The sequence below is a fragment of the Triturus cristatus genome, chromosome 1_2 (assembly GCF_964204655.1).
Source record: "Triturus cristatus chromosome 1_2, aTriCri1.1, whole genome shotgun sequence".
Lineage (NCBI taxonomy): Eukaryota > Metazoa > Chordata > Amphibia > Caudata > Salamandridae > Triturus > Triturus cristatus.
The window spans coordinates 34,819,396-34,891,484 of record NC_140580.1 but is presented as its reverse complement, the minus strand read 5'-3'; the positions used below and the strand labels follow the sequence as shown (position 1 = coordinate 34,891,484).

Below are 72,089 nucleotides of genomic sequence, written 5' to 3'. Positions count from 1 at the left end.
CTGCAAACCAAGGAACTCTTACTTGGCCTAAAATCCAGCACTCCCTCGAACTCTTGTATGCCCTCCATACTCAGACTTGCTCCGGACCTAAAAGCCAACTTCCTGTGCAAGGTCTTCAATGACACTCCTGTCCGGCAACTACCCAGCCACCTGGAAGGAAGCAATTGTTTCACCTCTACTTAAAAAAACCTAACGACAACCCCACTGATTTGAAAAACTTTTGACCAATCTCCCTTCTCCCAGCTACTGCTAAGATCTTGAAGAAATTCATCAATAGTGAACTGATGAAACACATTGAATCCCAGGAAATCCTTGACAGCTCTCAGAACTGGTTCGCGCAGGTCACAGCACTGAAGCCACCCTAGTAGCGGCCACTGACTGTATTCGCACGCAGGTTGACCAAGGCGGATCTGAGGTGACGATTTTCCTCGACCTTTCTGCGGCATTCGACACCGTCTACCCAGTGCGCATGATCCAGCGACTGCGGGAAGTGAGAGTTACTGAAAGGGCTTTGCAGCCTCTCCACTCTTTTATGACCGGCAGGATGCACATCATCAGTTGTGGAGGCTTCAGAGCAAAGGCCCTTGGCCTTACCTGTGGGGTCCCCCTGGGTTCTTCACTGAGCCCCACCTCTATGTGACCCCTCTGGCTGAGTTGGGGGGGAACGTTTGGATTCCAAGTGCTCTCCTGCATGGACGACACACAGATCATTGTTTCCATCGCAAATGATTTGCAATCGGTTGCACAAAAGTTAAATCAATGTATGACCAGCATTATATGCTGGATGAAGGGCAACTAATTAAAGATCAATGCAAATCAAAACCGAGGTGCTCGTATTTGGTCCACAGAATTCATTCTGGTCAAATGCCTGGTGGCCTGCAGAATGCAGTCCCCTTCCTGTCCCGGTCAGGACAGCAAAAAATCTGGGGTCACCTTTGACGAGGGTCTGACCTTCAAAGTCCAGGTCAGCCGTACAGTCAGCACCTGTTTCTACATCTTAAGAACCCTGAAAAAGGTGCTGCCGTAGATTCCATCTGAACTGCATCGGTCCACTATCATCGCACTACTCACCCCCGGCTGGACTAATGCAACACTCTGTACCTCAACATCAACACAGTTTCCCTGAACAAGCTTCAGGTGGTAAAGAACGCAGCGGCAAGGCTGATTCTTAACATTCCGAAATATCAGTCAGACAGGGAAGGGATTCGAGCCTTGCATTGGCTCACAATCAGGAAGTTCATTTCCTTCAAGGTCCTGAAAATGGTATATAAGGCTACACACAGCAAAGGCTCATCACATTTGAAAATCATATTTTCAGTGGTACACTCTGGGGAGGACCTTGAGATCCTCCTCACAGAAAAAATGGTTTCTCATAGATTTCACAGGTCCAGATAGGGCGGTCGCGCCTTCTCTGCAGCAGCCACCAAACTTTGGAACTCCTTGGTCCCTTTCATCTCGAAGGCGGACTGTCTTCCGGTCTTCAGAAAACTTATGAAAACTTGGCTATTTGCTTCATGGGTGTCACTTCTCCCTCCTACCCCGTCCACTCAGCGCCTTGACACCCTTGGGTATAAGTGCACTTTATAAATATTATCCTATCCTATATGTGAACCCAAAAGACCTGTCAAACAAGATTTTACACTAATGTCAAAAAGCATGCCTACTGCCCCCACCCTGCATATTCTATTGAGTTCAAAGGAGGAATCTCTGCTCAGCCTATTTTTGGCTATTGTGAGGCATTTCATAGCTATTCACACCTATTTAGGCCTAATCACTTGCTAGGAGAAGCTGGACAGCTAATGCCAATTAGGAGTATGCCAATTTAACCAGGTTTAAAGGAGGAATAAAAGGCACTTTACTAGTGGTTAGAAGGCTTAAAGTGCACAGAGTTGTAATCAAGCAAAAATACAGTCTAGCTGAAGGTGACATGCAAAAAGGTGGATTTCCCATTAGCAAAAAAGAAAAATAAATAAATCAGTGCATTGAGAACTAAAAGTCAGAGATCATATTCACGCAAGGCAACAGAAGAAAAGGCACAGACATGCACCCAGTTGAACTGAAGCTGGGAGGCAGACGTCCTTCACTAGTTATTTGGCCAGTAACACGGTTGACTATTATCATTATTATAAGCCCCTAGAATATGGTACTGAGGTGCCCAGGGCAGCCTGTGTAAGCTGGTGCAAGCACCACTTACGACAGATATAAGTTTTCTTATATCTGAGGTCACTACACTTAAAACCTATAAGTCACCCCTGAGGCAGGCCTTTCAATCCTGAAAGTAAGGTGCTGGGCTATAAGTGTGCAAGTGCCCCTGCATGATTAGGAAACCCCTACAAACCCCGGTGTTGATCCTCCAGGCTTTGTGAGTGCAGTCAGCCATTTTGATACATATAGTGGTCATCTGACATTACGTGATGGCTAACTATATATTGGCTGTGTCGAATCTAGGCATGTTTGGTATCAAACATGTTGGAATCATACACCAACACCGTTACCAGTGTTGGAGGTATGATTCCATGCACTGGGGGCACCTCCAGGAAGCTCCCCAGAACTCCCGGTAATAGCCTTTCATGGTCTGCTAACAAGCTAGTGCTGCTGCCGACCACAGACACTATTCTGCCCTCCTGCTGCCGACCTCAAGCAGGGGAAGAAAGAACAATAGGATTCCTGTAACAGGAAGGTGTGCCAACCTTCCAGACAGGACTTAGTGTACTGGGCTGGAGCACTTTCCAGCACCACCAGACTGCTTTGAAACGCACACTTGGTGCCCACCTTGCATACTCTGGTTCGAGCCAGTTCAGGGAGCCCTTGGATCCAGCTCTGGGGCGAAACTGGACAAAGTACAGGAGTGTCCTCCCCTCTGTCCAGCCCCTCCTCTGGGAGGGACCCCGAGGCATCCTAACCCCTTTCTTACGGTAAAAGAGGGCTTACCTGTGGGTGGGTCCTCAGATTTCTCATGGGACAACACTCAAGCCTAAAACCACATCACTTTTCGACTGTCTGGACACTTGGACTTCACCTGGAACTGAGACTGCATCCAGGAAGACTCCTGCTGCTCCTGGTCTCGCTGTTCTCCAAGTCTTCTTCGCTGTCTGTGTGTACTTCTTCCAGGATCTTCAACAGACCTGTGGGCATCAAGGACACACTAAGTAATATCCCTTGGACTGAATGGGTCACTTCCCTGCATCTGCAGGCACCGCAACTAAGCTATCCGGTCTGCTGCTGCTGCTGATGTCCCACAGACTTTGAAAAGCTCAGCAAAACAGGTGGTGATTATTCAACTCCCTCGAGGCCTGACCTGTCCTCTCTGCAATTTTGAGGCCAGTATCCCTCGTCAGAACCGCTGGGACTGAACCCCTGTGCACCGTGTCAACTTGCTGTTGCCAAGGCTTGTTGGCTCTGCACTCCAGAGATCTTCAAGCTACAAGAAGCACAGTCCTTCAGCATCTCTTCCTGCCAAGATCATCGTCCTCACCACATCCTCTGCACCGTAGGCCTTAATCTTTGGTGAGCTGCTCAAGAGTCTCTCTTGCGACTCCTGTGCTTTTGGCCTGTGGGTCCTCTCCAGGGTCTTTTCCTGCTTCAGTGGGCTCCCTGCCTTGCTCGGGGCATGCTCTAACTCTCCTTAACTTGGAGAGTCCATTGGACGTCCCAATGTTGCTCCATCATAGTTCTCCACGCCTGTTGTAGCTGCTAAGGCTTGTTGGTGCACCTGCCCGACACCGAACTCCTGGTTTTCGACAGCTCGGGAACCGCTCCTGATCTTCCTCAGCATTGCCTGGTCCTCACAACCGCAGCGGCAAGGTCACCGTAATCACTCCTGCATCTCAAGACATTGGTGGGGATTGCTTTTCTGTACCTCCTGGGTACCTCCAAAGGGCATAGACTCTGCCTCCCCTGCTTACCGGTTCCTCTTCTTCTCGAATCCACCCTTTGATTCCGCCAGACTCCTGCACCTTCTTCGCCAGCAGCATATTTACTGAAGCCCTCCATTGTGGGCTATGGCGGTTACCGGCATCACTTCGCACCTTTGCACCCGGCTTCCCTGGTGTAGGTATCCTGGTTTCTGGGGTATTCATGGGTGGGGTAACTCTTCAACCTTCTGTCTTCCAACGGGTTTCTTCAGGGTCCACTGGGAAAGTTCATTCTTCAAAATTGTAACCGCAACTTTTCAGTTGACTCCTATTAAGTACTCAGCTATCTCCACTCTGCACACAGACTCTGTGGTGTTCTTGGGTGGTTCCTCGAGTCCCCACCTCTTCTGAGTCTCCTGCTCCTAGTCTCGACTTCGTCGCAGTTCGCATTCCATTTTCTTAGTATATAGTTTGGTCTCCCCCTGGGGACCACTGTGTATTGTGCTTACTTACCTATTGCAACTGAAGTATTGCTGTGCATTTGTGTTTTTATCTTTGGGTTAGAGATATACCACCGTGTTAATGAGTGTTGTGTAATAAATAGACATTTTTAGGTCTCGCCTAGCTATTGCGTTTACGCAATTGCTAGGCGAGACTCTATTAACAGGCGCATTTCAAAGTGCTCCCAAAAGCGGATTGCATGGCGAGCATGCGCACAATTACGTGCATCGTGCCGCAATGCAATCCGTTTGGGGAAGCGCTTCAGCCCACTGGCGCGTGCACGTGTCACAGCCTCGGCATCATACTTCAAAGGGTCCGCTCCCCCACCTGGAATGCGCTCCCCTGCCCCCGCCAAGCGCGCGCGCCAAATTTGCTTACACTTTCACGCCGCGGACAGACGCGTCCGGACCACTTTACCAGCCGGGCTTGTATCTCGCACGCACAGACATTATTTTAGCGCACACAGTGCTTTTTTTAATTTTACCCAATACACGCTTGCATGTATTAACAGGCGAGCGCACAAATTAACAATTACATGTTGGCCATTAACCCGCCCGTCCACCTCATTTTACCGCTGAATGTTTTGTGGTAATATCGCGACACGAGTGGCACAAGGATGTATAACTATTGCTTCCGATCAATCAGAGCCGTGATTCGTGAAACATGCAAGAGCACCAGGAGAGTGGTGCGTGCCGGGTGCCTGCCTTCTCCAGCACTTTGCTAGGCAAAAGCCGGGGTTTCATGCACGATCGTGCAGAATGCAATCCATAGTCTGTTGCGTGACCCTATCAGCTCGGGGATAGCTCTGTGGTCGGACGCCGGAGCCTATAGGATTGAGTGCAGTGTTGACTCTTGGAAATAGCGTCTTCAGTTGTGCTCCAAAAACTGGACACATTTCAGCCACAACTGCAGAAGGATGGTTTTATCTCAATTTCAGCAGGCTCTACACGTTGACTGCGTTAATCACCAGCCAGCACTGTGCTAGCTCATTCTAAACAGGGGTTGATGCCTTTATGAGACTAATTGTAAATGAAAAGCAAAATGTTACAATGCATGTCATTTTTAAAACGCCACTCGCGCTCCTTCAGCTAGCAGCTGTACAACGATGCACGCTTGATTTCACTGCAATGTGGGGAATGGGGCTGTTGGACTTTGGCGGAAAATGCCCTGCGCCATCTTTCCATTTTGTTTGAAGTTACTCCAGAGTCCAGACCATCGCACACTGGTGTAACCTGCAGGGTCTGAGTGACAGATCCACTCAGCATGAGCTGCAGTGGGTGAAACGCCTATCTGTGGGCTGTGCGGGGTGAAAGGTTGAGCTGTCTGCATGCACTGGCGTAAGAGATGAGCGGAGTCCCTGTAGATGCTTGAGCCGGGGGGAGGGGCTGCGAGTGAAAAACAAATCACTGTGCAAAAAATACACCTCTCAAACGGTGATACATGTTTGAATATTTAATGACATTAAAAAAATATTTTTAAAAATACGCTCGTGCATTAGGTCGACATCTCGGCCCTGACCCGCAGTGGCTAGAAGCGCATGAACCAGTCCTCGCGGCGCAGCGGACACACTGCACTGCCACTTCCTCCCTCTCCCTTCACCGTGTCGCCCCCGTCACACCCCTACTTCCTTCCTTCTCCAAAGTGCAGGTCTCTGGCTACCTACGGACACTCATGACCTGGCCGAGTGCCAGCTACAAGAATGAGAAAAAAATCCGCCCAAAAAACCTAAAAAAAAGCATCTTATTGACAACCCAGCATAGCACCATGCACGCCCATTCAGTCTGTTGCCTTTTCCTAGAGGGAGACAATATATGAAGTGTAGAAGGATTTAGGTTGTTGGTGTATATTAAATATCGTCCCCTCTCTCGCTAATGGCCACATTTCGGGCAGTGTGCATTTGTGTGGCATTTCTCCTGTCAGGCTCGGTTCTGCCCGTACACTCTCCTTCGCCTCGTGGGGGATTCTAGTCACTGGCCCCAGCCCGCTGCGCCTCTCTGATGCAACACTTGCCCGAGTCACAATAGGTCTCACATTTACGCAAGCTTGAGCTATTGGCATTGTAAATGACAATGCCTTCTATTTATGTTTTAAATAACAAAACATAAATAAAAGGTATTGTCATTTACAATGCCTCTAGCTCAAACTTGTGTAAATGCGAGACCTATTGCATTGCAAATTCCTTTTTTAACTCCCCATAGTGTCAATCATAAATATGCATGGCAGTCATAACTGCTCACATGGAGAGTCACTTAAAATAACAGCCACTCTCTCTAGTTTTTTTATTTTAAAAATAAATTCAGAGTTACCCCCAAATGCTTTTCCATGTGTGATGTACAATATTCAATAAAAACAGAACACAAGCAGCCTTATTATAATTTATGGAATCCTGAATTAATAATATTTTTTTTAGCTAATTTTGTTTTGCCTAATGCACTTATTACATTCGAGTTATGCCTCACTGTTCACCTGTAATAGAAACAGGAGATCTTCACTCTATTGTAATAATGTACTACAGTTGAGTTGTGATGTCACATTGCCGCTGTCAGCACTAAGAGACAAAGTAGAGGGGTATATTCCGCAACCAAGCACTAACTATCACTGACCCATAAAGGACAGCATTTCACACCCCCTCATGATGTTCCTAAAAACGGGAGTTATTCTCTATTCTTATTACTTCCATGGCAGTTCATTGATTGCACAGATGGAATTTGGAGGAGGATGGGAGGATTTACGTGCATATAAACTCAGAACAGGTTTTGATAGTGATTTATATAAGTATGCTGTCAATACATTCGCAACAAAGAAGCTGTGTGTTGAAGTACAGAGTCCACAATTATATGTATATCAAACTAGAGGAACACTTTCAATAGGATTTAATAGAAGGATGTGAGTTATGGAGCAAAATACCCCATGCAGTTAAGGGATAATAGGGGCTGGCCTAACGGCTAGGGCGGTCGACCACCAATCTGGGGAACCCGAGTCTCGGCAACGACGCTGAACATCCTGTGATTCTGCGCAAATCACTTAATCACCCTGTGCCTAACAAAACAAGCATTGGCATAGCCAATAGGTCTCGCCTTTGGGACCTTATAAGTGTTTAGCCATGCAACAGTTGCATAACTAAACACTTATAAGGTCCCAAAAGCGAGACCTATTGGCTATGCCAATGCTTGTTATAACTATACTGTGTGGTTCTTTTGAATTTAACCTACAATATATGATTAGATCTGGTAAAACAAGCTGCTTATCACTCTTTCTGTATAAGCCTGAAGGCTGCTCTCCACAGCAACGACTTAGAGAACTTTCTAAGGCGGTCTCAGACCGCTAAAACCTCCATAAAGGGTAGTCCGATTTAGTCCAAGGTGCTTCACTTAAATAAGGGTGCACCATCTACTAAGCCAGCCTCCTACATGAACCATCTTCTGAAACACAGAATAGGCTTTTTTTTTTTTTTTTAAACTAATGGCACAGCTAGTATAGCGCTTAGAGTTAGCAAATGAGGCTGTTAATGCTATAGAATACTGAGGTTTAATGTTGGAATATTTTTATTGTTCACATTACTCAAACTTACAGACTCCGGAGATAGTGTAATTCTGAGAACCTCTGAATGTAATAAGGAGAACCTCTGGAGCAGCCTTTCACTCTGATATTACCTCTGAAGCTACCTGATATCTCTTCTGAGGTTACCTGTTATTACTGGATATTACCTCTGATGTCTCCTGTTATTACCTTACTTGCTGCTCCTCATTCATTTCACTTTTTTTTCTTCTAAACTTTATCAGTTTCATAATGTCAGCGTAACCCGCTCCAGTTCCAGGACAATGGATATTCAGAAATGCCCTGTACATAAGGTGTCTAACATCTATTATGCAGAATTTCAACAATGTTGACAGTTTGATCACATCAAAAGTAATCGTACATCTTGTGCTGTCTCACTCACACAGTCCCAACATCTGAATCTGCGCATCAAACGGTGCTTAATATTGGCAATAGTTCCAATCGTAACGTCATGGAGTGTGTGTACAAGTCTAGTGTGTGGATAGAACACATTTAACCAATACCTGCGGGTTCCAGGCCAGCGTCCAGCCGTTCGTCTGATGCACACGGTGTTATTGCTGTAAATTGTTTGAAAGGGCCCCAAATGGCACGTGGGTGGGATGTACTTGGTAATGTGGAGGCGTATAAGTCATAGTTCAGATTGCAATATGCCATACTATTCAGCCAGTCTTTACTCGTCGGCGCCACCCTTTCCCCCCATTTCAGAGCAATTTACCTTTTCGCCAAGAGCAGCCCAACAGCTGTGAATTTCCGAACCGCCTTCGCACATTCATTTAATTTCATTTCATACCTCATCACACCCCATATCATATCAGAACATTTATCATTATGCTTATCACACAAATTACTCAACACAGCACATATCCTACCGTATCTATCACTCAGGGAGATGTAAGTGCACTATTCTCCCGCGAGGGTCTCGAGGCACATGTCACTTCACACCATTTCACAAGGCATCTCATCAGGCATCACATCACCCGGTTTCTCCACTTCCTCTTGGTTGCGAATATTACTATATCACATCACATTACTACACATCTCATCACGTCATTTCATATCGGATCGCATCACGATACCATATAACCACTGCACCACATCAAATCTACACAACAAATCCACATAAGCTGGAATTCCACTAGGTTGCTCACCTATACTTTTCATAGTTGCTGTGCCTGCGATTCATCTTCTGTGAGGTGTTACTGCGGCTATTTTTGAAATATTTGGGGCTCATGGCCCACCTCTGTGTCAGCCTTAACTAGCCTATATGGCCCTTTTCCATTAATCGTTCGCAAGTTTACATGTTACTGTTATTCACTTGCTGCTTGTTGTTGCCAGTGACAGCGGCTTTCGCCCGCTGTCGTCTCACTCTCTTTCATGGTTTGGGGTGGGTGGGGAGTCTGGGTCTATCTTTTGTCTCTGGTTTTTTTGTCTTTTATTTCCTCCCCTTTTTTATTCTAGTCTCTTCCCACTGTAGGTATACAGCTATCACAGGTGCTTATTCACATCCCAAGGATACGCCTGAAAAGTATAATTTGCCCCACTCAGTATCATCCACTCATCGATACTGGGTTCAGGGCTTTTATACCTCCCTCGCAATTCTTCCATAATGCTTCCCAATGATTCTCTCTCTCAATTCAGAACTCTGGCTAGCCACACGCTCATTTAGCCATATTTGCCCGGCACTGCATGTATAATTCCCCTTTGGATAATAACTTTAAAATTGTATCGCTAAACGTGAAGGGCCTTAACCACCCAATCAAACTGGAAAAGAAAAAAAAATACCTTTTTAAACTGAAACCGGATGTAATCCTGTAACAGGAAACTAAGATGTCCCAAGATGGGCTAAGGAACTTTGGCAAGAGCTGGATCGCTGACATGGTTAGCTTGCCCAGTGAAGGCAAAAAAAAGGTGGGGTTGACATTTTAACCTCCAAGAGCGCAGGTTTCTCCATCGAATCATATTTGGCTGATGAGAACGGAAGAGGAGTGCTATCTAAATTCACTAAATCCACAGGGCACTTCCATGTCCTTAATATATATGGCCTGAATAGACGACCCAGAATTCTGGGATTCATTATCCTTACTCCTAAGTAAAATCCCCAACAATGACCTCACTATCTTGGGAGGCGACTTTAACCTCCCCATTGATGTAACACTAGACAGACAATCCAGGTCCATTTTTAACCCCTCTAGGGCACAAAAATCATTACACAAACTATGCGCAAAATTTAACTTACCCAATTCCAGCACCCGGACACTAGACTACACCTTCTTTTCCAGGCCCCATAAATCCTACTCCAGAATTGACTACCTAATGATATCCAAACCTCATATACACCTAATCGACCAAACATATATACTAACGAGGTTAGTCTCGGACCACTCAGCTATAACTCTCTCCCATACTGGTAACAATGCTAATACCCCAAGTAAGATCTGGAGATTCAATGATGAATCGATCAGACGCTGCCTCAAAAGAGAGGATCGAGAAAACCATCTTAAACTACCTGGAAGACAATATCTGCTCTGATACCTCCCCCTCCACCCACTGGAATGCACTGAAAGCCACGGTAAGGGGCACCCTTATTAATATACAAACTAAGATCAACAAAGAACACAACAAAGAGCTCATAATTCTTGAACAAGAAATTAAACCTCTGGAGGCTGCCCACTGATCTGACATGGATCCGCAAACCCTATCTAAACTCACCAACAAAAAGTATGAGTTCAATAGAATCCCAAGTGAGAGAGCAGGCATATGAGTCAACAAATACAAAAGCTTAAATCTGTGCAATGCAAACAGAGCTGGGAAAATTCTGGCCTCTTACCTAAAACATTAACAAAATTGCAAGGGAATTGATCCCCTCACGGATAAATCTAACATCATGCACACCAGACCCCAGAAAATGTTAGAAATATTAGAAGATTTTTACCAGTCTCTTTACACAGACGACTCTGAGATAGACGCTTCCGCTTGTGCGGATTATCTTAGAGACATCACACTCCCGTCCATCACGGATCAAGAAAAAGCTAGCCCAAGCTCTCCTTTTTCTCTGGAAGAGGTAGACTTAGCAATTTGCTCGTTACCACACCAGACCCCAGAAAATGTTAGAAATATTAAAAGATTTTTACCAGTCTCTTTACACAGACGACTCGGAGATAAGACGCTTCCGCCTGTGCGGATTATTTTAGAGACATCACACTCCCGTCCATCACGGATTAAGAAAAAGCTAGCCTAAACTCTCCGTTTTCTCTGGAAGAGGTAGACTTAGCAATTTGCTTGTTAAAAATTAACAAAGCCCCTGGCCTAGATGGCTATACGCCAATTTTTTCAAAACCTCTGCCCATGTACTTAAACCAACTCTTGTCCCTTTTTCAACATTTTGCCGACTCTGGCACCATATCCGGCACCACCAGCGAAGCCACTATCGTTGTAATCCCCAAAGAAGGGAAGGACCCGACTCAAGTAAAAAATTAAAGACCAATCTCCCTAATTAATCTGGATGCAAAGATTTACGCTAAGATTCTCTGCAAGAGACTAGAGCCCCTTCTTCCTCAACTAATTGGAAATTCACAAGAGGGCTTCATGAAAGACTTTCCAATGACAACACCCGGCTCCTCTGCCAGATCATTGAAAAGGCTAAATTAGCCCCCTCTGAAACGGTAGCGGTTACCCTTGATGCTGAAAAAGCATTCGATAGGGTCTTATAGACTTTTCTCCGTGAAGCTCTCAAAAAATTTAATGTAGGGGATACCTTCACTAAAATGATCATTGCCCCATACAGTTGTCCATCTGCTAAGGTCAGGTCTGGTGGTTTACTTTCCTCTGCAATTAAGCTACAAAGTTTCATTATTCATCCGAAGTCTTGAACCCTTACTACACAAGATTAGATCTAACTCCCACATTCATGGTATTGCCTTCAATAATCTCAGGGTGAAAGTCGCGGCATATGCAGATGTAAATGTAAATGTGCAGGAATTTATATAGCGCAAATCACCAAGCGGTCTCTAAGCGCTTGCTTAGGGAACCCGTCCTGGTATTCCCCTGTGAGATAACCCAGGCAGGGCATCCGCAAGGTGAAAGCCAGGCATCCCGCCGCGAGGGGCCCATGTGGAGATTAAGCAAGCTATTGCCCAGAGTCGCAGAGTGTGAACCCATGAGTCAAGTATGCACTGGAGCGAGAATTATCGAGTCCATGGACATTTATGGACTCAAGACCCAGCCGAGCCGGGAATTGAACCCTGGTCCTGGGCTGACCTCTGCTTCCAGGTCTGCCTCCTCTAACCAGTGAGCCACACTTCTCCACATGCAGATATCTTAATAATGTCTGAAAGGGCTTCCCAATCTATCCCTGCCCTACTCCAAACCATTGATGAATACGCCCAAGTCTCTAACTACAAACCTAAAGACAAATCTAAAATCCTTGCTCTAAATAGTCTCTGTTCCAGGGCTCTGTTCGCCAACACAGGTCTTAGCTGACAGCCTAAATTTGCAAAATATTTGGGTCTGGAGTTCAACTCTGACTTATTAGAATCCCTGAAACATAATGAGGCACTTACTTTAAGAAAGATAGACTCTCTTCTCGAGGGCTGGAAAACTAAATTCCTGACGAGGTGGGGCCAAGTTGAGACCATCAAAATGATGATCACCCCCATAGTCAATTACTTTTCAAATATGCTTCCGTTAACGCTGTCTGAAGAATTTCTACGAAAAATTGACAAATTACTAAATAATTTCTTTGGAAAAACAAAAGACCAAGAATCTCAATTAAAAAACGACGCCTTCCAGTTCACCTCGGCGGTGTTAATCTGGCAGATTTCAAGAACTACCAAACTGCCTTCCTAGCCAGACAGGGCTCGCTTTGGTTCACTCAATTTCCGGACTATACTACCACGTGGTTAGCAGTAGAAAGGGAACTTCTAGGGGAATTACACCCGGTCTCTCACCTAACCAGTAACCCCAAACCCCCGCCCTCGGGTAAATATATTTTCCAAAATACCAAAAGGACCCTCTTGAAAATTAATAGAGTCCTAAGAATCCAGATCTCTAACTCAAATTTAACCTACCTTTGGAACAACTCTAAAATTAGAATCCATGGCTCTCCAGCCTGCTAGTCTCATTGGGCCTCTAAGGGCTTTCATTTTCTAAAAGATCTATGGCCCTCCCAAAATCTGCTATCCAAAAGAGACTTGCAAAAGCACTTCAACCTGCAAAACTTAGACTTTTACGATTTTTGAAGCTTAAGGTAGCCCTTTCTAAACTAAAGTTTTCAAATAACGACCCTTCCCTCATAAGGATCATCCTATCCTTTAAAAAATCCTGCCACCAGGCCTCCAAGCTCTACCATCTTATACAACTGAAGTCCTGCAACACATCCTCTAGACTCCAAGCTAAATGGGACCCCAACGGAATGATCTTGGCATCATATTTGGAGATCAGTGGTCTCGTCTAAAATATCCCCCTCTCTTGCACAGACGAAATTCTGGTTACTAAACAGGACTTTCTGGACCCCAGCACGCCTCCACAAACTCTCCCTAAGAGAGACTCCAAGTTGCTGGAACTGTAATGACCCTGTGGGTGATCTCCCTCACTTTCTCTTTTACTGTAGAGCAATCGCTCCATTTTGGAATTCAGTGTTTAACTTTATTGACTATCTGCAGAGTCCCTCTTGAATGATCGTTTTTAACATTACTCAAGGGATTTTTAGACCCAAACATCAGTTCACGCAATGACAGTCTATTATAATCGATATCCTTCTTACTGCTGTCTGCAAATCTATTTTAACTAACTGGAAAAAAACACAGCCGCTACCTCCTTCCGCAACCTGGATAAACTGGATCTCATTTTTGAGAGGGGCAGATAATACCTCATTACAAAACTCCCCATGGATTACACGCAATACATCTATCTGGAACTCCCCTGATAACTATTTTGCCACTTCCAAACCACCGTGATTCTCTACTTCTCACCCTCTATTCCCCTGTATATCTGCCCTCTCTTACATGGATACAAATATGAGTGATATTCAGAACTGATATCACCTCCTCCCAAAACACTGAACTGAATTCTTGGATTGAGTGAATCGTATGACCTGGAATACACCTGCACTTATATACATTAAGACCTCCTGGGATTTTACATGCGGATACATGAGTTTCGTCTTTATACCTACTAGTGCCCCCTCTTTCCCCTTTTTATCTATCTTCTTTTATTTTTTTTCTATAGCTTAATTTTACGCCATATCACACACCCTATGGATGTATCTAATCTTCATATGTGGTTTTCCTCTCACTTACCGTCTGCTACCTGGATTTTGCTCTGTATTCTAGACCCTCAGGTCACGATCAACCCTCCAGGACTCTATGCACCTGAAATGTATACCTTAAATTGGACCCTTATATCCTCAGATTCTCCTTTTTTCTCTGTTCATTTATTTATGAAACATTTGCACAATAAAATTTGTATGGAATTTAAAATATATATTTTACAATGACATTCTGTTTTTTAGTGATCCTTGAGTGTGTTGTGCAGTTACAAAAAAGGCTTTTGTGTCTCACTAACCGAGCGGTCATGTCTCATGGAGTGAACCGATAGCTGAAACACATTTAATGCAAACATTCCTCAGTGGGTTGTGTATGGGTACAGTCCAACTCATTTTCTGATTGGCACATTTACTGAGTCCTTGGCGTCGGGGGGTGGGGGGGGGGGGGGGAGGCCAAGGAATCAGAACCCTGAAACTACAGAATATTCTATAGAACCTAAGACTGGATTTCGGGGCCGAGCCTGTAATTCACCAGAGCCATCTAACAGGAAGCGAGGTTCTAAATATCAAAGTCATATTATTTGACTAGCAGTGACTGTGTTAGACTCTTCACCTACAGATAAAAGTTACTAGACATTTTATTTTAAAGCCAGGTTTTCACTTGCACCTGCAGGCCACATGTATCCAAAATGCACCAACTTTTTCCTTCTCTGTAGGCAAATCATTTTTCTGGATAAAAGCCACTCTATGTGGAAAAGTAAAATAGGACCGACCTTTATTCCCAAGAGAACATTTCCAGTTGAAAATTTATTTCAGTTGATAGGAGAGATGTCGCTACATAGGAGAGATGTCGCTACCACGTAATACGATTCAAAGTATGAGAATGTTATCAAAAGGCTGACACATAATAAATACAAGTAGTACAACCATATCCAAATGCCTCTTCACAAAGACAATATCATGGTTGGTCTCAGTGAGGATAAGACCAATGCAAATAAAAAACAAACAGTAATGTACTTCACTGCGATGTTCTTGGATGATGCTGGATTGCGATTTAAAATTCAAGAAACCTTTTTTTGTGGTGGTGGTGCACAGTTATATTTAGAATAGGGTAAAAGAACGGTTCTAAACCGAGACTGGAGGTAAATTTATTGGCTGTATAACGTAAAATTACAATTGTAAGAAAATGAATTTCTAAATAATTAAGCCCTTGAAGATACGCCAAATGAAACAGACTAGCTCCCTAAATGAAATAGGTCTGTAACACAACCACATAAAAGCTTCTTGGATATTAACTCGACATTATAAACAACCTGCGGGACCACAGGCACCTGTGCATCTGAACTAATAAAGGAACTTTGTGTGCAAATTATACCAACATGCCTGTCATGTCTCTGGATGAGTCCGTCTGTGGATGTTTCATTGCTGTTTTACAAGATAAAAATAGTATTGCTTAATACAGCTCCTTCAAGACTGGAAAAGTGCACTGCATGTGTCACCAGTTTATGACTGAAGAGTCAAGGGATAAGCAGATAGAGGTGTATTCAGAGTGGGATTTTAGTGAAGCCCTGCGCTTTCTCTCCCGATTCCCTCAGACAGCACCTCGTCCAATTCTGAAAACACACTTCCCTAGCACACAGGGAGTAGTTTCAAATGGATTTCTGTATTCTGCATAATCTGGCTCCTAGTTATTCAGCTTGTATGGATGCATTAAAAATTAAATTCACGGTTAAAATGGATAAATTATCCCCACAATCCTAGGCTCACCGACATTCAGTTAAGGCCCAGTGACACCCCCAGGGAACCAAGAGTCGAGCTTCCACCATTGATGGGAAACTATATTGCAGTGGCAGAAGTGGAAAAACCCTGTTCTGAATGAACATGCGCATTCTCCTGCCAATAGACAAATGTTGAACCCTCTGATTGTAGCTCTGCATAGTGCCTGTAATACCACCCTCAGAGGCTGCTCAGGTGTTCCTTCTAAGACCTACCCTTCCATCCCCCTTCCAGAACACGAGTGCAAGTTCATGCGCAGTGACTTACCATCATTTCATCTCAAAGTGTTGATAGGAATCAAGTAGATATGTTAGTATAACTAGCTCAAAAGATGTGAGAAATCATTAGAAGAACATACATCAGAATGTTATATAATCAGTAGCAGATTGCTCAGTGATAAACGCTTGCTACCCAGTCTTGTTTCCCCAATTATGCCTTCAAAACATCCCTAGAATAACTCCCTTCTTTCGGTCATTCTACCCACATTCGCTGCCGGACTCTCCAGTTTTCTTTCCCTTTCTCCCACTAATATCCCAATATTCATTACTAAAAACCCCGATTCCCCCGGTAAACATTAGGCTCTTGTACCACCTGACTTTATTTTAAATATCTGTGTGTACATTGCAATAGCACCAGTGAAAACTATTGCAGGTGTAATTATTGGATAACTGACCCACCATTTTCAGGGGTGATAAGTTATCCCAGGATAATGTCCACAATGGTGTTCATTAATAAGGGAGGTAATGTGCATACAATGGGACTACTGCAGCCCTGTAAGCTACAACACCCCAGGGGCTGTCAATACCGAGCTAGTTGACAACAGGAAGTATAACTTGTTACATCATCAGAGCTCTCGAGTTACAAGGAATCCATCAATAAATACTGCATACAACAATAGCCAAACAAACAGCTTTACATTAGGAGTCTCAGTGAACTGTTAAGTGCAGGGCCGTTCTTCCTCCATGAGTACAGTTGTCACACGGCTCCTTTATAGCACCCTCGAAGGGGTTGTGTCCCTCCTTAGCCCTCACAGTTCTTTCTACTCATGCTTCACACGCTCCACAGCTACATAGAAGGTCTTCTTATCATCCAGGCAATGCCATCCGATTGGTCCTATTTCACAGTCTGCACAGATGAGGAATTTTATTTTGCCAACATCCTTCGTAAACCCAACATTTTCAAATGTGTACATATCGTCCACCAGCCAATGATCCTCAAGAACGTCTCCATCTGGGGAACTGCCATCCCCCAATGCAGTCTTCTTCCTCATAGATGGAAGAAAAAGCTGCAAAGTAGAAAACAATTTAAGAGGTAAGCATTTTTCCCATTATATACTATCATAAAACACTTGAGTTAGTCACAATGCTACAGTAACATAATAAAATGTTAAGTTTAACACCAGATCGTGCACTGCTTAAGGACACTTATGGTCAGGAGTCACCTTTCAATGACCGGCAAATGTCTACCGGTAGGCATGCCTAATGAGTCAAATTTGAAAAACAAACATAAAAAAGCCCCCTTTGTACAAGAAGGTGCCCTATGGGTAATGTTGTACTTGAAGTGAAGCCCAATACTGTGTGCTGGCTGAAGTACACGAATGAACGGACCCTTGCTGAAGAAATTTCCATGAGTACCTCTAGGATTGAATAAAAGCAATTTGCAGACTTGCAAGATTGGAGGGAATTAGTACATGCACTAAACTACTGTGTTGCCGGGGCACCTGCTGCCCTAATAATTGTATGACCCAGGGTTCATGTATTTCATGTCTGAGAAATATGTACAGCCAGGAGAAAATACTAAATAGTTACAAGCCAGATGCATGAAAGGATTGTGTGACTGCAAACACTGCAATTTGCAAAATCACTCGGCCACAAAATGTATTGTTTTAAATGTACAAAACCCATTTTACCATTCTGAAAAGTTTTTCAAACGCTTAAAATAGGTTTAGCGACTCATACCAAATCACAATTTGAAAGAAGTGTTCTTTTCGAATTGTGAATCGGTATGCAATGTATCAATGAATTGCAACTGCAAGTTCGGTTGCAGATCACTGAAAAGTTACAGAGATCTCAAAGGAGGCGCCAAGGAGAATGGTTCCCCTTTGGGAACTGAGTTGGGAGCCTCTGGAGGGGCAGGTTATGGTCCAGGGAACCACTGCCTGCTCCCCTTCATGTTTCCTCAAGTTGAATACTTACTTTTGATACCAACACCTTTTCCCTTAAGGAAGAAGGGTTGCTTAAAAAAAACAAAAAAAAGAAGTAGACTTGGGAATGCAAACAGGGATGGTACCCGACTACCTATTGCAGGCTACCATCGCTGTATTTGTAGCCAATTAGAGGGAGGTCGGAAATTGCAATTTGGCAAATTATTATACATTAGTGAGGCTGCGACCCCTGCAAATGGCGATTTTGTGACATGACCTATTTGTACATAGGTCGCTTTGCAAAATCTGAATCCATTAGCAAAAAAGTCGGAGCACAACTGGAGACTCCTTTTTGCCAACTGACTTTTAGTACATCTGGCCCCATCTTCTTTATCATTTATAATATGTTAATCTAATTTGCTTTACATTCATTGCCTTTTGGGCGAGAAGCAGTGCTTATGTTTCCTATATACACAATAGAATAGATCTTTTATATTACTTATGTTGTGCTTGCGGTTATGTGACTGAACTATGAAGTGAACTGTGATGGTGTAAAGTAAAAAAAAAGAAAAAAGAAAAGAAAATACCATGCTCAAAAACACCGACCTGCGAAGACATGCTTGAGTTCTCAATCCTTTGCCTACCAAACCCTTCATGTTAACTCACCGCACTTGTTGGTTTACACCTTTATTCCAATCTTGGAGGGGGAAATAACCAAATTAACTCAAAGAGCAAAGTGTCTAATAAATCTACAAATAAGTGCCCAGTTTCAGGCATGAAACACATCTTTCATTTCCTGTCAGACATGACCACTCTGATTAACTTTTCACTTTCAGTGCCATAGTTTTAACCAACTCTTAAAAGCGATACTCTCTCCGCTCCTAAAGAAAGTTTAAGAAACCCACTGCTGATATACAAATGTCGACTAACTTTCATCCGATATCCAATTTACCATTCTCCTGCAAAGTTTTCTAAAGAGTAATTGTAAGTTACACATCAACTTCAGGTTACATCAAACAAAACCAATTACTCCTGACCTCCAATCTGACTTCGACCAACAAGAGAAACAGACTAAAACTCCAGAGAGGCAGGTTTGGATTATCTGGTATTGCCCTTAAATAGATATGTGCATTGCACTCTGGTAGGACTCCACAAGTATGCATGGATTCTTTGGCTTTCTTCAGGGCCAAATATGTGAGGTATGCCTCTTAATAATTAACAGAGACATACACATCTATAAAAAGGTATACTGAACTAGTGGTTGGAGTGAATCGTCACACTCACATTCACCTTCACAAACTTTTGCACAGCCGCTGCCACACCCTGCTCATCTACAGGTTTTAGTAAGCCTCTCATCACATACTTAAAACATCCCTGAGCTCCTACCTCTCAGTGAGGGGGTTGTAGCCCGCTTTGTGACCAGATTCGCATAGCAAGGAAGTTACCCTATGATGAAGCATGCCACCTTTGGGTGGGTGCGGGAAACCGTTCTATAAAAGGGACACTCCTGCACTCCTCTTATCTTCAATCAGACCCAGGGGCCTTTAGTGTTACACGGCTGTAACAGCTTCACCAGTGAGTCCCCCAGGGCCCGACAGGCCTGTTTCATGTCTCGCCCGCTCCAACAGCATAGATGTCACAACTCGCGCTTTATGCGCTACCTGTACTACACTGGTTTCTCAATGTGGTGGTAACCTGGCATTTTTTGTGGCAGATGGTATAACCTCCTAGGTGCTTTCCCTCCTCTCCCATTACAATACTACCCTGCAATCCTGTTTTTTACTACCAATAACTTAGGACAGTCCTTTATAGACTTGTTTAACTCGAAAGGTACTGGTGGGCTTCCGTGTATGCTCTGGGGTGAAAGCGAAAGCTCAGGAAAGCGTGTTATGTGGCCGATGTCTGTGAGGCGCGGTCTATAAAGATCACGCGCGGCATTTCCCTGACACTTGGCTTTACTGATGCTATCAGGGAGAAAGTACTGCTTTGCCTGCTCTGGATTACTCATTTTCTGTTTCTCTGTGATTCTTCATCCCAATGGCGTTCTTCTGCAGCACTGGATTTTGCCAATCACCTTTCCTGTTCTTGGACAAAGGAAATATTAGGAATCCTGGATTATTAACGGCTTTGTGAGTGAGCCTCGGGTGCAAAGAGGGAAGGGACTTGGGGTGACATCACTTAGTAACTTTATATGTTTAAAAGGTACTTACCTTTTCTTTTGTGTTTTGGCTCTTGAAGAGAGCGTGACGACAATGAATGATTATCCAGAGACTGGAGGGGATTGTGCCGTATGCCCTGCTGAGAGCAGTTATGTCTCTATGAACTTTCCTTTCTCCCTATTTGCTACCTCCTTTACTCTAAAAGCTAATTGCCAACACTTGTTAATTATGGAGTTTTGAGGACTAACTCTGTTACTGCGGAACCTGGATTTCAAGTGAGTGGGAATATGACAACGGAAGCATTCAGCATTTCAGAAGGTGCCCCGTCCACAGGTAATTGCAGCTCTAGTCCTGTTCTGAGAGTCAGGCTGCTTACAGTACACGCTGCAGCACGCAGCAGGCTCTCCCTTCCGAGCGGCGCTGCTGGCCTCAGCATTGATCAGATGGGCTCCCAGCTTCTGTCGACGAGTTAAGTTCAATTTCCCCTCAACAGGGAACAGGGTTGATCTCCTTGCTCCCGAATGAAGCCCAGGGATGGGGCAAAGTCCTACAGCTTTCTCTGGGTTGGTCAGGGTCAGGTCTTGATGGCTTGACCCTGCTTCAATTTTCTTAAGGAAAACTCCGTACCGGCAGCCCCACCTAGCTTCTGAATCACGGATACGGACATATGGGGGTCGCCGTCGAGGCTCACACAAGTATTAGCACTTTGTCACGCAGTCACTTCTACAGTGGCCCCCTATGGTAAACTGGGGAGTGGTGGGCGGTGTTAGACCTGGCACCATTGGCGTAGATCTCCCTTCTATTTTTTGTCACTTTTTGTCTCCTTCGTGGTTGCTGGCGTTAGACGCTCTGTGCGCTGTGCCACTGCCATTCATTGTAACAGCGCGAATGCTCCGTATTATAAATTAACTGTATGAACTAGTATAGTCTTAGTTGTGCCAAGGAACATGTTAAGAAAGTCGAATTTGGTATGCTTGAGCTTCAAATAGTAACGCACATCTGGTAGTGGTGATTGTATTCCGAATGTGCAACTACCACTTTTGGAAAGCAGGTATCTTTTTGTCTAAACCTTCCTGTGTGTTTTCTTGGTATGTGTATTGGCCGTCTGGTTTAGAGGGCCAGGGCAGGCTGAGGCCGACCTGGGTCGAATGGAGGAATCTGTAATTGAAGTATGGGGAGGGGTGACCCCTTTGATCTGAGCAGGGCTGTGCCTGGCAAGGTGAAGGATGGCTCCACCTCCCACTGGGCGTCTGATGGTGGGCCCCCTCTCCCTGAAAGGGAGAATGCCGCCTCGTAAATAAAGTGACCCAAGTCGACAATAAACTGGTTCTGGCCGGGTCGAGTGATTTGTGACTTTCTCAAGAACAAAGACTTTTGGGGTATAATGATCTGAGCTGAAACCCCGTTGAGGTGTGTAACTTCGGGATGCGAAGGCAAACCTCTGTCCGTGTAACAAGAGGGAAAGGACTTTGAAAATGCCATCCATCTACTGAAGCAACTACCCAAGGGCCTGATTTCAGCTTGCCTCCTGCTGAAGTGTCAGGGACATTAGACTTCATTCGTCAGCAGCCCGGATTCCTCTCGAAGGGAATCCTACTTGCAGGTGAGGCCTCTGTCGAGAAATCCAGGGTCTCTAGTTCTACTGTGGGGAACGCCGCATTTGACTTGCTACGGAAACTATTGCTATCGCCATTGTGGGCCGCTGCAGCTGAGGAGCTGTGCCGCTGAGTGCCCGCATTTGACTTGCTACGGAAACTATTGCTATCGCCATTGTGAGCCGCTACAGCAGAAGAGCTGTGCCGCTGAGTGCCCGCATTTGCCTTGCTACGGAATCCATTGTTGTAGCCGTTGTGGGCCGCTGCAGCTGAGGAGCTGTGCCGCTGAGTGCCCGGATCTGCCTTGATACAAAACCCATTGCTATCGCCACTGTGGGCTGCTGCAGTCGAGGAGCTGTGCCGCCGAGTGCCCGCCTTGGCCTTGCCACGAAAACTAGGTCCATAGAAGACGATTCCAGAACTGACGTTCCACGGCACATATTAATAGATAATCAGCCTGTGATCAAAACAGAGACAACAATTTTATATAGGTGGTATTTGACCCCAGTAAACGGAGGAAAAATTGAACACTTATGTGCTGGAGGAGATGTGACCTGTCAGGGGGCATTAGGCAAATGTGGTGGACGTACAACAGAGCATAAATGTACTGTAAATACATTTTGTCACAAATTTAAAGATATCACATCGATCTTTTGCCCACTTACATCACCTGCAATCATGCTTAGGGCCCTGGCACAAGACAATTGATGGACGGAATGCAGAACAAATCAAACATTCACCCCCAGTCAAGAGATATGGGTTAAATCCATCATTCTTTCGCTCAACATGCCACCCCAGTTTAGACCTGGCCATATGGAAATCAGTCTTGACCCTGTGCCTCATGGGAACAGTCCAGCCCGAACTTCTAAGCCTGGACCAGAAACAATTGTATGTCTTTTGCTTCCTAGGGCCTTGGCACAGCATATCAATTTCTCACTGTACTCACTGTTCAGATTCCGTCATTACACACCCCATTACAACCCGCAGTCAACGCCAAGGTCAATACTTGCATACAAATGTAAGTTCCCAGAGAAACTCTCAATAGCCTCACATTGGAATAAGGTTTTGGACACTTACACATTGCAGTGAAGGGATTAAAAATGCCCCTGCAAAGCATAATTACAACTGTCCACCTTTCACAAACTACATATCTTTAAAATTGGACATAGGAAGGACACTACTCATCTGCCGAACCTTTTCCTCAGTAAATTGATCCACTGTAGCATCCAAGTTCATGGTGGAAACCTGTCAAGGTGTTAAGTATGTTTATATCGCTGTACGCAGACGATGTGACTCTGTATCTTATCAATCCCGCAGACAATTTGGATCCCATATTGCGGGAGTTTGTCCGCTTTGAAGGTCTTGCGGGAATCTCCGTAAATTGGTCAAAGTCAGTGATATTCCCCCTGACCGATGGTACCACAGCGGTGTCCTCCGAATACCCCTTACGTTGGGAGGCTGACGAGGTCAAATATTTGTGGGTTTGGATAAGTCGTGACCTCCAGGCAATCTGGACTCTTAACTTTGGCAGGGCGATGGTGTGGCCAGGTGAGAAAGTGAGGCTCTGGACTTCCCTGCCGCTGTCCCTCACGGGGAGGATTGCGCTGACTAAGATGATTGTACTACCCAAGTTCCTCTATCTATTTGTCAATATACCCATTCCACTTACGTCGCATTTTTTTGCCACCCTGAGATCCCATCTGGTGTCGCTGGTGTGGGTGGGCGGACAGGCTAGAGTGGCTTGGGATATTTTGACGCTGCCTTTGAAACAGGGCGGCCTGGGAGCCCCAGATATGAGGCTATATGCCCTTTGTGCCCAGGCTCAATTCCTGCATTTTTGGACCCATCCTACTCCCTTCCAGCTGCACGTGGCGGTGGAGCGAGACGCTGTGGCGCCCCTCCCCCTGAATGTGGCGATATGCGCCGCGGCGAGGCGCCCCAGAGTGGATGTGGACACGGCGGGGGCCTTGCAATGGGTGTGGGAGGGGTTGCGTAAAAGGGCTGGGGTTCCACTGATGTATGCCCCCTCGATCCCACTGGCACATAACCCGATGCTGCCATGTTTGGCAGATGGAGTGGAGAGGCGCCTTGTTGAGAAGCTACATCTTCGTACTTTTGCCGATCTTTTCCCTGAGGGCAAGTTCATGTCCCCCCCGGTGCCTGTGGAGGGCGAAACGGTGCCCTTCTCCGAACTCTTTTTGTATAATAAACTGAGAGCAGCCTGCCGAGCATTGAGTGGGGACTTCCCTGATGCACCGCCGACCTTTACAGCTTTGGAGGTGGTGTTGGGTTCCCTGTCCCCCCGTAAGCTGGTCACTCGTATATATCGTCAAATGCAAAACATGGCGCCGGTGGTAACGCCTAAGTCCCTACAATATTGGAACGAAGAGCTCCAGCCCGCGATCTCTGAAGAGCAATAGGAATTCTGCTGTGGGCAGCTTAGTGGAGAAGTGTGGCTCACTGGTTAGAGTAGGCAGACCTGGAAGCAGAGGTCAGCCCGGGACCAGGGTTCAATTCCCGGCTCGGCTGGGTCTTGAGTCCATAAATTGTCCATGGACTCGATAATTCTCGCTCCAGTGAATACTCGATTCATGGGTTCACACTCTGCGACTCTGGGCAATAGCTTGCTTAATCTCCACAATGGCCCCTCGTGGCGGGATGCCTGGCTTTCACCGTGTGGATGCCCTGCAGGGTTATCTCACAGGGGAATACCAGGATGGGTTCCCTAAGCAAGCGCTTAGAGACCGGTTAGTGATTTGCGCTATATAAATATCTGCACATATCTGCACATTTACTGAGCTCTCACCCAACTATAAGTTACGTCTAATACACTTTAAATACCTGCATAGGTTCTATAGAACCCCCATCAGCCTGAGAAAAATGGGGCTTCGGGAGACGGATGAGTGTTGGAGGTGTGGGCATGCATCGGCCTCTTTTCTTCACATAGCGTGGTCCTGCCCGGAGTTGGAAAGTTATTGGTCTCAAGTGTTCAATTTGACAAACCAGATAGTGGGTCGTTCGGACGCCCCGTCCCCTATGCTTGGGATACTGGGATATGTCAGAGATACCCTGCCGAAATCCTGTAAGCTGCATGCGCTGCTCCTATTGTTCGCTAAACGACAAGTGGCGATACATTGGGGTAGACGTAGGGTGCCCACGGTGAAGAGCTGGCTGGCGGATGTCACATATTGTCATACGCAGCTCACCACGTTCTGGGAGCTGCTACCTTCTGCATCGCGTCCTCGTGATATTTGGGATCCATTTGTGAATTGGGCTCGGGAACGACAAAGCTTGGAGGCAGAAGAGGGTGGTTTGCCTGACTGATCTAACTGGGGGGGTTGGGCTGTGGGAGCGGTGCATAGAGTGAGTAGATTTCTTATTTCCTCCCATGAGCTTGTGTGGCGCTTCTGCAACTAGAATAGCTTTGTGTAGTGCCTGTGCGGTCCTGTATGATTGCTTGTTGCAGGCGCTGGTGCCTCGTGTAGTGGGCCCTGGATCTCCCACATCCAACGACACTGCAAGCGTTGCCTACTGTACAATTGACATGTTGACCACCACAATTCCTCCTTTTTATGTATGACACCTAAAAGCATACTATCTGTGATTGTACTATAATGCAAACTGGCAGGTTTTGTTGGTTGTTCTTTTGTTGTCAACATTGTAAAAATGTTCAATAAAAACAAAAAAAAAAAAAAAGAAAAGAAGAAGAGGTGTTAAGTATGTTACTCCAACCCTACAACATGTTTGTCCACACCCTGAACCTTATGTGTTTCTGACATAGTTGCTGGAGTCTCTTCAGCTTTCGACTGTGATGTCTTAATTGTCATGATGCCTAGTTAGACTTTACAACTGTTGATTCACACATTCTTTTTATTCCTAAAGAGTTAAGTAAACACTTTCAAAACATCAAGTTTACTTTCAAATGTTTACACATATTTACCTCTGACAATTTCTAGTTTGCTTTCTTTATGGTGCCAGCACAACTGGGGTTGCTTCAGAGCACTAACACAAAACAAACAATCTCAAGCGTCTGGGAATCCATGAATCGAAAACTAAACTCATCCCATGGCACACTTTTTTGAATGTATCATAAAGAGGTGCTGTTGACACATCATCTTAGCTTGGTGAACCCGAAATACAAAGAACATCATCTTAAGAAAACAACTTCTTAAAGCAATGTTGGAGCATTTCTTAGTTTGTATTTTAATGCAAGGCACGTACGACAATATTTATACACACATACATTCTTTTTTGGCTCATTTTTCATTATAGACATTTTCTGGTTTGCTGTGACAAGCAGATAGACATTCACGTGTGATATATATATACTGGTTACTTAACCAAAGTTCGCGATGTGGGACTGTTTGACTCACACAGTGCGTGGGACAATATGGACTGCGGGACTCCAGTTACCAGCATACTTTGCGTTTACCATCGACAGAGATTGAAGAACTATCAAACAGTAAGCAAAGTTCCTGGACATTTTGAACCTGTTTTAAAACACAATGCTGGCAATGATTAAGGCATTCGCCGAAACGCGCCTGCCAGGTGTTTTAGTACTTACCTGCTGTACTGGTGGCAAATAAATCTTACCTGCAGTGGTCCAATAGCATGTGTCGGACCCGTTCTTTTAAGAGGCGGGACTGGTGGTGGATATATATATATATATATCAAAATCTATATTGTACATAATCCGTTTACTACCATGAATACTATCCATGCAAAAGTTTGTGCCTTAGTTATGACTGAATCACAAATCAATTCCGAATAACGGACAAAAGATAACGTTATGACATCAATTCCTATGATGAAACAGAATTAATGTCGATACTAATTAGTCCTTCACGTATTTTTAGTCCTGGGTTTTGAAAGCGCAGCTGTCAAACAAACCTATTACTAAAAGTAAAGAGTGGGCTTTGGGTCTGCCCTTTCAGCTAGCTTTCTTTTACCAGCCTCTTTCAGCATTTGGCTCTAGACTTTGCCAATCAAGTCTTGGGTCAGCCCTGCTGTAACTGTAAACTGTGCATTAAAGTGAATATATACAACACATATACTTCGTGCTATGAAACCAGTATACTGAGATTACCACTTTTTGCTTCTTGCGTATTTGATTGTACAAAACTTGATTAAAAAAAAAAAAAATAGAAAAAAAAAATCTTGACTCAGCCTAGTGCAGCATTCATCACTCACCTATTGCTTCTGGCTGTTTGTGTATATCATTCTGCTTACACTCAAGTGCTTGCACTTAACTGCTTGAGGAACTACTTCACAGTTAATAGTCATCTCTATCCATTCCTGTTATCCCCATTCCATGGGTCTCATTCTAATGTGACAACTCTGAATGCGCTAGCACATTAAACCCATACCGGTTTGTTTTACTAATTCTTGTTTAAGATTTGTTCCCTACTTTTCACTTCTAAGTGAGGGACACTTGGGCGCCCAGTTGTAGTTGGTTTGCACTATACAAAACTATTAAGGGTTGTTTATCCATCTCTCTAGGAACAAGAAACATATGGTCATTCCTGGTTTATCGATTCTTTTGGGATCAGGAGGCATGTGGCCATTCCTGTTTTTGGGTCGAGCCTAGAGTCAGTGCGCATGCGCTGCTCTGCGAGACTTGTTGTAGTGAAGTAGGGAATAGGAGCCCGCCCACATTTGCCATTGGCTTGTGTCATTGCCCTTCCTAAATGCTGGCTTCTTATTCGTAAATTGGCTTGTTAGTCCCGCCTTGTCTTTATTTGTAACCTCCGATGGCGACTGGCCCTTTTACTTTGGTTGTTACACAGTAGTTCTTCTTAAGTCTGTTAGTACTATTTTATTTATCGAGTTTCTCTTACTACAGGCACGACATGCTTTGTTTACATTTAGTCTGTGGTGCCTTCTTTACGGACCCGGCAGCAAGAGGCTGTTTAGGCATATCGCGGGTGGAGAGCAGCAAGGGCGGTGTGCCATTTTGCTCCCACCCCCCTCCCGGGATCCATGAGGCTTCTAACGGACTGGCCTCTCTAGTAAACTCGTTCCTCTCCCCATAATTAATTACTTTACTTGGCGGAGTTCACACTATTCAGTGTCTTTTTGTTTTTTCACACATCAGCCCACGGTTGGGTGGACCTTAGCGAGTTCACACCACCGGGGCTGCGCACATCCCCCTCTGGTCCTGACGAATGCCCGATTAACACTCCATGAGGCAGAAACATGTTGACCGCCACGGAGTGAACCAGGTCTTTTATTTTTTTGACCCTCACTCCTTTTTACTCCTTTCCATTTAAGCAAAATTAATAAAGTTTCTTTTTGACTTGATTGGACATTTTAAATTCACTTTCCCCACACAACCAACCCAGCTCCGCAGTAACCTGGCGTCGCAGCACACTGGGATGACATTCGGTCGTCCCAGTGGAAGCCCAATGATGAAGCATGTCACCAACCAGGTTGGTGAGTGAGGGCTTTTTTCATACCCACTGGGTATTGCTCCATAGTGGCCAAACTTGCTTCCTATGAACATAACGGTTCACAGGGAATCTGAGGCTCTTTGCTCGTTGGATCAATGTATTGCATTGACTAGAGTGCCCCCTGTTTCATATTATTGTACACTGGCTTTGTTGTTTTTTGATGTGCCTTCTTTACAACCAAGCCCTTCCACACTCCCGTTGTCCGTGCTTTCTTTAACCCCGCCCGTCCTTCCATTGTCTGTACCTTCTTTACCCCCCTCCCGTTGTCCGTGCTTTCTTCCACCCCTCTCGTTGTCCATGATGCCTACCTATTGGCTATGCCAATACTATTTTTTTAAATGCAAAATAATGGTGGCCACGCATCGTGCATCTCACCCAACTCAGCAACCAGTTCAAGTCTCCCAAAGCTAAACTAAACATTGCTGCAATATACGCAGCTGCACTGGTGGTAAGGATCGGATGGAGTGAAAAGAATAAATTGGGGGAAATGAGCTACAATTTATGGGGAACACTCTTTATGTTAAGAAAGGCAGACCAACACAGGAGTATGCGGAGGTGATAATCGGAGCATCACGGGACAAAATTTAATTAATTGAGCCGCCATTTTCTTCATTATCACCTGTGAGACCACCTTTTAATGTGCGAGTTCAGCATGTCTGCTGTACCAAAAACTATTTGGTTTGATTTAATAGGCTAAACCTTTTTTCCATACATAATACAAATCTAGCCACATAAAGGATACACATGACCCATGACTTGCCTCTTAGTTCATTAACAGCATTTTCATCAGGGCGGGGGCAGTAATGTTTCTCAAATCAGGTTTAAAAAGTATTGCTTTTAACAAAAACATAACTAAAGCATGAAGTCATAGCACATTGTCATTTATAATGAGCAGATTTTATAATGAAATGGCCACAAACTTTCCCACTGACATGCAGCTTTACTGATAAAACTATATAATGTACAAACGATGTTTGGAAATAGAATTTCTGCAAATGTGTGATTTGCACATCACCAAGTAAAGTGTTCTGGTTTGTTTTGCTCTTATTTAACTCGCATGCATCACACTTCTTAATTCCCCAAAAAATTGCTTTTGTGATTCCGGATATATTTTGAAATATTTGTAATATTAATTTACAGATTATTTATTTAAATGTGGAGTGTTAGAGAAAAATAACTTGCATCGTAATACAGCTCACTTGACAAAAATATCTAACTCTAGTAAGAGAGAGAAAAATAAACCTCATTTTTCAAGCAGAAATGAGTTTAAAGACAAATTAACATTTGACCTCTTTCCTTGAACAGGCAGCAAATAAGTTAAGATAAAAACAAGATTTAATGGCATCTTAATTGCTCATTCACTTTCTGAATGAACAGAATACCTGTTCCTTTCCAGCCTAAGTTTACTCACCAGATTGGTCTAGTAGGAGCTAAAAATAGCTCGACCTGATAACATTTTACTCGCAATTGCGAGTGGGCAAGTACATTTTTTGAGGCCTGGAAATGGATTTGATGCCAACAGAACGGTTGCAAAAAAATTATGTAAATGGACATGCAATGGAGGGAACGGGACTGCCTCAACGTCAGGTCAGGTCTACTAAAAGAGGCCAGGGATGTGAGCTGCACTGGTCAGGTTGGATGTGACATGCAAACATCGGACCAAAGTAAGGGAGTAGTTTGGTGCAACCATTCTGACTAAAATGGAGGAGGAGCAGGCCCAAGTTAATAAAATGCCAACAATTGAATGGTGAATGTTTGATGGGGGTATGGGTGATGGAGTGTCCTGGTGCAAGCATGCATCATAATGGGGGTTTGTTTGAACGTGAAGAGGTTCTTGTGTTGGATTATAAGGAGGAGGGAGAGGAGTTGGAAGAGGGGGAAATCCCACATTGGCAAAACAAGCAAATACCATGGAGAGAGCAGAGAACATAGTTGGGGGAGGGGAGGTGCTTAACTTGTCAGAGAAACCTACTATACTACAGATACCTGAAGCGAAGAAAGGGTGCAAAGTTGAAGTTTCTGAAGGCTGCTGAGGGCTGAGAGAAGAAATGGGGGCTTATGGGACAAACCGACCAGCAACTCCCAGCAAAAGACTAAAGCCTGGTGAGGAAGGCCAGTGAAATATTTGGATGATGGGGGAAGGTAAAAGGGGTATAGCAAGCACAGAAAAGGGAGTTTTTGTGGAACAAAAGTGAAATATATCCAACAAACAAAGGTTGCCCATTGTGAGAATGCCCGCACGATAACATTACCTCATGCAGTGAGGTCAACAACAGGCTCATGCTTTTCATGCTGACATTAAAACTGGCTTCCTAGGCTGACGCGTTTCGGATGTAAATCCTTCTTCCAGAGCCTTTCAATCATTCAACAAACACAGCGTGGTTCAGAACACCTGCTATTTATTTGAAGGGGTCCCACCCATATGGGCAATATCTCACGCCTTTTCAGGCGTATGCCGCAAGTATTATGGTATCAGCAGGCCGAACCACAAATCAAACCCATGTGGGTGCTACCATTATTGAAAATTAAATAAAATTAAATCCCAAGTGAGTCAATGTCTGCTTGAAGCACAGTGCCCGCTGCAATTCACTGGCGAGTGTTGTCGTCCTCTGTGCGTGCCGGGTCATCCCAACAACACAGGTCCGCTGAAACGAGGCGGGGCATCCTCGCGGCTTGGGCCGAGCAGCAGCTAATCCAACAAACAAAGGTTGCCCATTGTGAGAATGCCCGCACGATAACGTTACCTCATGCAGTGAGGTCAACAGGCTCCTGCTTTTCATGCAGACATTAAAACTGGGTTCATAGGCTGACGCGCTTCGGATGTAAATCCTTCTTCCAGAGCCTTTCAATCATGCAACAAACACAGCGTGGTTCAGAACACCTGCTATTTAATAGAAGGGGTCCCGCCCATATGGGCAAGATCTTGGGCTTATGCCTTAAATTATTATGGTATCAGCAGTCCGAACCCCAAATCAAACCCATGTGGGTGCTGCCATTGTTGAAAATTAAATAAAATTAAAATCCCAAGTGAGTCAATGTCTGCTGGAAGCACAGTGCCCGCTGCAATACACAGAACACTCACTGGCGAGTGTTGCCGTCCTTTAAGCGTGCCGGGTCATCTCAACAACGCAGGTGCGCTGAACCGCGGCGGGGCATCCTCGCGGCTTGAGCCGGCTCACAACGGGCAACCTTTGTTGGAGATATATATATATATATATATATATTTTAAAAAACACGCAGAAGGATGATGAGAACAAATATACAACAGAGGAGGGCAAGAAAACTGAAGGTGCTGATAAGTCAGATAAAACGAAGGGTAAATAGGTTGAGGGTCAGAAGACAGACGGGAGCGCAAGGGAAAACTGATGAGTCTCAAACTACCTTACATGGGATGCCCATGCCTCTGGGTGCACATTTAGCTAGATGGAAAGGCGAGGTCATAGGTGTGTACAAACTGTTGCATAGGTAGGTTCAATCGACAGAAAGATCCAAAGAAGAGGCTTGGAAACCAGTACAGACACCAAGAGTGCCTATTAACATGGATACATGGACATCCGCCTGTAAGACCTGGCCCTTTTTGCAGGTTTAGCCCAAAACTTTTTGCCTTTGCCGCCTGTTTTTCTGAGCCTGTTTTTGTTGGCTATAGAACTCTGGGCACTTTACCACTGCTGATCAGTGCTAAAGTGCATATGTTAACTGTGTAAATTGTAATTATGATGGATTATCCATGATTGCGATAGTTGATTTATTTGGCAAGTCCCTAGTAAAGTGCACAGAGTGTACCAGGGCCTGTAAACCAAATGCTTGCAGCACTGGTTGTGCCACTCACCCAAGTAGCCCTGTAAAGGTGTCTCAGACCTGCCACTGCAGTGTCTGCGCACACAGTTTAAAACTGCCATGCTGACCTGGCAAGTGCACCCACTTGCCAGGCCCTAACCTTCCCTTTTCTTACATGTAAGGCACTGCTAACATAGGCCCATGGGCAGGGTGCAGTGTATGTGAAAGGTAAGACATGTGCTGGTGTGTTTTTCATGTCCTGATGGTGGAATACTGTGCATTTCATTGTTCACTGTTAAAAGGCTGTCTCAGGATTATGCACTGAGGAGGTAGACGTTGCCATAACTCGTGATTTCTATGCCATTTTCTTTAAAGACTGTCTTGCCTCTACATGTTTTCTTATTATGGTCCTGTGTATTTTGCAAAATTAAAAATGCCAATAAAGATATTTTCACTTTTAAAAGGCTGTCTGTCCCATAGATTAACATGGGAGCTGCCTTGTAACATATTACAAGTGTAACTTTCCATTGGGACAAGTCGGAGAAATGAAGCTTAGGCTCTCTGAACTCAGAATTTAATAACACACCTTTTAGTAAAGGTGGTTTTTAAATTCTGTGTTTGAAAAAGCCACTTATCAAGAGGGCATTTTTTTTGCTTTACCACTATGTGTACCTCTGCCTGTTTGTGCATTCACCGCCTGGTTTTGGAGTGACAAGAGTTGGGGATAATCATTCACTCTGGACAGTCACAAGGGGGGTTGAAGTGTGTCCTGCCTTTCCTGGGTGACTCATAGCCAGGCTGAATAGACATTTCTGCATTTAGAGTGGTGGGGTGAGTTTTCACTAGCACCAGAATAGGCTGTGTCTGCTCTGCACAATGCTGTAATCCACCTTCTGTATTGAGGGTTGACCAGGGTGGACAGAACAGGTTTTACTGAGCTCTTGGAACAAAGACCACAAAGAAAAAATGGGGTATAAATATTAGACCTTAAACCCTAAAACTTTAGATCACTACTGGAATAAGGAGGACCATCTGCCAGGGAGAAGAGGAGGAGGCTGCCCCTTTGCTGCGTGTTGCTTTTCTGGGTTGGCCTGCACTTTCTGCTTCTGCCAAGGAGAGGACAAAGACTGGACTTTGCTGTGAACCTGCTTGAGAAAAATCTCCAAGGGCCTGTGTGTGCTTGCCTCCTGTTCTGCAGTCTCAGAGACAAAAGAAGATCACCCATAGCTTCCTTGAAGTCCCATACTAGGGAGTTATGACCTAGCAGGAGGTGCGTATTCCATGTCTGTGCCTCCCGAGGTTGTTTCTGCTACAGAAAGCAACCCAAAACTGGAAGTTTTGAAGGAAAGCAATGCTTCGCTCCCCTTGCGGCTGAATTTTCTCACGCTGCACCACAGTGCGGGAGAAACTCCCGACACCCAGCTCCGTGCAGCCAAAAAATAGATGCAGTGCCTGCCAGTGGCCCAAGGATCCGCTGCATTCTGAGTCCCGTGTACCGATCTCTGACGCCGAAGATCACCGCACAGACTCAGATGCAGGACCTGTTGGGCAGCAAGAAGAATCGGTGCATCACCAGTCGGCAGCTGGAGAAACAGACACAGCACCTGGTTCCCCGTCACTGCATCGCCTCCAGTATGTCTACATCTTCCACGCATCATACTTGAGTGCCAAATCTACAAGACCACGGAGGTCGCAGTAAAAAAACAACGCATCACCTCCCCGCACAGTAAGAAACCAACGCTTCACCTCCTCTCCTGTAAGGAACTGATGCATCACCTCCCCTGCATGGCAGTAAAGAACCAACGCATCACCTCCCCTGCGCGTAAAGAACCGACGCATCACCTTCTCTGCGGCTGTTTTTTGCTTCAGATTTTGAGACATCCCAGGTACTTTGTGTTAAAAGTGATGCATCCCCACTATCCCCAGGGCAATGCCAACGGTGACACAGGCGGTTCTTCTAGCCTGGCGCGCCTCCTTGCGCCACACCGAATGAACGAACAAACTGACCCAATGCACTCCACTCTGGAGGGGACCCGGCTTCAAGAAGAGAGTGGCCTAGAGGAATTCCGGCCGTGGGACCTCATCGGCATCTCGTAGCTTGGAGACGTGTGGACAGGTGACCATATGCTTACCTTCCAAGACTTACAAACCCGTTATTCTCTACACTCCTCGCAGTTTTATAGATATCTGCAGCTACGCCACACCCTCTACATGCACGTACCTCAAGGCACATCCCTTCCAGAGTACAGTCCCCCTGAGGCACAGATTATGAGAGGCAACCTGGGAAAAGGGGGTATCTCCCGTATTTACCGCTCACTTACCAACAACACTCCAAACACATTCGAGGGGATCCGAAGCCTATGGGAGCAATGGGTGGGGCCTCTTGAGGAGGACGACTGGATAGACGCTCTAATGGCACCCAAGACAGTCACCACCTCTGCCAGGCTCCGTCTGATCCAACTATATTATCTGCATGCCGCATACTTAATGCCCAAATGCCTCTTCTGCGCAAGTATGAAGCCAGATGCGGCTTGTGCGCGATGCGCTCATGACCCAGCAGACTTCTTTCACATGGTATGGGCCTGCCCGGTCATCACACGTTACTGGGATTCCATAGAAAAAGAACTCGGGTTCTGGGCCAGGAGGTCCCGCAAAACCCCATAAATATACTCCTGGGAATCACGGACGGCCTGGATGGCTCTCGGTCTGACAAGCGATTCTTTACCACTGCCATAATGTTGGCCAAGCGCGACATCGCGACTAGCTGGATAGACCCGAAATCCCCTAGCATACCGAAATGGCGTAGACTGGTGCGCAGCACAAGAGAAACCGCTATTTGAGGCCAGAGGGTGTCCAGCGAAATACCGCAAGGTCTGGGGCAAATAGTTGGGGCAAATAGACTAAACATGTCTCCTTGTAAGTGAGTGCAGTGCGCGGGATCTGCGGGACCATGTGTAAAAACTAATCTCCCTGTCCATGTAAAGAATAATGTCAAATGATTGCTGTGCTGTGTTATATTTGACTACCTCTGGTAGTTTCTGTTGAAAACAATAAAGTGGTTCATCACATAAAAAAAAAAAGTGACGCATCCATAGTCTCCTATGGACAGAACTGTTTTTACATTCTAAAAGTAAAAAAAAAAAACAAATTGTCAAACATATTTTATTAGTTTTTATGCACAAGATACATTATATAATAGGATTTTCAAGGCACCCCTCACAGGGGGGCACTAGGTGCAATGAGGCTGTAAGTGGCTGCTAACACTGAACATTTCATATCAGTCCAACCCGGTAACATTGGAGTGCTAAAGAGGGTTACAGTTCTTTGTATGGACGGGTGTGGGTGGTATCCAGAACAACTATTGATGATAGCCAGTGTGACAATAGGCGACCCATCTTTCTTTTGCAGTGGGAATAGCCCGAAAGCCTTCTTCAGAGGGAGGCACTGGAACAGCTCAAGGTTATACAATAACAATCCCCAGTTGGGGAAAAACAGGAACAACAAATCAAGAATGAAAAAACAATCCCCCCTTCCCTCCCACCCCCCGCTCCGACTATGGTGGTGGCTAATCCACAGCCGGACTGGCTATGGCTGTGTGAGGCAGATTATAGTTGGAAGAGATGAAGAGCTCTAAGAGACGAAGGGCATACAGCGGACGGTAGACCACATGAAAGGAAGGCAACCAGGAGTCCCCACCGGAATTCAAAGTTCTTAAAGTTGTCTTGAAAGACAACTGACATTCGCTCCAAACTAAGAAGTTTCCACAGTCTAGAATGCCACAGGGAGATCGCTGGCGCCTACTTCCTTTTCCAGGCGGCTGCTAGGGTAACTTTCGTTGCGCCTATGCACAGCCACATAATCATTTTGTCTGCCCGAGTCTGATGTTCAAGTGTAGAATCTCGGAGACCCAGAAGGACCCCCGCCATGGTGGTTGGAATGGGGTACCCCAGTATATCTTTAATGTGCGCGAAGATTTCCTCCCAAAAAGCGCAAATAGTCGGGCAGTCCCACCAGATATGTTTAAAGTCTCCCAGTAGTCCACACACTCTCCAGCATCTGTCAGAAGTGTTGGGAAAGATCTGTCTGAGCCTAGAGGGGTGGAGGTACCAGTCCATCATGGTCTTTAGGTGGGCTTCCCTTAGATCTGAAGAGTGATTAAAGCGTGTAATGTCTGTCCATAGGTGTCCCCATTCAGTATCCGAGATGGGACGTTGTAAAACGTCTTCCCAAGCGGACATGTATCTCGGTCTCGGGGAGACCGTAGTGGTGAGAAGAAATTGGTATAGGAAGGAAATCCCTCTCATAGTTGTGGTCTTCGTGAGGAAGGATTCGAAGCGTGTAAGGGGCCGGGTGGCTGCATCTGCATCGCGTATTGGTGGTGTTAGGGCCTAGTGCCTCAATGGAGTGTAGTGGTACCGTTCTGTGTGTCCCAGGTTATAGTCCCGCTGACAACTGTCGAAGGTGAGAGGGTCATAGTTATGAAAAAGGTGGGTCAGAGCAAGGCAGCCCCCCTCTCTCTAGGCGTTAAAAGGCCCCTCCTGGATACCCGGTGGGAATTCTGCATTAAAGTGGAGCGGGGTAAACGGAGAGGGAAAAGAGGTACACCTTTTGTCTCCCGCTACGGTGTCCCACACCTTTAGCGTAGTGCGCGTGGGTGTCGCGATGTACGTGTTTGGGGGTCTATCTTTTCTAGGGCACCATATTAAATCCCAGATGTTTCTGCCAGTTACGGTACGATCCATGTGCAGCCAATGTTTATATGATACCCCTTTTGACCACTTGACCAGAACTCGGAGCTGTGCTGCCTTGTAGTATAACTGGATGTCAGGGAGGCCCACTCCCCCCTCCGATCGGGAGCGACGCAGCATGGAGAAGGAGAAGCGGGCACGTCCCCCTTGCCATATAAAATGTAGGATCATAGTCTTAATTCGGCTTAAGAAGTCTCTGTCTAGCTCTATGGGCAGGGCCTGGAATAAATAAAGAAGCTTAAGGAGGAGAGTCATTTTTACTGCGTGTATTTGGCCCAACCAGGATAGGAAGAGAGGCCGCCAATTTGAAAGGTCCGCTTGGATGCGAGTAAGAATAGGCGGGAAATTAGCCGCATACAGCCTGTTAATCCTCGGTGTCAGTTGAACCCCTAGGTATTGTATGGAGGAGGAAGCCTAAGCGAGGAGGGTGAGAGATTGGAGTCTGTGGACCTCTGCTGCTGGCAATGTGAGGTTTAGGACACAGGATTTTCAAAAGTTTATTCTGAAGCCAGCAACCAGTTCATATCGTGCAAGTTCTGACTGTAGGGCTGGCAGGGATGTGGCTGGGTCCGAAAGGGATAAGAGCACGTCATCGGCGAATAAGGAGATTTTATATGAATACCTCGGATATTGGGATTATCCCTAATTGCCATTGCGAGGGGCTCAATGCTAAGGGCGAAGAGTAGGGGAAAAACGGGACATCCCTGCCTAGTGCCTCTAGAGTGGAAGAAGGAGGCTGAGTTAACCCCGTTGACAAGGATGTATGTCGTTACAACGCACACTTTTACAACGCATGCACTTACAACGCATTTTTTACAATGCAACATCCACTACAACGCATTCCATTACATAGCATGACACTACAACGCATGTTTAAAAACTACCTTTACAACGCATTCCATTATATCGCATACTACCTTTACAACGCATACCATTACAACGCATAATATTAAATTGCATTTAAGGTAAGTATTGGATAGTATAGGGGTAAAAATTACTATTCTAACTCCAGGGGGTGCAACAGTAGGGTAAGTGTTGGATTGCGATGTAATGGAATGCGTTGTAAAGGTAGTTTTTAAACATGCGTTGTAGTGTCATGCGCTGTAATGGAATGCGTTGTAGTGGATGTTGCGTTGTAAACATTTTGTTGTAAGTGTAGTGCGTTGTAATAGTTGCGTTGTAAAGGTTGTTCACAGTTGACAACCACTCTGGAGCGAGGTTGTCGATAATTAGCTCGGATCATGGTTAGGAATTGTGTTGAGAAGCCGAATGCCTTGAGGGTGTGGAACAAGAACGCCCAGTTTACGTGGTCAAAAGCTTTCTCAGCATCCAGACCCACCAATACCGCAGGGCTCCGACGTCTGTTAGCCTTTTCAATGAGATGGACAATTCTACAAGTGTTGTCGTGAGTTTGGCGGCCATTAATGAATCCGGACCGGTCCGGGTGTATGAGGTCAGGCATGAGGTCATTCATTCGTTTGGCTATGATGGAAGAGTATAATTTGGCATCGAGGTTGAGGAGAGCAATAGGTCAGTATGATGCACAGTGTTGGGGGTCTTTCCCGGGTTTTGGTATCACTGAGATCATGGCCTCAGTCATAGATGGAGCAGGTTCCCCGGTCTCGGCCATCTTGTTAAAAAGCAGCGTAAGGTAGGGGCAGATGTCGGGGACAAAGGTCTTGTAGAAAAGGGCGGTATACCCGTCTGGACCTGGGGCCTTGTGGGGCTTAAGGGCTTTGATCGCCAAATTGACATCCTCATGTGTGAAGGGAGCGGAGAGCAGCTCGTTCCATTCGCTGGAAACCTGAGGTTGGGGCAACGCACGAAGATATTCCTGTTGGGGGTCAGTATCTAGATCATCCCCGGAGTAAAGAGCGTCATAAAATGAGCCAAAGATTTCAGCTTTGCCTTCATCCCAGTGTGTCATCTCCCCAGAGTGACCCACAATGCCACCTATGTATTCCCTCTCCCGTTTATCTTGCAGTTGCCTAGCCAAATGTTTACCTATTTTGTTGCCGTGTGAGTAAGATGAATGGTGGAGTTTGAGAAGTATGAACTCAGCTCTATTATCATAAATGGCACGGAGTTTGCCGTGAAGTGCAGTCAAATGACGGAGAGTATGCCGAGTGGGGTGTAGTTTATGAGTGTTCTCAAGAGAGGACAGTTCCTGTTCTAGTCGAGTTCGTTCCTTAGCACGCTGTGTATTTAATGCTGAATTAAGTGCGATACATTTCCCGCGGAAGACTGCTTTGAATGCATCCCAGGTGATAAACTCCGATGTGTCCTCTGGTTTGTTGACCTCAAAGAAGTCTGTAACGGTGTCCCTAAGTTTAGTGCAAGATTCTTTATCTCGCGATAACGATGCCGAAAAGTACCACCTGAGCGCAGCCGGCGTGTCCCCGCGCCACGACAGGCAAATGGAAAACAAGCTATGATCGGACACAGAGAGAGGGAAAATCTTGGCATCCAGGAGAGAGCCCATTAGGGACTGGCTGATGAAGATATAGTCAAGACTGGAGTACGTGCGGTGTACATGTGAGTGAAAGGTAAAGTCCCGCGTTTGGGGGTAAAGGGTACGCCAAGAGTCAAGAAGGCCGAGGTCTTGGATCCGTTGTTGAGTGTCAGCGGAAAAGGATCCCAGTGTGGAGCGCTGCGAGTGTGTGCTATCCAATTCCTTATGCCAGGTCAAGTTAAAGTCACCCATGACGACTATCTGTCCTTCCGCAAAACCCAGCAATTTTCCCAGAAGCGTGTGTAGGAACAGAGTCTGACCAGAATCGGGTGCGTATAGTGCCACAAAGGTGCAGGCCTTCCCACTCAGACGGCCCTTGACCATGACCCATCGTCCCTCTTTATCGCTAAGGACCTCTAATGGTTGGAAACGGATGTAAGAGTGGAACAGAAGTGCCACTCCCCTGTGTTTGGTAAGGGCTGAAGATCTATAGATTAAGGGGTATTGTTTGTGTTTAAAGCGTGTTGCATCGGTTCTGGCGAGGTGTGTCTCCTGGAGCGCCACCACATCTAAATTGTGGTCAATAATACATTTCCAGATTTTCTGGTGTTTTTGAGGGGAGTTAAGGCCTTTGACATTCCAGGTTCCAATAGTAACGGTCATAGTGTCAATGATAGAAGTATGGGTATTTGTAGAAGCCCATGTAACCTAAGTGTGTCTCGCGTCAGCCCCCTAAGGATGTTACATGGTTTATTCATCTCAAGGTACACGAACAACCAAAGGTCCTCCAGGGCTGAATGATAAAAAGCCACCACCATGTCTCCCTCCCAACCCTCCCCAAACCCCAACAAAAGGAAGCAAACAAAAATTAGGATAGGATTCCGAAAAGTGAGAACATGGTTCCGTCGGGTCCGAGGTCCCCGTCCATGCCCACCCCAGCTACCAAGTTAAGACAAAAAAGAATGTACAGTATCTAGATGTGGCTGCAAAACAATGGTAGGTAAAAGACCCCTCCCATACTGAAAGTTCCTAAAGGTCGGCAATAATGGAGGACCAGGCACGTCAGCGCCCGCCGCCAACCCCGGCGGCATCAACCCCGAGGCTTGCAAGAGAAAACACATTTGAATAGTATCAACATATTACTCTGAACAAGTGTACAAAACAATGACAAAATCCCCAAGTTAAAGGCACTGTTCTTACTGCGAGAAGGGGACAGTTCATGAGTGCTTATGTCCTTCCCCAGGTAAGCTGAGTTCCAAAAGTTCGGGCTCATGCAGATCATGGGGAGGACGGTCCCAGATTGTGGTCGAAGAGCTTCATTGGAAGACGGGGGCTGCCCCAACCCCCGGTCATCGTCGGGGGGGGGGGGGGGGGGGGGCAAGAGCAAGCAAGCATTGAAATAGAAACCACAGAGAACCAGAACCCCCGCCAGGTTCAGGGGAACATTAGGTCATGGCACCCCCCTCCGCACCCTCCTCAAGGTCTCGGATACGTACATTCGCCCTCCGTGACCGATTTTCAAGGTCCTCCGTCTTGAGGAGAGAGATAGGTGGAGCTGTTCCTGAAGCTGACGAACATCTTCCTGCAGCTCTGTGTTTAGTCGCTCCTGCTCCTGGGAATGCGTCTCCAAGTCAAGGACCCTATGCCCACAGAGTCTACATCTTGCTGAAGGGAGGTCATGCAGCCCGTTAGGTCCGCCCGTAGTTGATCAATGGAGGTCTGAATGTCCTGGCTGAGATCCTTGCGGAGTTCCGATTTAAAATCTTTATACATCGCCGCCAAGTCCGCTTTCGTGATTGCCATTGCAGTGGCTCCTGTGTCGCCCGCAGCGTCGGGTGTTTGTCGGAGGGGATGAAATCTGAGACCCTAGCCGCCTGCCTGCTCGTCGTCTTCTTTGGCGGCATATGGTGCGGACCTAGCTGGCCCTTGAGTAGTTACCCGAGGGGATGGGGCTATAGCGCTCCCCGCTGCAGGCTACTAGACAGGGGGTGAAGGCAGAGATAGGGCTGTCGGATTCGAAAATGCGAGGTCCGCGAGGAATGTATGACCCCCTATGTAGGCATGTCCCACAGGAAACGGATCGTGGCCAACCGGTACCAGGAAACCAGGTAGGTAGGTGATCGGCAGTGCAATCCGCAGTCCCGCTGGTTGTGCTGGAGTGTAGCGGGGGCACGCTGCGGGGCGCTGGCGTGAGTTGGCGCGACGTGAGGAGGCCAAGATCCTCCAGGGCGCGGTCACTATCACCAAATCAGGGTCAGATTGGGCCCAGGGGCAGGTCGAGGTTGTTCCGTAAGACCCTGGAGCAACCCGACGTCGTCGAGATCCTCTGTCTCCTGGCTGTGTAAGAAGCAGGCTGGTGACGTGGGGGGAGACCGCAGGCTGGACAAGGAGCCGGTGCGAGGCTTAAAGGGAGCCAGGGAAGGCTTTGATCCTCATCTGCAGGGCGCCAACGCCCGCCATTTTAGGGTCAGACAGGCGCCAGGCGGGAAGTCCCGGGGCAGAGCCGAGCAATGTGCCCCCCGGCCCAAAAGATTCCGCGGGAGTTTCCGCAGGGCGATAGCGTGCCAGCAGCAGTCCTACCTCTCGAGGGCGGCCCCAACTGGCAGTGTCCTCGGCAGAGCGCCGGCCGCCATGTTGCGCGTTGCCGCTGCTCCCTGCCGCCGGGAATGACGGCCACGTCTGGGGACTCAGGAATGAGCAGGATCTCTCCGCCAGTGCCTCCAGCACTCTGCTTCAGGTAGGGAGCATTCTCATCCAAGATGTAGCCCTGCAGCCACTTGAAGCCGTGCCAGAGTAGCGCGTGGACCGGGAGCCGAAGCGAGCTACGTCCACTCCGCCATCTTGCCCGGCCACGCCCCCTAAAAGTCAAATTTTGATATCTGTATGTTGGATTTTTTTTGTTATTTTGGTATTGTTTAGTTTAGATAAAGATACTTTTTTGTCTAAACTGGTGCGGTGTCCATTTAAGGTGTTTTCATTATATTACTGTTGGTTATATACAAATGCTTTACACATTGACTTTGTAGTTTAGCCTGCCTGCTCTGTGCCAATCTACCAGACGGTGAGCACAGGCAAACTTAGGTGTGTACTTTTCTCATTCCAACTAGAATGAAGGGTTCCTACTTGGACAAGGTGCATACCTCTACCAACTAGAGACCCCCAATTCTAACACCCCCTTTCCTATCTATGTGTCTACTGTGAATAGTTTCCAGATAGATCAATTTTTAAATACATAGACCTGATCAGAAAAGCAGAGATCAATTACAGGGAGGAGGCACAGTTACACTATAAAAAAAGAATGTCGGACTAGATTGCGAATAAAACAGGACAAAGCCCGGGGTAAAGTGGATAATGAGCTTTGGCTCCAATTATTGTACCCAACATGAACTCCAAAAGCACTTCATACAGCTAGTGGTTTGGCGGTACCGTATCAGCCCTTTCTGGGGAGGTCCACCCTTAGGGTGGGTGTGCACCTGCGCAAGGAGGAAAGAGATTGATCCTGGCGCATGCTGAATACTTAACAGGGGCTACTGTATCAGAAATCCCTGTAGGTACAAGCGTGAATGTACAAAGTGTGGGAGAAATCACCCAGTGTTGCAGTGTTTCAGGGACAGGCAAGTTTTGGTCAAGTCAAACTAGGAAGAGGAATGAAACAGCAACCTGGAAACAAGTGTTTTAACGCTGATTAATATCGACAAACTAAATTTCTTGCACGTACACTGAAATTGGGTTTTCAAGAGGGTTTTAGACTTGGTTACCAGGGGCCTAAACAAAGGAGGTTTGTGACAACTTATGATCAGCAAGGGAGATGCCACAGGTTGTAAAAGAAACGTTGAGCATAAAGTAGTTTAGGGGGAATATTGCTGATCTGTTTACTTATTGGAAGGTTTATCTGTCAATGACTTAATTGATAAGGACACAGCAGTGCAGTTTACCTTAGCAGATGTATCAATCGAATTGGTGAGATGTGGAACAGGTAATGATTTGGCATAACGTCAGCAGTCAGCCTGCTTCCAACACATCCAGTTGATTTTCCTTTATTGAATATTCTGTTTGACAGCTTCATTTATATACACAAAGTCTTATAAAGGTTTGTGCAATGTCATGAAGGCTGTTTGAGGTTTTTATTTTGTGAAAGAATAATTATTTTGCAGTAAAATAGAACCAAGAAATACCCATGTCAGCACAATGTATCTCGCAGGATACCACATCATAGTTTTCGGAGGTCCCTGAACTAGGCTCTTTCAACCAAAAGCCCCTCCCACACAAACAAGGCACTTCTTATTCATGTCCATCACCCCGAAATGGTTAATACTCCTGTCTCAATGGTCCATTTAGGAGGACCCGGTACATCCCCCACTCATTCCATATTTTTCCCACTTGTGGTGGAACCCTCTACTCCAGTAAACTTCCCTCCCCGCAGCTCTGCACGAATCCATGTCAGATTTACAATTCTCAACACAAGGTGATCAGGTGCTCCCCACATACGCACAATGTTCTGCTTAGCCACTGCAACTCCTAGGGTAGATAACAGCCTGAGGTATTTCCGAAGATTTTCGTCCCCCAGACATTTCGGAGGATTGTTTTATGTGAGACCTCAGCCATGAGGACGGCCCCCTCTCAAGTTCCTTCCTGACCCCCCATCCAGAAATCCACTGGTCATGGACAGTTCCATAGTGTATGTAGAACTCTCCCTCCACCCACCCACTTCCCCGCGGGGACTCACATCCCCAGGCACACTGATCGGTGGAGTTCCTGCCCAACCTGTGTAGAAGTACTCTTGTATAGTAGGAACAGTATAGTAGTAATTCAATCATTCAAAAACATGCTCTAACTGCCACTTCCCTGTGTGACTGGATCGCCTCCTCCCAGTCTACCACCCCTAAGCTCTCCTATATCCAACTCCAAGGTCTCCTTCAACTTCAGTAGGGGACTGAGGGCATTGTTCAACAACTTGCTGTAAGTGATGGAGATTGCATTGTTTTGGAGTGGCTCCGTCAATTTATCCTCTAGCGGCAAAGCACCTTCTAATGGCTAGCCCCGCTCCTCATGCACCTGCAATACATGCCTCAGCTGATGAAATTGAAAAATTTCCTTGGGTGCCATCCCATAATTTGACTACAGCACCTCCCAGGTGATCAGATCCTCCCCTTTCCACACATCCCCCGCGTCATCGAAATGCCTATTAGGTCCAACCTGAAAACCCTACAAGTCTCTTCACCTCCGCCAACAAGTTACTATCCTACAATGGAGTCATCACTGTGAGTCGTCTCCACCAGCCCAAACATATAGTCACCACCCACCAAATGGAGGTAATGACTCTTGTCAAAGGCAGGAGGAATCTATGACCTCTCTTGTAATACAGTGCCCACAGGTAGCCCCTATAACCCAAAGCCCTACCTGCCTGTATCAAGGGCTCTTTCAACAGATTTGAAAACCCTAACAAGGGTAGGCAAAAAAACGAAAAGGACGAACAGGCAGGAAGAGAGATCCTATAACTAAAAGAAAGCTTGTGGTGTTGGTAAAAGGCCTACAAGCGTAACATTCTTCTAATTTTGAAGCGTTGCTAAGTTAGATGGCTATCATTTGGAGTTGTTAGTGTTTCTGAACTGTTTGGGACAGCAAAGACAATGTCATAAATGTTGAGGATGCTACGTTTAAAGAGGAAAAATTGTGGTTGCGCTTGGAGGGGAAAAAAACATCGAAATCCGAACAAGCGGGAAATGGTGCTATGCAGCATGAGTATTGGTGTGTCCATGGGAGCGTGGCTGCAGTTTAGAGCAGTTGGCGGGACAAAGAAAGGTACTTTTTTTTGTCACCAGAACCGAAAGAAGTTGCTGGCATCTCAGGTCCTAGTTGTAATGAGGAAAGTGCTGACTGGAGTGGGGGGCTGAAGGGGGGAGGGGGGGGGGGAGGGGGTTTTAGCACTCATTCCTTTAGGGCATGAATGGCTTCTGCGGCTAATCGGTTGGGATTTCCCCGAGGGACAATATGTGGGTGGGATGACCATCATCGGAATGTTGTCTGCGTCACATTAGGGATATAGAAGATGTTTTTAACAGTATTATTTTCAGGTCTAAGTTGCGCAGCAGTACCAAGTGTGGCGATGTTTTCTATTTTGATTATTGGGCACTCTTTCATAAAATGGGCAGCGAAACCAGCAGAAGACCTTTTGGAAGCAGCTTGGGATTTTGGGCCACTGAATTTAAGATTGAATGGTGGGGGTGAACTGGGGAAATGATTGCACTAGCTATCTGATTTAATGAGTGGGAGGCCCTCCCTGGATGTGTTAGTGATTCATTTAGGCAAGAACGGCTTGTTGTAGCTTTGGGGATTGGGTTTGAGAAAAGTAATAGAACAGGACTTTTAAGTTATTGAGAGGTTTTGATCGGGGACACACATTTTTGGACAACACGGATTGCTAGACGCATGAGGGGCAGTTAAATACAATGTGCCCGAAAAAGCCATGTGCAAAGTAAACAGGGGGATGCACTGTTTTAATCAAAACAGGGGTATAGGAATAATTGTGCATTACGACATCACGAAGGAGGACTTAACAATAATTTGTCAGGATGGGTACACTTTACATTCTGGAGTTATTAATTTTAGTTGCTTGAAGTGCAGGACCAACTAGCACAGAAATTAGAGGTACAATGATGAAAAAGCATCAGCACTGGCTGCTGGGCGACTGCCCACTTGTGTTGGGACGTTAATTGGGGGCAGTTGGGGTGACAGGCAGTGAACGGAAACACAGCCTGGGGGGTGTGGGGGGGCTAGAAAATCGTCGGAACTGGGTTTTCCTGGGTATCGGACAAGCTCACGCACTAGAACTGAATGGTTGAGGCATTGCTGGGGGATTCGTTGTCGATGCAGTACAAGGGAGCAATGCTTGGGTGAGGTGTGGAAGGACGATAAATGAAAGGGGGTGGTGCTGAACGTTAGGGTGTTTTTGTTGGGGGGTGGGGTTGTTGTGGTCGGGAGGAGGTTTAAAGATATGTTGATTAATTGTATAAGCGAGGTGGAAGTTTTGATAGGATGTATTTAATTATGAAATTCAGCTGCATAGTACGTGTCATGATAATTACGCTCGGTGTTGTGATCTGTGCGTAGCCAGTAGAGATATATGTATATATATATATATATATAGAGAGAGAGAGAGAGAGAGAGCGAGAGAGAGATACCAAAGCCAAGGCAAGAACTCACTTTATTTATTTAGAAAGTATTAAAATGATTTTACTCTTCTGGCCCCCTCAACCAGAGTAGTGTAGGAACTCCATCACAGCTCACATTAAGACTATCATTTGCTCACGCTCTACCTTTCCAATCCGATTTTTTTTAAAGATGATTTTACATTTTTGCACTTTGCCCGATACCTGCTTCTATTTGTATGGACCAGTTTTAGGATTGCTAGTCTCATAATGACGTGTTATGTGCTGGATGCCTCGTGGTCCAAATACAAAGATTGAGTGATTTGTGTGTTTTTTTCAAATCCTATTGTGAAAACTCTCTGCCTATATATGTCTTTTACCTTAATACTGTCATTAATCGTTCATTATCAGTGCACCCTACAACACATTCAGGGACTGGTGTCTTCTTTGCAGAACTTAGTCACTCCTAACCGAGTAGGACAAGACTGTAGCGTATCGCACACAACACTACCGATCTCCTACCCTCCAGAACGGCCACTTGGCACTAACCTCCGCCAGTGGGACAAGCGCCCCGCCATTTAATGTTTCTCTCCACCCCTTGAGGATGCAGCCCCGCCTACAATCTCTACCGTACTGCACCCTTTCCTGTATGTCCCAGCTCCGCCTCAACTCATGCAGCGCTCCCTTACAAATATTGTGCATGCATTAATATAGAATACACTTTTATTGTTGCGATTCCCTCACCTCGCGCCTCGCGTATATCGCGGCTCCAGGCAGCAGCACCGTAGAGCCACATCGCTGGCAATGCACGCCCTTACTGTTCTTGCCATCGGCAGACACCAGTCCAGCCTCCATGTCACTGACTGCTTGGGTGAAAGCAACCGCACGTGAAAACAAGACGGAACAAGCCCCGCCCAGACAGCGTCAACAGGCGAGATCGTAACAGGGGCGTGCTTGGTGACCAATGCGGAAGAAGAAGAGCACCTAGAGTTTGGGTAAAGTAGAGATGGGCGAGTCAACATAATTATAACTTTGAAAGCCAATGTTAAGTTCACGCCGAGACTGTTGAGTTAAACTTCTTTATTGAGTTATAAGGAGGGAAGGGGTAAACATGTCCAGTCGGGCAGAATAGCAATCTAACTGACTAAAGAGAACGCAAACACCGTTCGCAAGAACTGAGAACATTCCGATCGCAGATCTACGTGAGTTCTCTCTAGCCCCAGCTAAGATAAGTATGAACACAACACGTCTTCCCTTTATAAAAATGCAGGAACGTAAGGTCAAAGATAAACATAGGAGAACAAATAATGAAAATATATGTAAACAGCCGGAAAATGATTATGGTCAGTGCTCTAAATGGAAAAAATAAGTGCAGGTACTCACCAAAAGGAGCCGTGGGCGGAGTTTAGGGCGGGCACAAGGGAGGTGGTAAGGCGGAACAAGGGGCGGGGTTAGCTTTTTGACGTGCCAAGGTTGTATGCACGAAACCTGCATGCATTGTTAGAATGTGGGATGTATCTGTTCTTAGTTATCTCACAAATAACTATATATATGGCACTTACTAATAAGTGTTTATTACTATCCAAAGTGTAATGATGCTGGGTGCCAGGTAAGTGTTGCTCACCCCCCACAGATTCACTGGAGACGTTCTCTGTGCTGGTAGACCTTTATTTCAACTTCTAAGGCACCTATGGAGAGAGCGCCGGGCAACACGCTCCGATCGCGTCCCTCGTTCGCGCGCTATGCCTCGCGCATGCGCTGTAGCGTCCGACGTCCGCTACGCGCCTCTACGTCACTCCGTAGTGCGCGCGTCCACTAGACCGCGACACTACATATCTCCCCCTTTTCACACCACTCACACAAAGTCCCCGACCCGGAGGTCAGTCCATTTCAAAGTCTCTGAACTTGGATGGTCTCACCACTGCTCTTCCCCCCCGGGTGTGTCTTACCGGAGTGGAATGTCCTTCTCGGCTTCCCTCTGTGACCAGGCCTCCGTCGGTACCTTTCGGAGTGCCCGGACTCTCTTTCTCTTTTACCTCGCCATCTTCTCTCGTGGTCTCCCCCAAGGGTCTTCTCCCTGAGTTGTCTCTCTCTCTCTCTTGCTCACCGCCCATGTCCTCTCCGGGGCCTCCTTCGGATGAGTCTGTGTCCTTTATCACCCCCTCTGCCGGGGTTTCCCCTTCCGTGCCCTCTCGGGGCCACTGTAAGATCTTATTGCACTTGGCCATGCGCTCGTGTGACCACACGTTACCATCACTGAGCAGTGCCGCCCGGTCATACACCTCTTCTACTCTGAGGGGTGGGGAGTACTTGCTTTCTCCTTTCCGCTTAAGGACAGCCAGCTTCACTCTGACCCACTCCCCTTTTTCCAACGCCGTATCTTTTGTCTTCTTGTGGCGGTTGTAGTGCTCCGTGTAGATGCGTTGTGCCTTCTGCAGGTTGTGCTGCACCACTGCTGGGGACCATTTGCTGGTGATGGTCTTCTCCTGCCATGCCACATTGTCTTTGGTAAAGGGTTGCCGTCCCCGTAAGATCTGGAAGGGACTGTACCCCGTTCCAGTGGGGGTGATGCGGTATGCCCATATCGTGCTGAGCACCTCCTTTTCCCAGTCTTTACCTCTTGTGATGGCCGCCTGTATGGAGCCCATCAGCACCCTGTTAAACCTCTCTACTTGTCCATTGCTGGATGGGTGGTATATCGAGGTGTGTTTGAGTATTATGCCATTCCTGTTCGCAAACGTGACCCACTTGTCGGAGATGAACTGGGGGCCATTGTCGCTGATAATGCTCCTGGGTATGCCTTCCCGAAGGAACATAGCCTTGAGGAAGCGTAGTATCTCGTCCGTGTCCATGACCTCGTTGATGTGCACTTCTGGCCATTTCGAGTATTTATCCACTAATACACATAGATATTTGGGGATGCCTTGGTCGTCCAGTATTGGTCCCAGGATGTCTACTGCTACCTCTTCCCACGGGTTGCTGGGGTTAGTGAATTTCCCTAGGGGTGGTCTCATCGGTTTGAGAGTCTTGTCTGCCCCTTGGCATTGCGCGCAGTCCTTCACATGCCTCTCAACATGCGTGTCCATCCCTGGCCACCAGTAAGTTTGTTTTGTTCTGGCCTTTGTCTTCACAATTCCCAGGTGGCCTTCGTGAAGTATGGCTAGCAGGGTAGGTACAATGTTCTCCGGCGGCACCACCCTGTCACCCCTGTAGATGAATACTCCATCGTTGCCCACCGACAGCTCTTCTCTGACTTCGTAAAACTGCCTGATTTTTGGACCTTGTCTCCTCCTGTCCGGCCATCCCCGCACAATGCACGTCTTGATTTCCTCCATGTCGGCATTCACCTCATATGCGTCCTTCCAGTCCTGCCTGCTGATGGCCTTTTCCGGATCGTCCGTCAGAGCCACCATCTCGTCGTCGTCTTCCCTGTCGTTGGAAGCGCTGTCCATCGCAGATGCCCTGCTGAGGTAGTCCGCTATTTTGTTCCTGGAGCCCGGGATGTACTCCACGTCGTACCTGTACTCCAGGAGTTTCAGTGTCATTTTCGCTATCCGGGGCGTGGCGCTGGCATGGCCATCTGATGTCAGTACTTTCACGAGAGGCTTGTGATCTGTCTTCACCTGGAATCTGGTCCCCCACAGGAACTGACGGTACTTCGCCATGGCCCACACTACCGCTAGCATCTCTTTCTCTATCACGCTGAACTTTTGTTCCGATGCTGTCAGCGTCCGGGACGCGAAGCTGATCGTCTCCGTTCCGCCTTCTGGTCTTTCCTGCATGAGCACGGCTCCCAGCCCCTTTTCACTCGCGTCCGTCATCAATATCGACCGCCCCTGGGGGTCGAATCCTTGCAGCGGGATCGCTCCGCCAATCTCCCGTTTCACTGTGTCGAACTCTTCTTGCGTCTCCTCCGTCCATCTGAACGCCGTCTTGTCTCTCGTGAGCTGCCTCATGTGGTGGGTTTTCGTGGCAAAGTGGTGGACGAATTTGCTGTAGTACTCTGCCATCCCTAGAAACGACCGTACTTCCTCCTTGGATGTGGGTGGCGGTGCTTCGCAGATGGCCTTTACGTTCCCTCTCTTCGGCGTTATTCCTTGTGCCCCTATCTCGTGTCCCAGGTAGGTGACAGATGTCATCCCAAAATGGCACTTCTCCCACTCTGCTGTGAGGCCCTTCTCCTCCAGGATCTTCAGTACTGCCGACAGTTTCCTGTCGTGGTCCTCCTGCTCCGTCCCCATCACTAAGATGTCGTCCTGAAAGTATTGCACTCCCTCAATGTCCTTGAATAGGCGGGCCATTAGCTTCTAGAACACCGCCGCTGCGAGACCGAAGGGCATGCGGCAGAATTGGTAGCAGCCGAACGGCGTGATGAACGATGTCAACTTTTTGCTTGTCGGATGTAGTGCTACTTGATGGTACGCCGATTGCAAGTCTATGGTGGAGAACCATTTTACTCCTTTCGTGCGGGCCAACATTTCCTCAATGCGTGGCAAGGGGAACCTCTCCACCACTATGCACTTGTTCAACTCCCTGAGGTCCACACAGAGGCGCACTTTGCCTGACGGTTTCATGGCCACCACCAAGGGAGCCAACCACTCCGCGCTGTCAATGGGCTCAATGATTCCTCCTTCTTCCAGTCGGAGGAGCTCCTGTTGCACCGCTTCCCTAACGGCAATCGGGATGTTCCGTACCTTGTGCGCAACTGGCCGGGCGTTGTCTTTGAGGACGATTTTGTGGGAGAACTTCTCCAGCCTCCCTATCTTCCCGCCGAAGACCTTCGGGTGCCCGCTCCGCCATTTTCCTGCCGTCGACTCCTCTCCGTCCAGCGTCGCCAGCACTTGGGTGTCCCCTCCTGCGTTCAGCTGTATTCCCAACCCTCCTTGGTCCATCCAGCCCAGGACTGACGGTCCTTTCTCCGCGACGTACAGCTTGCAGATCGCACTCCTCTCCTTGAACTGGAACTTCATTGTCTTGAACCCTACCATCGGGATTGGGTCCCCTGTGTAGGTGACAGGTCGAATGTCGGGGGGTTCTAGGTGTGCGCCCCACGTGGGTCTGAACTTCTCGCTCCATACTGAACGTTGAATGATCGTGTAAGGAGATCCTGAGTCCGCCACGATGGTGATGGGTATGCCTCCTACTATCATGTCGCATTGGGGCTTGCGCGATCTTCTCTCCTCTATACCCAGTACCTGGTCTTCAATACACAGGACTTCCTCGTCTTCTTCACGGCCTTCTGCTTCTTCCCCCTCGTCCTGTGCCACGAACTTCACCGCCTGCTGTCTTCCTTTCCTGCGGCAAACCTTTTCGTAATGGCCGACTAGGCCGCAGAACGCGCACTTGGCTCTGAATGCGGGACACCGTTTGTCGTGCGCTGCATGATTCGAGCTGCCGCACCTGTAGCATTTCATGGCCTCGCCTTTGCCCTGTTTCCATGTCGGTCCGGGTCTTGGTTTCCCTGTGGCCGCTCCTCTGTACTCCCCCGTCGTTTGTTTCCCCCGCGCCTGGTGGTCCGCGTCGTCTACTTTGTTGACTGTGAGTCTGGGGGCCTGTTCTCTTTTGGCTGCTTCCGCACAGCGTTTTGTTAGCTCCGCTCTCTTCACTATGGCGATCACTTCGTTCAGCGTCGCATCTCCATTCGCCCATAGTTTGTCCTGTACTGACTTGCTTGTCGTGTGCATGACGATCTGGTCCTTGATGAATTCGTCCTGCAGTCCGCCATACCTGCACGTCATCGCCAGCTTCCGCAGTGCCGCCACGTAGTCATCCACGGATTCTCCCGCTTCTTGCTTCCTTTTTTTTTAGCAACTTTAAAATAAGAAAAGATTGAGAAAAAACAGCAAGTTCTAAATATATGCCTTCTTGTTTGCAGTCAGGTCCTTCCTGCAGGTTTATAACTCACTAACCTGAAATACAGGGATGTTACCTTTTGACCTACAGGTAACACAAGGCTCTATGCAACAAAAACAGTTATCAAGTAAGCCATCTTCATAAACAACTAATCTGTGATTTACATTTTACATGCTGTGCTTTCCAGCAGGCACATTGATCCTCTGCGCAATATTATGGTGAGTTAAACCTTTTATTTGAATGTACACAGATCTTTCAAGCAAGTGCATTACCTACATAGTTATCCACTTTATTGTTACTTATGATGGCCCGAGCGCACCTACTTATGGGAAGTGCCTCAGATTTCTGGTTCTCATGATTGGTGAAGGCCCAACTGCAAAAAGCGAGGAATTAATCAGGCACTCTTTTCATTCACACCACTAGTCGGTGTTTATGGCAAACCTGGAAACCAGAGTTGCTTTCGAAAAGACATAGTTTGTATAACTTTAGTGAGCAGCATATACTCTGTCTGCCACTGGATGAGAAAAGTTGACACACAGACAATAGCGATATTGCTGTTGGTGGCTCAGCCTTTCAACATTCTGGTTTATGTGGTTGAAAGGAGTGGTGGAAGGAGTAAACACGCTGCAGATGTAATATCAGAAAGAATAAAGTATCTACTGGGCTGATCTGGCTGGACTATGTAATAAAAATACACACCATGATCCCATGTGTGTTAATTCAGCTAATAATTGATATTATATGCCTTATATACTTACTATAATAAATGTAAAATGCATTCTTGCATTTGCAATTGTCAATGAAATAAATATTTTAAAAAAAGGAACAGGCTTTCAAGTCACATTATAAATGGCAAGATGGTCTTTCTGAATCAAAATATGACCAATGACATGAAGTGCTGGTTAGGAGGTGGAGCTTATTACAAATGAAATATGTTTTCTGTACTTGCACCACGTGACTTGTACAGACGGCCACCTGGGAGCGCTACATAAATGAAAAATGTATGTTTTCCTGCTTTTGGTATTCGATCAGTGTGCAATAGATTGCCACCATGACTGTGAATAACACGCACATACCAAGCCATGCAACACATCTACTGGCTTTTGATAAAAAGACAGCCGTGTACATCCATGTGGTAATGTAGGCCCAGGTGGTTTAAGACTGGCAGGGAATATTTCTGTCCAAAGAGCATTTCACATTTTTCCCTGGACTTACCGTCTGTCCAAGGTAGATAAAATAGGGATCAGCGAGTTTGGTAACAAGATCCCTTCTTATTTACACATGCAAGAAGGCAATTCAGATGTGTGGCGATGGTGAAAGCATTAGCAAACGTTCTTTTGTTCTGTCCATGAAATATTCCATCCTGAACAGTGCCTCCCACTACCACCCATTAGATTTTACAGCCCCTCTCAGCCCCACTGTGAAAAATTAATGGATATGCTAATCACTCTGCAGACACACCCCTGCACTGATGAATTACAAAGCAGCTCATGCTGTGTCCTGGTGACGAGCTCCTGTGATTATTTCCGTGCAGTGCTTGTTAAAGGTGTGGCCGTGGTGTCAGTTGAGGGATGAAGGTAGCGCTGCCTCGGTTAACGTCAGGTCCCCATGTGTACTGGTACTCTCTTCTTTCTAGAAAAAGTGGCGGTACTCAAGGCGAGAAAATTAAAAATTGTCGGTACTCAGTACCGGTGAGTCCTGGTCCATTTAAAGCACTGCTTTAGCTAGATTAATTGTTATTCCTCATTGTTTCTGGCAACCCCTCAACCATTCTTGCCTTGGACATCCATCCTAAATTGTCTTTAGTAAGAGGTGTCCTACTTCTCATCAAGGTTAATGGGGTTCGTTCTGTACTTTCATACGGTGTGATCCAATAGGCCCTAATCCTTTGTACGTCTCATCTGCAAGTGCTCGCACTCTCGCTGGCGAGACCCTTTTGCTTTATAATGGGCTCGTAACCCACCCATTGCTTCCCATTAGTTTATAGCCTTGTCACTCTTCTTTGCTGCCTTCTAATTGGGGAACATTTGCCACGCGGCACTTCCTTTTCTTTCAGTAGCAGATGGAGCAAACACAGATGAACTTTAAATAGTGTTCATCCTCTGCTCGCACTATGATTCAGGTGCTATTTCTTATTTTTTTTTTTAACGAAATGACGCTGTGAACGCTGGCCACATCACATCGCTTTTTTAACCTTCCCCCGCCCTCCTCCATCTTGTTTCTTCTCCCCTCCACCTCTCCCCATCCTGTTTCTTCTACCCCCTCCCACTGCCATTCCTTCCACGTTTCTTCTGGCTGCTTCATAAAGCTTCTTCTTTAACTGTCCCATTACAAGACTTATTGGCTTTGCCAATGCTTGTTTTACTTCTTTCTCCCAATTTAGTTTATTTGTTTTTTTTCCAACTCGATAACCCCTTTATCTTCGCTGGTAAACCGTTGCACACTCCAATTTCCTTCAGGGTGGTAGGCAGATGTATCCGCTCCTGCTCATGTACTGTTAGGTTTCAGCTTTAAATTGCCTCCACTGTCACTTACTATGACTTTCTGTAAACCTTCCTTTCTGAATACAGCATCCACAAATTTCACCTCAGCAAATATTTCCCATTTGCTTCGATTTTGTAATCTATGCATAAAAGTAGTACTTTTTAAACGGAAGCACTTGCGCTTGCAAACGGTTTGAAATAAAGTTCATAATGTGAAGCTTTCCAAAGAAATGAGGACAGTTTATGTTTCAAACCTCAAGGTCTGAATACTAATGAGGCCATTGCATAAGGGATGTTTCAATAATCTAATCAAAACGCATTCATTTTATCGACCGCCTAAGGATGAAATTCTGCTTCAGCCTGCCTGCCTTAAATCGAACCGGTGGTCTACAGCCCACTGAGCCATCTGTCCAGTACACAAGTCTCTACTGGAACATTTGCAAACCTGAGTTCGGGCCAGAGCTGACGTCTGTACTGGGGAACCAGGTGCCAATCTCCACATTTTTCATTGGATTTACAGTCTGTCAAAGGTCGTTAAAATAGGAATCAGAGAGTTTGGTAACACGACCCCTTCTTATTTACTCATGCAAGAAGACAATTTAGATGCGTGGGGATCGTGAAAGCATTAGCAAACAGTTCTTTTGTTCTCTCCTGAACAGTGCCTCCCACCGCCACTCATTAGATTTTACAGCCCCCCTGTGAAAGATCAATGGAATCACTCTGCAGACACACCCCTGCTCTGATGACTTACAAAGCAGCTCACGCTGTGTCCTGGTAACGAGCTCCTGTGTTTAATTCCCTGCAGTGCTTGATACACGTGCTGCCTTGGTATCAGTTGAGTGATGAAGGGAGCGCTGCCTGGGTTAAGGTCAGGTCCCCATGAGTATCGGTACTCTCTTCGTTCTAGAAAAAGTGGCGCTACTCAAGGAGAGAAAATGAAAAAGTGCCAGTACTCAGTACTGGTGAGTACCGGCCCATTTAAAGCACTGATTACGGTACATAATCTTGCAAGTACTAGGGCACTGTATTTCTCTACCTGACCTGCTGTTAAGCTGTCCATTGATACAGCGCCAATCAGGGATCGATCATCAACTCAAACATATGCCCATAATTAATCACCCAACCCATGAATCCCTGTTGCGCTGTTTTTCTTCAAAAAGTTGTGAAAATCTAGACATATGTACTTACAGGTCGATAATAGGGATGTGAGTCTGTGTTTATTATTGGAAAGCTTGCAACATTGTTTATTGTCCACTGATGTCCCTCTATGCTTGCTGTTGGTCACACTTCTTGCATTAACGATTTCTTTTCCCATCTGTAAATTTTGCTTTTCAGTGAAGAAAAAAAAAAAAATTGTGAAAATCAGTTGTTTTTAATACAGACTTGTATCTAACACACTAAATACATACCTGAACCTGTATTTCAACTCCTTTCCTCGGGTCGATGGACCTAAAGTTGAGAAGTTGATGGTAATAATTAGTAGTATCTATCTATACTATACTACTAAAGTAATCACAAACTCAGTGTAAGGTTAGCAGTGTTTATCGCAAAATAATGTGAAGGTAAAATGCTCATCATGTACAGTTTTACAAGGCAAACAAAGTATGAATCACAGAGAGAGAACATTAATTAAGGCAAACAGTGACAAACTCACATCAAATGGAACTAATGCAGATGAAGGAGTGGATAGGCGAAGAGACAAAAGTTTCAGAGACAAAATACATATGCAAATGATTATGCAAAGTATGGAACATTAGCTATACTAACCCAAGAGATTCAGAGAAATAACACCCCCTGGCCACGGGGATATCGGGGGTTCCCTGAGAAAGATTCAGGGAACAAAGATTAAACAGGGATACAGGACAGGAACAGGAATCAGGTAGGCCTCTATCAGCAAACCGACGGACAGCAACAATCTCCTTCTAGCTCCGAGCAACACCTCCACAGCTACACCCCCCCAGGGCACCTCATTTATACCCTAAAAACCTACATGTCCAACCCACATTTGTTGTAACATTTTCAGAAACTCAGTCTCTTATTGGCTAATTTAGGGGGTGTTCTATCACACCACCATAGTCACGTTCATAATTTTCACAGTATTCTTTGTTTTACACTTTTCACATTACGTTAGCCACGTCTAATGAATACACGTTTCCTCCAACAAGTAACATGTTGCAAGTCTCTACACTTCCATTGTTCATCTCTGCCAAGAAGTTTGCACATTTCCACTTGATCTCACAGCCATCCTTCCGTTACTTGGCAGACACACAATAATCCTTGAAGGTTATCGGCCTTTGCCTTCCCCATTCTCTTTCAGAGCTCGATTTTCAGCTTATTTATTTATTCATATTTATTTTCTTTAACCCTCAACTGGCATGCAGAAATGTAGGTCCATGTTTTCTTCACTACAATGAACAAAAAACATAGACATTATTAATTTCACGAAATGTATTTCTCACTGTTTATTTGTGCTTTCCCACATTATATTCCTAGCAAGGGTATTAATGTGCAAAAGCGGCATTATTTTTATTTTATTCCAAAGCAGAACGCAAATGCGGCCTAGTCCACGCATTAGTACACGCATACACAAAGCATTTCCCCATGTTTTTGTACGTTATTTTCACAGCTCACTGTTAGTAAATGTTACTGGGGACTTAATCCAAGCAGGTTTTATTTTCCCAAAACCCTGCTCCATCACCATCTTGAGTTTTATCATTCAAATTACAATTTAGTTGTTGAATGTCTTCCATACTCTCGCATGCAGTATCATTCAACCACCAACTCTAGTGCCGATCACCCCACCACCAACAGGATCTTCATACAAAGCATTTGCTTCGTCGTACATAGACTCATCAACCCCAACTACAACTTCTTTTCTTCACCACACTCTGCACAGTCCCATAGACATTTAGCAAGCCTACTGTAAAGTTGAAAGGCTGACATATAAAGTAGTTTTCCCTTGAAGTGTATTGCAGCAGAAGATTAAAAGTCTAATGGGCCCAGAGGATCAGCACCAACTGCACAACATAGTTCTAATTCCCTGTCCCAAACATTCTAATTACAGAATGATATATAATAGAAGCACCAACAGGGTGCATACATTCTAAGCCATAAAATGAGGAATAGAAGAGCCCACAAATGATAAGCGTAAGATGGAAATGCGAACACCACATATCTCCTCCCGTTTAAAAAAATAAATAAATAATAATAAGCATAATGAACTAGTCACAAAGTTTCTTGTGAATTCTTCTTATTCTGCAACTCCTCCATACATTTTCAACATCAGAATTAGTCATCTCTAACTTTGAATTACTAATGCAATTACCAATTTGAGCCAAACAGGACACATTCCACACTGTTCATTGCCAAGTTTGACAGCGTGGCCATTAATATCAACAATGCAACTAGATTCTCTAACTTAGACTTGCCTTTTTGTAAAAGCAGAGGATCTTTGTCTCGAACATACTCACCCACCACACATTTTGTCTCTTCTTTTCCTTAAAATTCCATTATTTTCATATTTCAGACGATTGACATGTTTACTAGTATATTTAGCCTTTCTAGATTGGGATGAAACATCACAATCACCTCCAAGTGCTTTTATTTTCCTAAATGGATTGAGAGAAGAAGCCTTTCTTCCTCTCATTAACTCACAAGGTACTGCACCTGAAACTGAATGGGGCGTGGTTCTATGTGCCCAAACCACATCTCACAGCGGTTTCACAGTCTCCTCTCACTTACAGTACTTTGTATGCATTCAGCTAGTACCCTGTTGAACCTTTCAACTGTGCCATTGGATTTGTGGATGGTAAAGAGGAGTACGTAGGTGTTTCACCCCTAATCTTGTAAAAAAATCTTGCAAACAAGACAAAGTAAACTGTACACCATTATCTGTCAACAATTCCTCCAGCACCCCTTCTCTACTAAACACATCTTGCATAAAACGAATGACAGATTTGGTGTTGGGCTCAGAAATGCCTCTCACTTCTACCCATCTGGATAAGTGATCATTTAGTACAATAAAATATTTCATACAATTGGGTAAAATATGAAAAGGACCAAGAAAATCCACAGCAACTCTTTGCCACACTCTGTCAGAACAAAAAGTGGGTTTGGGAACAGGGGTAGAAGTCATCAAATGCTTATCACTATAAGAGCATTGTACACAATCTCTTACCATGGACTCAACGTCACGATCCATACTGGCCCACCAAAAATCATTCCGAATTCTACGTTTGGTGGCAGTCATACCCAAATGACCAGAATGAGCCGTTTCCATAATTCTAAACTTGAAATTGTTGGGAGGAATAAGTTTACCTCCCTGCACCAGTAAGTTATTTTCATTGAAAGTTCATCAGCAACTTTACAATAAGGTTGTAAATCAGCCATCAAAGACTTTTCTTTGGGCCAACCTTTGACTGCATAAACCATAACTTGTTTCAAGATGGAATCGTTGGATAAAACATCTTGCTAAATCTCCATGTTGGAACATATCACGGTGTCATCCACATTGGCAATGATACGTTCTTCAATATCCTCTAGACCTTCTGCATGCAATTCAACATTTTCAACAGGAAGTCTGGATAGAAAATCAGCTTTAACGTTTTTGCCACCAGCAATATAATGCACAGAAAAGTTAAATTCTAACAATTTAGTGGCCAACCTAGCAAGTCTAGCTGTAGACTTTTTTTTATCTTAATACCTGAGACAATGTCAACCAAAGGTTTATGGTCAGTTCTCAACCAAAATGTCCTTCCCCACACATATGATTAAACATTTTCAACACCCCATACGCAAGCCAGCATTTTCTTTTCAATGACGGAATACCTCAATTCCACACCTTACATTCTCCTTGAGGCAAAACCTACAGTCACTTCCTTGTTCCCAACTATTTGAGATAAAACAGCACCCATTCCATTGGAGCTGGAATCTACTGTAATGACAGTGTCCCTGCCCTCAATGTACTCTTGTAGAGCTGGAGCAGATAAAATGCACTCCTTTATGAGAATAAAATGTTCCTGACCAGTGGCCTTCCAAATGAAATCAGATCCCTTTTTAGGTTTCGCCTGAGCCAGCGCTTTAGCGCTGCTCTGGCGAGAGCTTTATTAAACGTGGGATTTGGAAGTCCAAACTAGTGCTTTTCAGGCCTCCAAATACAGTGCATGTGCGCTGGGCGCGTGCACCATTTGTCAGCCTGCCTGATCACTTTCGCGGTCGCTTTGATGTTCTCAGTGAGCCGCGCGGCCACTGAGAACATCAAAGCGGCCGCGAAAGTGATCACCATTTAGGACTGGTGCCCTGGTTGGCCCCATGACCCCCATTGCACTTCACGTTTTGTGCGTGCCAAAGGCAGAGTTGGCTAAGAATCCACACTTAGCTACAACTTCAGCATGTGCCACCGGCATAGTTCTGTCCTGTGAGCAACGTCACTGAGCGCTGGCTTCCAAGGCTGCCGTGAAAAATTGGTTCGGTATTCTGGAGAGTAGTTTTGTTTTGAAGGTTCGGATGTTGTCATCTAACTTCAAACATCTATCTACATCACTTAGTCAGTCAGAGTGAGTTAATTATTATTAGCCTATTGACATTTCTCCGGGAGGTATTACATATCCACGGAGTGTGGTTAGAATTGAGTGCATGGATATGCGCGTGCGCGAGCATGCGTGATCTGGATGGCCTACACCCTTTCATACTTTGTACGTGCAAAGCGCCTGTCGCGTCACTGACCAGCTCTTCATGAAAAACAGCGTTGACATGATTGCTTGGGCAACCATTGTGTTCCATTTGTTCTGTGAGTCTCCGGGTGACGTAGCAGGCAGGCTTTTGAAAATTAAGCTTTTCAAATAGAGCTGTATTATTCTCCCATCCAGCAGATTTCCTGTGGCAGAACATTGACAGATGACAACCGGAACTCGATGAAACATTCAGAGGATGGGAAAGAGGGCTCGTGCAACGGGGCTTCCTGCCACCAGATCCATGTAGCAAGCCTTGTGGGGGGGCTGCACATCACCATTGGGAACCACTGAGAATGTGTTTACCGCAGTATTGGAACAGACACGATGCTGTCGATCAGGATTCAGATGTCTAAACCCCACAGACCATCTTTCCTCAGTTTTGGTCTATAAAGTTGCGGAGTCCTCTGCAGCCTAATTCTGTCATGATTAGGGATACCACCTGGCCGTTTATTACCGACATGACTGGTATTTTAATGTCCCTGCCGGTGCAAAAATAAGAACAAGCATTGGCATAGCCAATAGGTCTCGCCTTTGGGTCCTTATAAGTGTTTACCATGCATTTGATGTTGTTGCACCAAGGATATTGTTCTGGATAACTAAACACTTATAAGGTCCCAAAAGCGAGACCTATTAGCTATGCCAATGCTTGTTTAGTAAATTCCTCAAACACTCAGTAAGCGCAAAGAAATTCTTTATAAATTTTGCTTAAAATTCACACAATCCGATGAAAGATCATAACTGATCTATATCCACAGGATGTGGTGCAATAACAATGCCTTCTACAATGCTGGGTTTAGGATTTACACCATCCTTGGTGAGAACATGGCCTAAATATTCAATTTCATTTACAGCGAAAATGCATTTGTCTTCCCTCAACGTTACACCATTGTTTTGGATCGTTTGTAAAACTAGTTCTGGAACTTGGTTGTGTTCACTTTCTGTATCAGTGTGGACAAGAATATCATCTTGAAAAACGACAATATTTGGTACATTTTGAAACCTCTTGGTCATAACTTTCTGAAACACAGAAGCAGCAGAAGCCAGTCCAAATGGCATTCGACAAAATCCAAATGTACCATCAGGTGTTACAAAAGCTGTTGGATGGCGAGATTGTTTATCTAGAACAACCTGATGGTACGCTGACCGCAAATCCAACTTGGAAAACCATTTGGACTAACCCACAGCTGTAATCAAATCATCAATGCGTGGTAAAGGAAAATTCTCCACCCAAATGGCCTTGTTAAGAGATCTTAAATCCACACATAAATGAAGTTTCCCAGACTTCTTTTTGGCCAAAATGATGGGGGATAACCACAGAGTAGCATCAACTTTTTTAAAAATACCATCAGTTTGCATTTTATTTAACATAGTAGTAAGTTCACTCCTTATGCTGTGTGGAACATTTTTAAGTTTATGTTTCACAGGAAGTGGACCATCTTTAACCTTAATAGTATGAATGAAATCTTTGACTTTGCCAATCTTATCATGAAACACATTCTCACATTTTTTAATCCATTGATTACATTCAGAAACAGAATTCGCTAAAGAAACAGAATTTTTCTGACCTTGTCTGATAATCATACCAAACTCCGCTTGGTGCCACCATCCTAACACATTAATGCCTTTGTAAGCCACATACACTTTTCCATGAATTGTTTTGTTATCAAAAGTGATATCTGCCCAAAAATAGCCAGCCAAATTGATTCTGCTGCCTTCAAATGCAGTTGTAATAACACCAGGAGGTAGCAGTACCATATGTGACCAAGATTGTTTGTACCTATCAATTGAAATAATAGTTATTCTGGCTCCAGAATCAATTATTAAGGGAACGTCATACTTTTGAATGTTGATATTTACTAGCGGATCTCCTTATCTTTTTTCAGTGCATACACTGTTAATTTCTAAATATTCAACAGAAACTACAGATAACGCTAATTCCTCCACTCTTTTTTCAACAATCTCTTGATTGTCGGGAATTGAATGCTCTTGAACACTTCTGATCGGAAAACGTTTGCTACCCCTGCATAATTTTCGAAAGTTACCAATTTTCTTGAGCAACACCTGGACAATTTTTATAATTAGATAGATGAGATAAAGAACCACATCTGAAACACTGGCAACCAGAAAAATTTCGACCTGGTGCTACAGTTTTACCCCTCTGGTATAACTATCAATAGGATCTTTACCCTTCTTTTGCTTAACATCATTGGAAATAAGGGTCTGTGGATTGTTACCAGAAACATTAACTTTAGCTACAGTGGTATTGGTGGTATTGAATTCTATTTGTTTGGAATCCAGTTCTGAACGTTCAATACTCTTGGCTATATTGATGGTTTCATCTAGAGATGGATGTTTACATGAAAGTAATTTTTGCTGAATTGTTTTGGAAAAACATCTACAAACTATTTGATCTCTGATAAGTTGGGACATAAAATCTTCAAAATCACAGTAACTAGCTAAAACTTTTAAAGCAGTGACATACATATCAATAGATTCATTAGCAGCCTGAACATGAGTGAAGAATTTGTGTCTCTGCACCACCAAGTTGACTCTACCCTCAAAATATGTGCTCATTTGTTTGAGAGGCATTTGATATTCATCCATATCACTACTGTCATGACCGGTATATGTAGGTAAATGGTCAAAAACATTCTGACTTTCTATCCCTAAATAGTAGTAAAGTAGACGTAAGTTTTCTGCCTGGTTTACATTTCAACCCATCAATTGCTCTCAAATACGCGTTGAAAGATCTGAACCATGACCGCCATTTTAGAGGTGGTTCATCAGGTTCTTGTAAAAAATAACTGGGAGGGGTAATAGCTTGCATAGTGAAAGGCAAAAGAAGAAAGAAGAAAAAAAATAACCCCCCCCCCCCCCCCCCCCCCCCCCCAAAAAAAATTGATGGCAACTGAAATACAAATCCAAACTTGTAAGGTGTGTTAATCACTGTGTTAATACTGGAAAGAAAGTCTTGTAAGGTGTGTTAATCACCTTGATAACAATGCAGGTGTGTGGATCACCGAATCCACAAAGTCTGTGAAGAGGAAACAAAAAAATAAATAATTTAAGCTGGATTGCCATTATAAGCATTAAATGTGCACGTGCATTATCAGAAAATAAAGTATGTAGAGAAACATTGAAAAGCACTGCTTGTAGAGCGGTCCAGATCCAAATAAAATCCGAAACGAGTGTATCGGAGGGACGGTCGGAAGCAGAAGCGAGGAGGCCGTATGTGGTCAATAGTGAGATTTTATTAAGGAAATGGTCACAAATTGGGGTAAAAAGAATAGTCTGTATAAACAAAGTAGGCGGTTGAAAACGTGGTCTGGTGGCTCCAGGGGTGGCTCCAGGAGAAAATGTAGGAAACTTCCTCAGGGTCTTGATAGACGTTGATGGTATTGCAGTCTTCAGTGTAGTCAAGAAACCTATTAAGGGTCTCAGACGGTCTGTTGGGATCCCGAAGCAGGCTCGAAAAACAAAAGAAAGTAGCGGTCAGAACTGAGTCCTATAAAATACAGGGCACCGTCACCGAACCATGTGGGGGAAGTAAGAAAAAGAATGAGGAAAGTGAGGGCTTTTTTTTATGTTGGAGGTACTTCAAAAGGATGGCGTGAGGTTCTTAGGGAAGGGTCAATGCTTGTGGGCGTTTAAGACGGGAGTGCACAGGAAGATTAAAAAGGTGGACACGGGAGTAGAGATATCCCCAGGCTACCCGCTTAGGCTACCCGTTCTCCCCTGACTCATTCACCGCCGCCCTTATACCTTCCCTCCCCCTCCCCCTCCCTAAGTCCCTTTGTCCGCCATGTACCGCTAAGAGCCACAACTCTCCTGAGTTGTGGCGGCTCGTACGTCCTCCGGGATCCACCAGTCTTCTGTCCATGTCTCTTGTCCCTCGACTTCGGTCTCTCCCGTTACGGCATCCGCGTTTCTCCTTGGCAGTTCGCCGATCTCTCGGCAATCTTCTTCCGGGTTCTCTCCTGCTGACGCGCCTGATGTCGTGTCTCCTTCCTTTTTCTGCCAATCATGACCTTCCGCTATGGCTCCTGATTGGTCGGTAAAGTTTTCCGTCCCGCCCTCCATGTGACGGTCTACATCCGGGTAACTTCCGATACTCTGTGGAAGGAGGGAAGAGGTATCCATTAGCTGTGCCACTCCGGAGCTGTCTTCATCTCCGTAATGGTAAGGAGTCCACGTCGTACTCTGCGGAACTCCACCCTCGCTGGTGGGAACGCGCCCGGAGACTCCCTCACAGAGTGGCTGTCTTATAAGGAAAAGTCGTGATGGAGCCAACTGACCGGAGCAATCTCCCAGAGTCGAGCGGTAATACAAGGCTGCGTTGTATGGAAGGGTCGTGATAAACACAGGTGCCAGGCGCGATCTCCCACGGTCGAGCGGCCCCACTGGAAGACAACAAAGTGTGCGTGTGTGACATTACAGTGTCAAACGACTGGAGAGAATTCCTACAGTGAAGAGACACAGTGAAGATAAGCAAGATCGTACATCAAAGCCAGCAGGCAGGCATCACTAAGGAAACAAAGGCACACAGAGGGAATCCAAATGGCGCATGCGAGTCAGTACATTGGCATGTACGTCATAGAAGGCAGGAATCCAAATGATGCATGCAGCGCTGGACACTGAGAGCTCGTGAAGGAAAGTACATGCAAATAAGGATCTCATGAAAGCAGCCTCGCGCAGCTGCGTTGTGTGAAAGTAGGCTAATGCAGACACAGGAGTTCAAATGGAAACTGTAACGGCCGATATCGATAATTTATTAATAAATGACACAGTAAATATGAAAATGTAACCAACATAGATAAAGCCAAATAACTAGAAAGCAATGAGAAGGAAGATCCCTGGGCCCGTAAACAGAGAAAATGATAACGGAAAAACTAACAATATTTTGAAAAAAAAGATAAAGGCACCTTGAAAGTGAGAAAAAAAAAAACCTTGGCGAGTTGGAGTCCATATCCCAAGCTTGTTGCCAAATGTAAAGTTGAAAGGTTGACAAATAAAGTAGTTTTCTCTTGAAGTTTATTGCAGCAGAAGATTACAAGTCTAACGGGCCCAGAGGATCAGCACCAACTGCACAACATAGTTCTAATCCCCTGTCCCAAACATTCTAATTACAGAATGACATATAATAGAAGCACCAACAGGTTACATACACTCTAAGCCATAAAATGAGGAATAGAAGAGCCCACAAATGATAAGAGGAAGATGAAAATGCTAACACCACACCTACTCATATGCCACACCTTGCCATCGCTCAGTCTTGCAGAATTAGTGAAGATCTCTTCCACACTAACTGGTTTTGAGAATTTGCTTTGTCCTTTGCAAATCCTAAAAGGAAATTTGACCCTCACCAAGTCTACTGTGCCAACACATCGCGCCCCTCAAGAAAGCCTACAACCCTCATGCAAAGCTGGTTCTCCACCGAACTTCAACACGCACTTGCAGATGCGTCGAAAAGCTATGGAGGAACTCCAAAACCCCAGCAGACCTCGACAACTCCAAAACAGCCACCACCGCCCTACACAAACTCATCAGATACTCAAGGAAGAAAGCACTCCAGGCTAGAATCTCCACCCACGCACACAATAGCAAGGAACTCTTCTGCATCATCAAAGAGTTCACCCAAACCCAACAGTGCGACTACAGACTTCCCCCCCTCCCAGGACCTCTGCGACAGACTTTGCGCTTTCATCAACCATAAAATCCAGACCATCTATGACAACTTCGACAACATCATCCTCCACGAGGAACCCCCTCCCACCGCTCTCAGCATCACGCAGCCGACACTAGACAGCTGGACCGCCCTCAGCATCGAAGACACCCTGAAGACTATGAAGACCACCCACTTCGGGGCCGCCACAAAACCCTACCCCAGCACATCTACCACAGAGCCGTAGACATCATCACCCGAGCTTCAACAAATCATCAACCGCTCCTTCGAGACTGCCTCCTTCCCCGACGACTGGAAACACGCCAAGATCAACCTTCTCCTGCAAAAACCCTCAGCGGACCTACTGACTTCAAGAATTTCAGACTGATCTCCTAACTCTCATATCCGGCCAAAGTCATGGAGAAAATCGTCAACAGTCAACTCCCCGCCTTCATAGAAGAAATCAACATCGCCCTCCTCGCGGCAACAAACAACAACCACTACTTCCTCAACAGAGAAGAGACTGTGGCCCCCATCTTCCTGGACCTCTCCGCATCCTTCGACACAGTCTCTCATCGCACCCTAGCCCGCAGACTCCACGATGCGGGAATCCGGAACAAGACCCTCAACTGGATCCGCTGTTTCCTCTCTGGCAGAACGTAACAGGTCAGACTCCCTCCTTTCCTCTCGAAACCCACGCTGACCACCTGCGGAGTCCCGCAAGAATCCTCCATCAGCCCGATCCTGTTCAATGTCTACATGACCTCGCTCGCACCCATCGTCCGATCACATGGACTCAACATCGTATTGTACGCAGACGACACCCAACTCATCCTCTCACTATCCAACGAATGCAACATCCCCAAACACAACTTTCAAGACTGTATGGAAGCAGTCGCCAGGTGGATGAAGAACAGCTGCCTACAATTCAACACGGACAAAACCGAGGTACTCATCGTGGGCCCACACCCCGACACCTGGTGGCCCCGCCCTCTGAAACCATCCCTTCCCCACAGACCAAACAAATAACCTTGTAATCATCCTGGACTCCGAACTCAAAATGGAACGCCAGTTAAACAACATCACCTCTTCCTGCTACCACACCCTCCACCTACTCCGAAAGACCTTCAACTGGATTCCCTCAGAACACAGGAAAACCGTCGCTCACACCCTCATCAGCAGCAGCTTGGATTACGGCAACGCACTCTACGCTGGGATCAACAAGAACCTCACCAGCAAACTCCAGAACATCCAGAACACCACTGCCAGACTAGTCCTAAACCTACAGTGCCACTACCACATCAGCCAACACCTACGAACACTACATGGGCTCCCCATCGAAAATAACCTAAAGCTTCTCACCCACGCCCAAAAGGCACTTCACAACACCGAGCCGCCTACATGAAGCACCGTCTCACATTCCACACACCCGAACGCTCCCTTTGCTCAGCGCAGCTCTCCCTCGCGACAGTACCTCGCATCAAGAAGACAAGAGCAGGAGGACCCTTCTTCTCCCTCCCTGCTGCCAAGGCGTGGAACTCCCTCCCTCTCCACCTCCGACAGACACCATCACTCTCCAAGTTCTTGAAGGACCTCAAGACCTGACTCTTTGACAGAGCTCCTCGATCTTCCGGGAGCTGCGTGCCCCCTTTATCCACCCCTTTGCACTTTGAGACCCTTTTTGGATGAGTAGCTGCACTCTACAAACCCCTGATTGATTGGTTGATTGAGCCTTTATTGAGCTTACACTCATTAGAGCCCTTCCTAGAGTCCTAATACGATTTGTATTTGTATTGAGCCTCCACAATATTTCTCTACACTTCTTCAGGAGACCAATGTATTAATCCTGATTCCACTAACCAACCCTGATTGTCTTTCGTGAGAGGCACTCTACCACGCATAGTGGTGAAAGGACTTTAACCAGTATCAGTTGACATAGTGCGATACATCCTTACCATCTTCTTGATACTCACTTTCCAAACTAAGTTCTTAGTTCTGGCAACTTGCAAGGAATATTTAATAACTCTCTTAAATCTCTCCATTTCACCATTGCCGCTCGGATGATAGAGAGAAGTAAAATTGTGTTCAATCCCTTTGTGTTTCAAGAATATCTCTTAAACCTCACTCCTGGATATTACTCTCTTGGGAGAGCCCTCTCTCTGAAACACGCCATCCAAAAACAGTACCACTGCTTCAGCATTGGCACTTCGAACAAATTCAACTTCAGGCCATTTGGAAAAATAATCCATGGCCACAATTACATACCATCCTCTTCACTTTGGACCCATAATGTCAACTTCAATGGTTTCCCAAGCCATACTGGGGCAAGGAACTTAGACTGGGTTTCAACAACACTTGTGACTTATCTGCACCATCACATATGTTACACTCTCTGACAACCCTCTCTACCTCCACATCAATACCTGGCCACCAGTAACATTATTTTACTTTCTTTTTACTTTTAACAATGCCTAAATGTCCTTCATGACACAACTTTACAATTGAGGTATGTAAAGACTTAGGTGGAATTATCCTATCACGTCTTAACACATTCTCACCCATAACAGTAAGATCATTCTGCACTTCCTAATAAACATTACACTCTTCTTTCAATGCACCTTTGACTGGCCAACCCCTCATCACAAAATTCCACACTGCTACTAAAACAGTGTCATCTTTGAAAGCTTCTTCCCAATCCGTTCTGGTAATGGCATTTATTTTCCCTGTATTTGTCCATGCAACATTAACATCTTCCATACTCTCACCAGAAACTTCTTCTAAAGGCAAAGGAAGTCTGCCAAGGCAATCCGCCACTCTATTCTTCACACCAGGCAAATAAGATAGTTTATACTAAAAATCCAACAATCTCACAGACATCCTTGCAATATGTGGAGTAGCGTTCAACGAACCTACTGGAGTCAAAACCTTCAACAAAGGTTTGTGATCAGTTCTAATTTCCACCTCAAACCCCAAAAGAAAATGCCTAAAATGTTCAAGACCCCATGCAATGGCTAAAGTCTCTTTTTCGATGACCAAATAGCATTCCTCAGGTGGCAATAGAACTCTAGACTCGAATGCTACTGTGAATTCCTTTCCATTGTCATCTCTCTGATTGAAGACCACACCAATGCCCTTCATACTCGCATCAGTGGTGAGTATGCACTTCAAATTATGATCAAATCCATGCAAATTTCCAGCCTCGCAAATGCACGTCTTGATACATTCAAAATCCACCCTTAACACATTATTCCAAACAAATTTTACTCCGTTCTTTAACAACTGCTGCAATTTTCTTTCTCAGAAAAATGACGCACAAATTTGGCATGAAATTCGGTCAATATAAGGAATGAACTCAACTCATCCTTACAGGTAGGTGTAGGAGCTTCTTTCACTGAACACAATTCATCTTTAGGTTTGATACCATTGCTTGAGACTAAATGTCCCAAGTAATTCAAAACTTTTGACTTTAAACTTACATTTTGAAAACTCAGCGGTTAAAGAATGATAAGCACTTCCTCCACTCTAGAGTCATGTACCTCCTCACTTTCCCCATGATAAAAATGTTGCCCTGAAAGAAAATGGTACCATTATGTTATTTCAGTAATTTATACATTAAATTCTGAAAAACAGCTGCTGCTGATGCCAGACTAAACGGCATTCACACGTACCTACAGCATCCAGAAGGTGTCATGAATGCTGTCAAATCATTGCTTTCCTCATGCAATTTAATGTGGTGGTATGCTGAGGACAAATCTATGGATGTAAAGAATTTCCTACCCTTAATTTGCGCTATCATTTCCCAAATTTTTGGTAGGGGAAATCTTTCCACAATAATATCATTCAAATTCCTCAAATCAATACATAAATTAATTTTGCCATTAGCACGTCTGGCTACAACAATTGGAGCAATCCATTCAGCAGCATCAACCGTTTCAATAATTCCTTCCTTCTATAATCTCTCGATCTCACAGTCAACCTCTTTCCTTACAGCCCAAGGAATATTTCTGACCTTGGGGACTTTTGGAACAGCGTTCTGTTTTAAAACAATTTTATGTGAATTCAACATTTCGATTTTCCCTGAAAATACTTTAGGGTAGTATTATTTTAATGAATTACTACTAGCACCATTATCTCCAGTAACCAACACTTGTTCATAACTATTAGGGTCTAGAATTATGCATAACGCTCTCTGATCCACCCACCCTAATACAGACAGACCATACTCTGCAACATACAACTTGCTGATGGTCTTTCTCCCTTTAAATTTGAACTTTAACTTCTGAAACCGTACCATGGGAATAGGTTGCCCAGTAAAACTCTCAGGTGCCACATCAGATGGAGACAAATGTCTGCCTAAAACTTCAGAAAATTCCTTTTCCTAAACAGTTTTGTCAACGATGTTGTAGGGAGACCCAGAATCAGCCACAATTCTACATTCTACGTCACCCAACTTTACATTACACATAGGTTTGTTGCAAGAGGTCATTGATAGAAGGCTCACATTACCTTCACCTTGTGTTTCCATCACACCTAGGACACAAACACTCTGTTGGAAAGGTCCTTCAGACACAGAATGCCTGACTGTACGTCCAAATCAAAATCTGACTCACCTGACTACATTTACTTTCCTATTGGATCTGCTTTTCCTACAAACCTTGGCAAAATGACCTAATGTACCACATTCCCCACAATTCTGGTTACGCGCAGGACACTTCTTACTGTAAGCTAGGTGATCCTTACTGGGGCACCTATAGCATTTTTTTTCAAACGGTTTAGATGGTTACTGAACTGTAATTTTCATACTATCATCTTTGAAGTGAATCTCCTTTTTTTGATCTAACCTCACATATAAATGCCTTCCCTTCTGCTTTAGAACTCACTTCCTTTGCTTTGGCACATTTTTTAGAAATCTCAGCTTTTTTTTTTACAACTGAAACCAAATCAGCAAGCGAAGCCTCACCATAAGCGTTCCTGGATATGATTATTATTAACATGCATGATGATCTGATCTCTGATCAACTCATCATGTAAGGATCTAAACCTATAGCCAATGTCTTCAAAGCAGACACATATTCTTCAATTGGTTCATCTTTCCCTTGCTACCTATTGAAGAAATTGTGCCTGTCAATAGCTATACACACTGATGTAGAATAATGTTTATCTAAATCCTCCAAAGCAATTTGAAATACATCAGTTTAAGTACTGAGGCTTTTTCTTTTCTATAGTACTATACACAATGATCCCTTGTGGACCCAATGAATGTAAAAGGATTTTCTTTTTTTCCACTTTTGACAACTGTTCGTCTTCAATTGTATCAATATAATTTTACAAAAATACTGTTTCCATTTATTCCACTTAATAGGTGAATCTCCTATACCAGTTAAAATGGGTGAAGAGGTGTTAATGGAGGTGTTAATGAAAAATTATGAGATGCACACATTGTGGCACTAAATGTGACCAAATATAAATCAAACCAACAGTTCTTTTGAAACAATACACTAAAAGTCTACAAGATGATCAGTTCTTCTATAGTAAATGTAAACACCCAAGTAGTAGCGTGCAACTCCAAACTTTAGATACGATGGAGACCTCAGTTCCTTAACTGTGGATATAAAATAAGTCACAAAAGTAAAGTCTCCCACTAAATGTGTGTGTGTGTATATATATATATATTCCATCAAGCCACACTAATCAACAACATACACTATGGTGAATTCCTGAGGATACGACGGATATGTTCCCAAGAGGAGGAATGGCAGAAACACAGTCAACAAACTGTCAGGCGTTTCAAAAAAAGAAAGTACAACAAAAAAGTTATAGCTACCTTCCTACAAAGGACATCAACTCAAACAAGATCGGAAATAATAAAAGAACAGAACAAAGAGTGAATTCCAGACACAAATGAAGGCAAAATTTGTTTACTCACATTTTCTACTG

The 72,089-nt window shown here is 45.3% G+C and overlaps 1 protein-coding gene across 1 annotated transcript; it reads right to left on the bottom strand.

Annotated features, from left to right (window-relative positions):
• Positions 1-14,933: 14,933 nt before the first annotated feature.
• Positions 14,934-47,383, bottom strand: RABIF (RAB interacting factor). The gene is made up of 2 exons (XM_085600341.1): positions 47,167-47,383; positions 14,934-17,236 (listed from the first exon to the last, which is right to left on the bottom strand). The coding sequence occupies exons 1-2, from the start codon at positions 47,275-47,277 to the stop codon at positions 16,991-16,993; spliced, it is 357 nt and encodes a 118-aa protein (XP_085456467.1). The 5' UTR covers positions 47,278-47,383; the 3' UTR covers positions 14,934-16,990.
• Between the last annotated feature and the right edge of the window lie 24,706 nt (positions 47,384-72,089).

Bases quoted from the DNA above. Each gene is read 5' to 3' on its own strand.
- RABIF (XM_085600341.1), bottom strand. From the start codon at position 47,277: ATGGAGGCTGGACTGGTGTCTGCCGATGGCAAGAACAGTAAGGGCGTG. The intron at 17,237-47,166 runs GTGAGGGAATCG...TCTACTTTGCAG, and splicing joins CGATATACGCGAGGCGCGAG to CTTTTTCTTCCATCTATGAG.